General features: G+C 40.5%; 9 protein-coding genes and 2 pseudogenes across 14 annotated transcripts; 4 read left to right on the top strand and 7 right to left on the bottom strand.

The window, feature by feature from the left end:
- Nucleotides 1-2810: 2810 nt before the first annotated feature.
- On the bottom strand, nucleotides 2811-4561 carry LOC149378690 (uncharacterized). Its single transcript, XM_089602901.1, has 2 exons — nucleotides 4461-4561; nucleotides 2811-4332 (listed from the first exon to the last, which is right to left on the bottom strand). Exons 1-2 carry the CDS (start codon nucleotides 4559-4561, stop codon nucleotides 2811-2813), a joined length of 1623 nt encoding a protein of 540 aa, XP_089459027.1.
- A 20668-nt stretch (nucleotides 4562-25229) lies between these two features.
- Nucleotides 25230-26083, top strand: LOC149378689 (uncharacterized). Its single transcript, XM_089602898.1, has 3 exons — nucleotides 25230-25253; nucleotides 25559-25801; nucleotides 25844-26083. Exons 1-3 carry the CDS (start codon nucleotides 25230-25232, stop codon nucleotides 26081-26083), a joined length of 507 nt encoding a protein of 168 aa, XP_089459024.1.
- A 271-nt stretch (nucleotides 26084-26354) lies between these two features.
- LOC149378688 (pentatricopeptide repeat-containing protein At1g11290, chloroplastic pseudogene) lies at nucleotides 26355-29693 on the bottom strand (annotated as a pseudogene). Its single transcript, XR_016294153.1, has 3 exons — nucleotides 29630-29693; nucleotides 27475-29055; nucleotides 26355-27251 (listed from the first exon to the last, which is right to left on the bottom strand). The product of XR_016294153.1 is annotated as a pentatricopeptide repeat-containing protein At1g11290, chloroplastic pseudogene (transcript).
- A 9198-nt stretch (nucleotides 29694-38891) lies between these two features.
- Nucleotides 38892-42740, top strand: LOC149378687 (uncharacterized). Its single transcript, XM_089602508.1, has 8 exons — nucleotides 38892-39326; nucleotides 39408-39530; nucleotides 39598-40107; nucleotides 40176-40325; nucleotides 40423-40553; nucleotides 40998-41046; nucleotides 41165-41592; nucleotides 42004-42740. Exons 1-8 carry the CDS (start codon nucleotides 38939-38941, stop codon nucleotides 42640-42642), a joined length of 2418 nt encoding a protein of 805 aa, XP_089458634.1. The 5' UTR covers nucleotides 38892-38938; the 3' UTR covers nucleotides 42643-42740.
- A 1319-nt stretch (nucleotides 42741-44059) lies between these two features.
- On the top strand, nucleotides 44060-44587 carry LOC149378686 (uncharacterized). The gene is made up of 2 exons (XM_089602896.1): nucleotides 44060-44243; nucleotides 44325-44587. The coding sequence occupies exons 1-2, from the start codon at nucleotides 44060-44062 to the stop codon at nucleotides 44585-44587; spliced, it is 447 nt and encodes a 148-aa protein (XP_089459022.1).
- Nucleotides 44588-44889: 302 nt separating this feature from the next.
- On the bottom strand, nucleotides 44890-47961 carry LOC149378685 (pentatricopeptide repeat-containing protein At1g11290, chloroplastic-like). The gene is made up of 2 exons (XM_089602507.1): nucleotides 46228-47961; nucleotides 44890-46004 (listed from the first exon to the last, which is right to left on the bottom strand). Exons 1-2 carry the CDS (start codon nucleotides 47869-47871, stop codon nucleotides 45174-45176), a joined length of 2475 nt encoding a protein of 824 aa, XP_089458633.1. The 5' UTR covers nucleotides 47872-47961; the 3' UTR covers nucleotides 44890-45173.
- Nucleotides 47962-53011: 5050 nt separating this feature from the next.
- LOC149378684 (uncharacterized) lies at nucleotides 53012-55349 on the bottom strand (annotated as a pseudogene). The gene is made up of 5 exons (XR_016294149.1): nucleotides 55078-55349; nucleotides 54860-54898; nucleotides 54494-54594; nucleotides 53480-53630; nucleotides 53012-53375 (listed from the first exon to the last, which is right to left on the bottom strand). The product of XR_016294149.1 is annotated as an uncharacterized LOC149378684 (transcript).
- Nucleotides 55350-55483: 134 nt separating this feature from the next.
- On the bottom strand, nucleotides 55484-56865 carry LOC149378683 (protein ELC-like). The gene has a single exon (XM_089602835.1). The coding sequence runs from the start codon at nucleotides 56712-56714 to the stop codon at nucleotides 55623-55625; it is 1092 nt and encodes a 363-aa protein (XP_089458961.1). The 5' UTR covers nucleotides 56715-56865; the 3' UTR covers nucleotides 55484-55622.
- A 1036-nt stretch (nucleotides 56866-57901) lies between these two features.
- LOC149378682 (uncharacterized) lies at nucleotides 57902-61719 on the bottom strand. 4 transcript variants are annotated; one of them, XR_016294148.1, is made up of 10 exons: nucleotides 61295-61719; nucleotides 60913-60967; nucleotides 60517-60552; nucleotides 60383-60427; nucleotides 59935-60018; nucleotides 59804-59869; nucleotides 59586-59624; nucleotides 59226-59325; nucleotides 58318-58400; nucleotides 57902-58228 (listed from the first exon to the last, which is right to left on the bottom strand). XR_016294148.1 is itself a non-coding variant. In XM_089602837.1 (10 exons), exons 1-10 carry the CDS (start codon nucleotides 61474-61476, stop codon nucleotides 58210-58212), a joined length of 777 nt encoding a protein of 258 aa, XP_089458963.1. In that variant the 5' UTR covers nucleotides 61477-61648; the 3' UTR covers nucleotides 57902-58209. The 4 variants fall into 4 exon arrangements, 3 of the variants coding, with proteins under 3 accessions (XP_089458963.1, XP_089458965.1, XP_089458964.1); XM_089602837.1 differs by having other exon boundaries at nucleotides 58381-58531; nucleotides 61295-61648; XM_089602839.1 differs by having other exon boundaries at nucleotides 58318-58531; nucleotides 61295-61626.
- A 118-nt stretch (nucleotides 61720-61837) lies between these two features.
- Nucleotides 61838-63380, top strand: NDF5 (NDH-dependent cyclic electron flow 5). Its single transcript, XM_089603369.1, has 3 exons — nucleotides 61838-62343; nucleotides 62654-63097; nucleotides 63186-63380. Exons 1-3 carry the CDS (start codon nucleotides 61852-61854, stop codon nucleotides 63378-63380), a joined length of 1131 nt encoding a protein of 376 aa, XP_089459495.1. The 5' UTR covers nucleotides 61838-61851.
- Nucleotides 63381-63635: 255 nt separating this feature from the next.
- On the bottom strand, nucleotides 63636-66430 carry LOC149378680 (protein SINE1-like). The gene is made up of 3 exons (XM_089603368.1): nucleotides 66317-66430; nucleotides 64169-65504; nucleotides 63636-64079 (listed from the first exon to the last, which is right to left on the bottom strand). The coding sequence occupies exons 2-3, from the start codon at nucleotides 65495-65497 to the stop codon at nucleotides 63636-63638; spliced, it is 1773 nt and encodes a 590-aa protein (XP_089459494.1). The 5' UTR covers nucleotides 65498-65504; nucleotides 66317-66430.
- Between the last annotated feature and the right edge of the window lie 2665 nt (nucleotides 66431-69095).

The following is a 69095-nucleotide window of genomic DNA, read 5'->3' as shown; positions in this document are numbered from 1 at the left end:
GAAAGAAAGCACGGGTTACCTCCCGCGAAGCGCTTTAGTTAACGTCAATAGCTTGACGGGTTACCACTTTTTCCAGCTAGACGAGGTCGAGGTAGGCCACCACTTTCTCGCTCTCGAAAACCGCTCCGAAGTATGGTTTGACTCGCTACCCGTTCACCTTGAATCGTTCTCCGCTGGCGCTCTCAATCTCGAACGTTCCCGACGGGAAGGCTTGCGTAACTTTAAACGGCCCGGACCACCGCGACTTGAGCTTCCCGGGGAAGAGTCTCAACCGGGAGTTGTGGAGTAGAACTTGTTGTCCCGGTTGGATCTCCTTGGGGTTGATGTGCTTGTCGTGTCACGCCTTTGTCTTTTCTTTGTAGATCATCGTGTTCTCGTACGCTTCTCGTCGGAGTTCATCGAGCTCGCTGAGTTGAAAGAGCCTTTGCTTTCCCGCGGCTTTGTGGTCAAAATTCAGAATCTTCATCGCCCATAGTGCCTTGTGCTCGAGTTCCACCGGGAGATGACAAGCTTTGCCGTAGATGAGCCGATACGGAGACATTCCAAGCGGCGATTTGAAAGCCGTTCGGTACGCCCATAATGCATCATCGAGCTTTTGGGCCCAATCTTTAAGCGAGTTTCCCACCGTCTTTTCCAGGATTTTCTTGATTTCACGGTTTGAGACCTCGGCTTGTCCATTGGCTTGCGGGTGGTAGGCAAGGGCTTTCCGATGCGTGACACTATACTTTGCGAGGAGGGCGGTGAATTGGCGATTGCAGAAATGCGAGCCTCCGTCACTTATGATTGCTCGGGGAGTGCCATGGTGAGTGAAGATGTTGTGCTTGAGGAAGTTGAGCACCACTTTGCCATCGTTTGTTGGAGTTGCCTTTGCTTCGACCCATCGTGTCACGTAGTCGACCGCCAGAAGAATGTATTTGTTGCCGTACGAGGATGGGAAGGGGCCCATGAAGTCGATCCCCCATACGTCAAAAGGCTCTATCTCCACGACATTCTTCAATGGCATCTCATCTCGCTTTGAGATATTTCCCGTTCGTTGGCACCTGTCGCATGATTCGACAAATTTTCGGCTATCGCGGATTAGATTAGGCCAAAAGAAACCACATTGGAGTACCTTGGCTGCCGTGCGATCGGGCACATAGTGTCCTCCGCACGCCAAAGTGTGGCAGTGATAGAGCACAGGGAGCATTTCTTCGTCAGGCATGCATCAACGGATCACCGAATCCGCACAATGGCGATACAATATAGGATCTTCCCAATAGTAGTGGCGCACATCGGAGAGGAACCTCTTTCGGCGTTGATGATTGAAATCAGGCGGGATTTTGTTGCACACTAAGTAGTTGACAAAGTCGGCATACCATGGCGGTGAGATTCCCTCCGAGGCTAGCACTTTCTTGTCCCTGAAATCGTCGTTGATGCGCATACGATGGTCGGGGACATGAGAGAGATCTTCTAAGAGCGAGAGGTGGTCGGGGACAAGGTTCTCAGATCCCTTCTTGTCTCTGATTTCCACGTCAAACTCTTGGAGGAGAAGCACCCACCGGATAAGTCGAGGTTTCGCGTCTTTCTTGTCCATCAAATACCGGATTGGAGCGTGGTCAGTGTAGATGTTGGTTTTTATTGCCGATGACATAGGGCCAGAATTTGACGAAGGCGAAAACTACGGCAATGAGCTCCTTTTCGGTGGTGGTGTAGTTGACTTGGGCGTCGTTGAGAGTGGGGCTCGCGTAATATATCGTGTGGAATGACTTGTCTCGACGTTGTCCAAGGACCGCACCCACGGCGTAATCACTCGCGTCCGTCATGATCTCGAATGGTAGAGTCCAATCGGGAGCGGTGATTACGGGAGCCGTGCTTAGCTTCTCTTTGAGGATGTTGAACACCTTCATGCATTCGTCGGTGAAGATGAACTTTAAGTCCTTCTCGAGCAGGCCGCAGAGGGGCTTCGTGATCTTTGAGAAGTCCTTGATGAATCGCCGATAGAAGCTTGCGTGCCCGATGAAGCTTCTCACGCCCTTGACCGAGACCGGGGGTGGCAATTTCTCGATCGTTGCTATCTTTGCCCGATCCACCTCCAGCCCTTGCGGTGACACTCGGTGTCCCAGAACGATCCCTTCCTTGACCATGAAGTGGCACTTCTCCCAATTAAGCACCAGATTTGTCTCCACGCAGCGCCCTAATGCCTTAGACAAATTCTCGAGACAAACATCGTAAGTGGAACCAAAAACAGAGAAGTCGTCCATAAATACCTCGATGGTTTTCTCGATCATGTCGGAGAAGATTGCCATCATGCATCGTTGAAAAGTGGCCGGGGCATTGCACAAGCCGAAGGGCATTCGCCAGAAAGCGAAGGTGCCGTACGGACACGTAAACGTGGTCTTCTCTTGGTCTTCGGGGGCGATGGCTATTTGGTTGTACCCCGAGTATCCATCAAGGAAGCAGTAGTACTCGTGGCCGGCGAGCCGATCGAGAATTTGATCGATGAATGGGAGGGGAAAATGATCCTTTCGGGTCGCATTGTTGAGCTTACGGTAGTCCATGCAAATCCGATACCCTGTGACGGTACGCGTTGAGATAAGCTCGTTGTTGTCGTTCTTGATCACCGTGATGCCTCCTTTCTTCGGGACACATTACACCGGGCTCACCCATGCGCTATCGGAGATTGGGTAGATCACCCCCGCATCAAGCCACTTCAATATTTCTTTGCGCATCACCTCCTTCATGGCTGGATTCATTCGCCTTTGGTGCTCCACGGACGGCCGAGAGTTGTCTTCCATGAGGATGCGATGCTCCCAATAGGATGCATTTATTCCCTAGATGTCGGAAAGAGTCCATCCTATTGCAGGCATATGACTTCGCAACACTCGCAACAACTTTTCTTCTTCCTCGGCATTGAGTTGTGCGGATATGATGATAGGCAGTGTCTTCTTTTCACCTAGGAAAGCGTAGCGGAGATGTGCGGGCAATTCCTTGAGTCCGATCTCCGGTGGCTCCTCTATCGATGGTTTGGCTCGTCTCTTTCTTTCTCCAAGCTCCTCAAAATATCTTCTCGTGTTTGCCTCGAAGCCATTCATGTGATTTGCATATTCTAGGGTTGCACATGTGACAAACGCATTAGTGAAATCAGAGTTGTTCAAGAGACATACCTCGAGGGGCTCCTCCGAGCGAAAGGAGTGGTCGTGGATGGCTGCCTCGCACACGTCTACCCGGAATATGTCATCGCTTGCTTTTGGGTACTTCATTGCTTTGAAAACGTTGAAAGTGACCTCTTCGTCATTTACCCTCAGTTTCAGCTCGACTTTCCGCACGTCGATTAGGGCTCCTCCGGTGGCTAGGAACGGTCTTCCCAGGATGATGGGAATGTCGCGGTCTTCCTCCATGTCTAGTACCACGAAGTCGGCGGGGAAGATAAATTTGTCGACCTTCACGAGTATGTCCTCGATGATGCCTCGGGGATGCTTGATCGACATGTTCGCCATTTGAAGTGTCACTCGCGTGGGCTTCACTTCGCCGATTCCTAGCCGTCGGAAAATGGAGTAAGGCATGAGATTGATGCTTGCCCCCAAGTCGCAGAGTGCCTTGTCGAAGGAGAACTCGCCAATTGCACATGGAACGGTGAAGCTTCCCGGATCTTTGAGCTTTGGTGGGAGCTTTCGTTGAATTATAGCACTACACTCCTCCGAAAGTGTAATGGTGCTACAATCTTCGATCTTGCGCTTGTGCGTGACGATATCCTTTAGGAATTTCGCGTAGGCGGGCATCTGCTCAATGACATCGGCGAAGGCGATGTTGATGCAAAGTTGCTTGAAGAGCTCCATGAACTTGCTATATTGCTTGTGGAGCTTCACATTCTTCAATCTTTGTGGGAATGGCACCGGCACCGTTTTGATTGTGGCCGCGGGCGGGGGAGGCGTGATCGTTGGAGTTGCGACCGTTGAGGACGATGGCTTGTCCTCTTCTTTCTCTTTCCCCTTGTCGGCGCTTTTGAGTTCGAGCCCGCTTCTCAGTGTGATGGAGTTGCATTGATCTCTCGGGTTGACTTCGGTGTTGCTTGGTAGAGCGCACTGAGGTCGTGCATGGAAGTCCTGAGCTAGTTGCCCCACCGTCGTCTCGAGGTTCCGAATTTGTGCCTCTTGATTCGTCATTCTCGTTCGAGATTCGGTGATGAAGGAGGCCAAGAGCTCCTCTATGTTTGGCTTTGGTGCGGGCTGAACGTGTTGTGGGCGAGTCTGGCCTCCCACCTGTTGTTGATGTTGGTGTGGCACCCCTGGTGGTCGACTTTGTAGGAAGCCTTGTTGTTGTTGCGCCCTCCATGCGAAGTTGGGGTGGTTGTTCCTTGCTCCAGTGTTGTAGTTGTTGGAGTTTTGGAATGTGGGCCGGTTGTAATTCCCCACGCGTTCGCATTTTCCGCATGGCCATCATTCGCGTGCGGGCAATCGTCGGTGAAATGACTCCCTTAACACCAGAAGCACGGCTCCCAAGTCATTTGCATGGTGTTCACCGTGGCTTTCATCTCTTTCATCTCCCGCATCTCCTTTCGGAGGTTTGCCATCTCTATCGCCATCTACTGCATTGTCTCCGGATCAATCGTGGTCATCGCGGCTTGAGCAGTGGCGGGACCGGCCTTCATGATTCTCCTCTCTATCGGGCATTGATCGTTGGAGCGCACTAACTCCTCAAGGAGAGCTTCCTCAAGGAACTCCGATGGCGTCTTAGTTAGCACCGTGCCTCCCGCGGCGGTGTTAACTAAGGTCTTCGTCGAGTTGAGGAGTCCGTAGTAGAACGTTTGAAGTTGGACCGGCAACGTGACCCCGTAGTTAGGACATTTTCGAAGCATCTCCTTGAAGCGTGCCCATGCTTCGTGGAGGGATTCGCCGTCCATTTGCCCGAAGCTGTGAATGGCGTTTCTTAGGCGGGGCCGTCTTCTCGAACGGGAAGAACTTGGCGAGGAAGGTGTTGCACAACCCCTCCCATGTGGTGATGGAATCAGGAGGAAGCGAGTTGAGCCATGCTTTTTCCCGGTCACGGAGAGAGAATGGGAACAGTCGGAGTCGGATGGCGTCCACGTTGATGTTGTGGATCTGGAATGTCCCGCACAACTCGTTGAAGTTGGAGATGTGCTCGTTCGGATCTTCATTCGGGGCTCTGGAGAATTGATTTTGCTGGATCATGTTGATTGTCCCCGTCTTGATCTCGAAACTTTGGTTCCCTTCGATGGCCGGGTTGACAATGGCCGGGCGGTACCCTTGAGTGGTGGTTAACACATAGTCGAGGAGTGGTCTCTCTTCGTTGGCCATGATCTCTTCTTCAATGACTTCCTCGTCTATGTTTTGCTTCTTTTCTTTTCGATTTCTCTTGCACGTTTTCTCGATTTCGGAATCTATCGGAAGGAGACTCGAATCACCATCTTTTCGCATCAACCTTCAAAAGAGAAAGACAACGCAAAAACAGGTAAGACACAGAAAATAAAAGAATGTTCAAATTGAAATCTAGTTAATTGAATTGCAATTAAAAACTTGTTCCCCGGCAACGGCGCCAAAAAATTGTTGCGATTTTTACGCGCGCAAGTGCACGTGTCGCTCAAGTAATATAGTGAATTAAGTACGAGTGTCGATCCCACGAGGAACAAGCTTAATTAACAAACAAATCAACTAGCACGAATTGAACTAAAAGGAAAGATGGAAAGATGTCACAAATTATTGACAAGTTTTAAAACAATTAAATAACAAAATAATCAAATAAAAGTTGTAAGGAGAAAGAGATGCTAAGGACCAAGGCTTCACGGGTTTATTTAACGGTTTGGATACACGAATTTGACGCATAATCAATAAAAAAAACTCACTACTCTTTGCTAACCATACTCACAGAATAATATTGCTAAATCTCTCTCGAGCATCTAACAACCTATGTCAACATTAGGAAAATCTTCTCTTGATCTCAATCCCTAACAAAAACATGCATTCATATCAAGAGCATTCACACGATTCTATGGCAACCTAACTATCTCTAGCCTAGGCATGCAACATAGTAATTCAAACCAAAACACTAACAACCTAATCTTTCTCAAGCATCAAGTTGAAGTATAAAATCATGAACGAGGTAGCTAATCTCGATCAAGCATTAAGTGTTGTAAAATCTCACCATATTTAAGATCTCCCACAACGCTTAGACTATCCGTTGTATAAACCTCGCCGCGGCGACGTGTTTCTCTCGCCGCGGCGAGAACTTTCTACAACGGATAATCTAAGCGTTGTAGGATTAGTGAAATTTAATGAACCTCGCCGCGGCGAAAATCCTTCTTCGCCGCGGCGAGAACCTTCTACAACGGATATCTATCCGTTGTAGAAGGTTCTCGCCACGGCGAAGAAGGATTCTCGCCGCGGCGAGAAGAGTTCCAGAGACCCTTTTTTGGAGAAGATATTTGTGCCGCGGCGAAGGCTATCTCTCGCCCCGGCGAGACAATTCTGGGTTTACTTTTCAGCAGTCTCGCCGCGGTGAGAAATAGTCGTCGCCGCGATGAGAGTTCTACAACGCTTACTTTAAGCGTTGTAGAAGCGTTTTAAAACCTAAAAATTTAAATTTTTTCAAAAAACCCGCCCGAATTTCAGACTTAGTCAAATTTTCTTCTTCATTCTTCATTATTATTCTTCTTCTTCATTCTTCATTGTTCTTCATTCTTATTCTCCACCCTCTCTCTCTCTCTCCACCCTTACTCCTCTTCTCCGCCCTCACCCTCTCTCCGCCTCCACTTCTCCTTCTCTCTCCGCCATCACTTCTCTCTCTCCGCCATCGCTCTCTTCTTCTCTTCCATCACTCTCTCTTCGCCCTCACTATTCTTCTCCGTCCCCACAAACCCAAACTCAAACCAACCAAAAGCCACAACCACAAACCCACAAACTCCACCACCACGTCAAACTCACACAAGCCTAGGCATCTCCGGCGACAACTCCGAGTCTCTCTTTCTTCCACGCCTCCATGCTCCTCATCTACACTCCGGGTTAGTTTATGGAATTGAGAATTATGTATAATTTAGGTTGAAACACCATATTTGTATGATATTTCGTTGGAATTGAGTTTTCATTTGATATTTAGTTGGAATTGTGTTTCTTAGATTTCATGTCGTCAACTACTACTAGTTCTAGCGCTAGCGGTAAAAGAAAAACTAGAAGACAACCTCAAAATGTACATCGCCACGACGAGAATTTGGGTAGAAAGAACCCAGATATTTCTCGCCGCGGCGGTGTATATCCGTTGTAGAATACCTCACCGCGGCGAGAAATATACATCGCTGCGGCAAGAAATTTTGTAATTTTTGAAGATTGGACAATGAAACTCTATCATTGTAGAAGCTTCTACAACGGATGCGTAAGCGTTGTAGAAGCCAAGCTTCTACAACGGATATCTAAGCGTTGTAGAAGCTTCTACAACGCTGGATTCTGCAACGCTTAATAAGCGTTGTAGAATCATTCTACAACTGTTTGTAAGCGTTGTAGGATCCCAGTTTTGTAGTAGTGCAGGTCAACATTTCCACACCCTCGCGGAACGCGCCAGCTGCTCCGAGATGGCTCGGGATGCTTTCCAAACCTCGCGACGCGCGCTAGGAGGTTCGCGGCGCGAGGTCTGGATGTCTTCTTGACTCGTTTTAGATCCCGATTGTCTCGATTTGTACAGATTTGCCCAGAGTATCATAGAAATCCCATTTTTGACCTGAAAACCTTCAAAAACACACGAAAAACCTCAAAACTACTCAAGAACAAGCTCGAATTTAGTTGGGATAATAGGAGTTTTCTACGTACGACACGCACCTATCAAGTATCGAAGTAATCCAGTCCCTCCTATTGAGTGTAGCCTTTTGCCACTAATCTGGCTTTCCTCCTGGCTAAGACACCTTCAGCATTGAACTTGTTCTTATATAACCACCTGCATCCTATAGTTCTTTTCCCTTCTGGTAAGGGGACTATGGACCAAGTATCATTTGCCTTCATGGCATTTAACTCTTCCTTCATAGCACTTCTCCAATGCTCATGCTTGGCAGCTTGATGGTAGTACTCTGGCTCGCTTTCCATGGAAACAGCCAGTACAAAGGCCCTGTAAGTGTCTGACAGTCCTTCATAGCTAATCACAGCTGCCAACTGGTGAGGAGACTTGTGGTGTTGATCATCAGCACTAGGGTATCAACACAAGAGAATTAATGTATAATCCCTTTGCTTGCAAACAAATCCACAAAAAGTAATTCCTTTGCATTATCAGATCTAAAACGTTTTATTTGTTTTGAAAACTGGTTCTCAACCATGTTACAAAATGTTGGAATGATTTGAAGGACATCATGTTGGAATCGATCTAGGGTTTAAGAAAATAATTAACGCTTCGGTAAGCGGCGGAATTTTAAAAATTTTCTTTTACAAGTAAAAATAGTTTTTTACTAACCTAGACAAAGAGCAAGTACACGTAATTAAAAACTATTATGAGCTAAGAAGATTACAAACCTTTCTTGAAGCTTGATCTTTGAGAAGCTCTTAAAAAGTTGCAACGCTCGTCTCCCCTCGCAGCTTGTCCCTCTTTCTTTCCTCGGCACCTCGAGCAACCACGAAAGTTTCTATCACTAAATCACTCGAGAAAAAAGGAATTAGTGAGTGGGCACTTTTAAACACTACGACTTAAGAACGAGTCTTGAAGTCGCAGAGCTAAACACTAGGTCAAATGAGGACCTAGGTGCCAAAACAAAAAATCGAAAATAAACTAGAGAGAGAGAGAGGAGTTCGGCCACAATGTCTAGAGAGAGAGTCTCTCAATCTCTAACTTGTGTGGAATAAATAGAATGAGAGGAATGAGGGTCCTATTTATAGGAGAATGGTTGGCCTTGGAAAGAAGTAGTTTCCTCTTATTTTCCAAGCCTTAATGAGCAATCTTTTATTGCCCATTCCTATCCACGATAGGCGCCCACCTCAAGCAAATCCCCAAGGGATTAGTTTCCTCTTTTGTTCTCTCTTGGTTGCCTTGGCCGAAATTCCCTATACAAGTATAGGAAATTTGTTTCCTCTTTTTCTTTTGGCAAGTATCTTGATACATTTATGCACAAAATATTCTCTCTTCCTATGGGTATGTTGGGCGCCCAAATGGTCTCTACAAGGAGCTTCTAGAAGCTTCTTCATTTGTTCATGACAACATGAGAAAAGCCCATTAAGAATTTTCAATAAAATTCTTATGAAATGAAATTAATCCACAAGGCCCAATTAATCATATTATGGCCGAGTGACATTAAGTCATCAAATGACCTTGTCAAAAAATTTATTGACATTCATTTCATCATATGTCTCAAAAGACAAAAATACCTTTTTGACAATTTTCGTTCTTGTTTTGACTTAGCTTCCATTTTAACTATTCCAACTCGATGTGATTCGTGACAGTGACCTCATGGACCCAAATGAACAAAGCTTGAGCTAAACACTTGGACTCAAAAGTTCACAAACCTTTTCCAAGTTTAGTTTAATGCCAACTGACTCCACTAAAGAGTTGACACTGAAAATCTCTCGGTTCAAATGAATTTATTTTCTACTCAAGAATTCAACCTAATTATGATGAGCGGATCCACTGAATATTATCTATGTTTACCCTTCATGAATGTCATCAGCTAGTTGAGATTTACTAAATTACGATTTTACCCTTCTAGCTGTTATTTCCTCAACTCCTTTGTCGCTTGTGAATAAGTTAGAAACAATGTATTGACGAGGAGCTAACAAGTCACATTGTTTCATCCAAAAAGGGTCAAGACTCAATTTGGACACTGGCCAGTTCATTTATTCACACTCCAAGGAACAAAGCATGAGGTGACATACATTGCATTTCAGCAATCTTGTACATGAATTCCATATCTATGAGAACTTCACAAAGTTACTCATGACATTCTCACAACTTAGTACTTCACCAATAGGCCCTGTTCGGAATCACATAGTGAGTCCGAACTCTGACTTTCTCAAATGAGAATACTAAGGTGTGAAATGACATGTCTCATTTCAGGATTAAGGTAAGCACGATGCAATTCATACATAGTGACTTCGAGACATAAGAGGTTAAATGGTTTGTTCTTATCTTGTCTCTAGAAGTGCACTGGTCAATTCAGTACCTTCGGAAGATACCTAGAAGAACTATAGAGTCTCCAACTCTCAATGCCTCGTAACCAGACATCATAGATTCTTCTAACAATCATACTGAGGTCAATAGTCCTTTGACCCTTAGATTGCGAATATATCGTTTTAAGCAAACTACGAAGAGTTTGTTCATGCAAATCTACATTTGTCTCTTCGTAAGTTGTTTAGTTTGTTTATGGACTAAAGACTAATGTTTTATCATAAAGCTTCAGACAAGGAAGATTGAATGAACGTTTCAACTTTTTATTAATGAATAAGCAATTACAAGCAAGAGTCTTCATGAGACTTTATTACATCAAATGTAGAATATAAAGATTACAACTCTTCTTGTGGGCACCATTGACAACACATCAGACTTTTGTCTCATCAAATAAACCCAAGTAAAACGACTATGATCATCAACAATGGTTAAGAAATATCTATGACCAGACCTGGAAACAGTATGAAAAGCGCCCCATACATCACAGTGTATAAGGTCAAGAGTGGACTCACTTACAGTACTAGAATTAGGAAAAGCCAGTCTTTTTTGTTTAGCCAGAGGACAAATGAGACAATGGGTACTCTTATCAACACTATTGAGTTTCAGAACCGTCTTCAAGCTTTCCAGTCTCTCATGAGACAAGTGCCCTAAGCGCGCATGCCATGTGCTGGAAGAAATAGAGTTGATTGAGGCATCCACTTGAGTCTCTTCATCTTGTGTGCTCAGTACATATAGGTCGCCAATGCATTTACCCCTGCCAATCATCCTCTTCATGTACATGTCCTGAATCACAAAGCCAAAATAGGTCAAAGTAACTTCACACTTTAAGTCCTTAGTAACTGCACTCACAGATACTAAATTGAACTTAAAGTTAGGTACATAAAGAACATCACGCAGGATCAAGGTGGAGTTAATTCTAACATCCCCAAAGTAGTGAACAGGAATACTAGTATAGTTAGGTGTAAGGTGATACTTGACTTTGTCAGGGGTTTTAGGCAAATGAACATGGATCTTGTGTTGCAAATATGCCTTGAAGCTCCTGAATCTAGGATCCATTGCCTAGTGAAACAAGGAACAGCATTAAAGGTTTCAATTAAACAACAAAAACCTGTATTGAAAGATGTGAGATTGACACTGGATGAGCTGGCCTGAGTGGTAGAGGTAAGCTTTGCCGAGAGATGCTCAATCATTTGGTGAAGTTGTGCATTAGACAAAGATTCCACAGGATTGACCTCAGCAGCATTGGCTTGACTCTTGAAACGAGGAGTGTATCCAGGAGGATATCCGTGTATTTTGTAGCATTTCTCAATGGTGTGACCGGTCATTTTGCAGTGAGTGCAGAAAGGTTTATCTTTCTTAGAGGTCTTCTTGGCAGTTCCTTCATCGCTGACCGCCATTGCGAGATTGCTTGCAAGATCCACTGATCTTTCACCATCATTGATGGATCTTTGCTTCTCATCTTGAGTGATCATGGAAAATACCTTGTTGACAGGTGGAATAGGATCCATGATGATGATCTGGCTTCTGATGGTGCTAAAAGCGCCATTCAGGCCCATGAGAAAGGCCATGACGTACTCATTGTTGACAAATTTCGTCAATTCATGAGATCCACCACAAACGCACTTACAAGTGCAGATAGGCCTGAAATTATGGAGTTCTTCCCAAAGTGTCTTCAGTTTGGTGAAGTAGGCAGCCACAGATAGGCCTTCTTGGCGAAGATTCGCAATTTGCCGTCGGAGCTGAAAAATCCTGGCGCCATTGCCCTACTGGAACCTTTCCTTAAGATCGTTCCATATGGCTGTCACTGAGTCGCCGAATTGGATGCTTGAAGCAATCTCTTTAGAGACCGAATTGAAGATCCACGACGTAACAATGTTGTTGTTGCGCATCCAGGAGTTGAGAAGAACGGCATTTTCCGACGATGGCTTTGTGATGGAGCCGTCAATGAACGCGACTTTGTTTTTCACAGACAAAGCCATTACCATAGATAGATCTACTCCATGATGGATAGTTGTCTCCATCAAGAAGCTGGGTGACGATAATAGCACCTGGATTGTCGGAGTAGTGAAGATAATAAGGACTCGTCTGATCATCGATCGGCGATCTTGACATCGTGGCCTCCTTTGATGCAATTTCCGCAAGCAATTTGTTGTTCTCTTGTTCCGCCATGGCTCTGAAGATTGGCTAGGAGGCGTGACACAAGAGACGACAAGAAGAAGATTCTCAGAGGAACAATCGATCAAGAAGGAGCGGAACTGAGCTCTGATACCATATTACAATCGAAGCTCGGAAAAAGGCTTCAAGAATCGATTGAGATTCAAACTGAATATCAAACAACAAGAAAAGGAAACAGAGTTTTGGGAGAGAAAAAACGAGGAAGAAGAAAGAATGAATAAACCTCACATCAGTCATCAATGACTTGACGTTTTCATAAAAACTCAGTTAACCCAATCATTGGGCGTGATTACATATATATAACAAACTAGGAAATGATCCACGTCAGACTCAAGTCAAAACAAACCGACTTAAGTAAAAAACGACTAAAAAGAAAATAAACGACATAAAAGAAAATAAAAGAAACATCAGTCGTTTTCAATAGCCATCGCCCTTGACAACGATTTTATTCGCAAATCAGATATCGCGCTGAGTTTGCTCATCCGGGTCCCGGAGCTGGTGATTACGGTGGACGATCCAGGGAAATCACCGCTGTGGGCATTAGCCACTTCCAAACTGTTCAGTGACGATGAATCCACCTTGATATTCTGGCGGAGATGGATATATAAATGTATACACTTCCTCTTGCTCATTATTATTTGTTGAATCCATTTTTAATGTGTTTCATCATTTACAGAGGTGTTCTTAATACTTCTCTCATTACATAGGCATTCACATACCCACTGGGGCCATTAATTATGTATCGGTGGAAATTGAAAATCCAGAGGATTATCAAAGTGACAAAGAAGATAGCAATCTAGATAAAGCTATTGATTCGTTCTGCGTTGCTGGGAGGAGGGTAAAGTTACACTGTTTTCTCTTGAGCACTTTACTCTTTTTGTGTCATAGTTTATGCGAATTAGTTACAAAGTTAGCCTTGTAGAAACTAAGAATCTAAACCATTATACATCTAGAAAAAGAATGAAAAGAAATTGTAATGTAGAGGCAAAGAATCAGCCAATTCCAGTTACTTATTACGTTTGTAAAAGCTGAGCAAAACCCTGTAATGATCCTTTAGCTATTAAAACCTGTTCTGTATCATAACTCAGAAAAATTAATTTCATTTCAAATGGATTTGGTTTCTTTTTATTTCTATTATCATTCTGTAATAAAACTATTGGAACATAAACAGATTCCTTAAAAAGTAAAAACACATGTTCACCAAGAATAAAAATAACAAAAAATTGGCTACGTAAACCACTTAAACTATAGGAATTGTAAATTAGCCAACATTTGGTAAATACTTTGTAAATAGTCAACTTGCATACATGGCAGCCTATTAACTACCTAAAATATATATTTGGCTTTGTTAAATAAGTCTTTTATTAATCTGTTAATAAGTTTACTTGGCTATTTACAAGAAATTAACCAAATGTGGGCTATATCTCAATCCACTATATCCGTGTGGCTATATAACTTAATAACCCTAAAAATAAAGCTAATAAGAACACAGCCCTTTTCATGAATGATACAAACAGCTTATGACAAACTATATATTGATTGTAGTGCTCTGGTATCCTGCGAAGGGTGGTTTCGGTTCCTCTCCGACTTCTAGGTAAGCAAACATGAGTTCTTCACCAAATTTGTTTTTCATTTTATGATCCATATTTTTAAGTGGCAGTCAGTTAAAAATATATATATGCATACACATCTAAAGAGCCTATATCAAATGAAACTGGTGCGCGAACAAACTAAGGAAATCCTAAGGCGTACGTGCCAAGTAATAGAAGGCACTTCAGACAGGATGAGACTACAGAACGCGGGGCTGAGCAGCGCCATGATTCAGGCCGCGTATCACGGGAACGTGGACTTCATAACTGGAATCGCAAAGGCTAATCCGGAATCGGTTTGGGGTCCTTACATTTCGAGAAAAGTGATTGAGGTCGCGATCCAGCTCCGTCAGCCCAAGATTTTCAGCCTCGTGTACGGGCTCCGTGACAAGGTGGCGATGGCGAGCTACCGTGACGAGAACAGGAGCAACATGTTGCACAAAGCAGCTATAATTGCGCCTCCTAGGCTGCTCAATCGCATCCCTGGAGCGGCACTACAAATGCAAAGAGAACTGCAGTGGTTTAAGGTACAAAACTCCCGTTTTTTAAACAATAATGCCCGTTTTTTAAACAATAATGCCATTGCATTAATTAAACAAGAATTTGTTGCAACTAGCTATTCCACTAGCTCCTTTTAAGATTTTAGCAAAAGTTTTATTTTATTTACCTGATCATTTAACGGTCATTAATTTGATTTCAATACCAGATTTTGTTTTTACAGTCTATTAAATCTATATATCAACCTGCTTGACCATAAAAACATATTATGGCAAACTATGTATCGACTGTAGTGTTGGGGAATGCTCCCAAGTGTCGTTTTGTTTCCTCTCCGACTTCTTGGTAAGAAAACAAGACTTGATCATCAAATATGTGTTTCATTCTGTGATTTTTTTTAATTCAATCGGTCTATGTATATGCACCGCGACTGGTGGTTTGTATACTTCTCCAACCTCTATGTAAGAAAAACAAGACTTGTTCATCAAATATGTGTTTAATTCTGCGATCTCTTAATGCTGTCGGTCTAAACATATGAAGCACGATTGGTGGTCTTTATTCTTTTCCGACCTCTAGGTAAGAAAACAAGACTTGTTCATCATATATATGTTTCATTCTGTGATTTTTAATTCACTTAGTCTAAAGGTATGATAACTCATGGTAGGACCTGTTCTCCGTTTTTCTTGAAAACTTAGTAACCAATATAATAGAATAAATAAAATTTGTAAAAAAGAGGAGGAATGGAAAACTGATGCAATTAAGAGACAGGGAAGCCACGATAAGAATACATAAAAAGTTACGCCAAGAACATACCCCAAAAGAAACGGGTGTATGACAACACCAGGGATATCTTAAACTCTGTGTGCACATGTATCGAAGACATTTCGGACCATAGGATACTCCAAAAGGCGGGGTGGTCCCCGTCATGATAGAGGCTGTGCGTCAGGGGAACGCGAACTTCATAAAGAGATTGGCAAACGCTTATCCTCATTTGGTTTGGGATAATACTGATGTTTTGAGAAGTATGTTGGAGCACCGTCAGCCCGAGGTATTCAGCCTCGTGTATGGGCTCCGCAACATGGTCGAATTGGTGAGCTATCGTGACAGTAAGCATAAGAGTTCCATGCTTCACAAAGTGGCTATAATTGCACCTCCGAGGGTGCTCAATCTCATCCCCGGAGCAGCTCTGCAAATGCAGAGGGAGTTACAGTGGAATGATAAAACTTAGTTTTATTTTAGAGAAATTGCTCGAACTACCATTATATCAATAATTTTTTCCAAAAATCCACCAAAGTATAACTTTGGCCAAAAATACAAGTTCCTCAAAAGTGAAAAACCAAATATACCATCAACCTTATTTTTTCTTTCAATTCCACACCAACCTCATTTAATATCATTCCAAAATAAAATTTCTATTTTTTATTCAAAATTATTTATATATCTCTCTCTCTCCCTCTCTCTCTCTCTCCCTAACCGTGTAAACCCTTATACCATTTACTCTCTCTCTCTCTCTCAGTCGAACTCACCCAGAATCGCGACTCTCTCCCTGAATTGCCTCTCTTACCTCACCCAAACTCACCCTCAAGATACTCTCTTTCTTCTTCCCTGAATCGGGACCGGGACCCACCCCGAACCCGAATCCTTCACGACCAGTCTCACTCTCTCTCTCTCTCTCTCTCTCTCTCTCTCTCTCATTCAACTTTGAGCTTACCCTCCGACACGCTCAAGGAAACACGACCAAAGCTCATATATCCGGACTCAAGGTTAGTTTTGTTTTGTTTTTTGTTTTATCAAACTTTTCTTTGGTTTTTTGGTATGTTTATTCTGGGTATGTTTGAGATTGAAAAAAAAAGAGACTCTTTTTGTTCTGGGCAATTTTTATTGTTTTCTCTTGTTTTTAGGCGAAGTTCATGAGTTGTTGACATTAGATGTCAACAGTTGACGCAACTGTTGACATCTGATGTCAACAACTCATGAACTTCGCTGATAGTAATGTCATCGAAGTTCATCAGTTGTTGACATTAGATGTCAATAGTTGACGTCAACTGTTGACGTAAATTGTTGACATTAGCGTCAACAGTTGACGTCTACGGTTGAGATTTAGAGATCAACTGTTGACATCTGAAGTCAACAGTTACTAACTTACCTTTGTTTATTTGTATGCAGTGATGACGGAAATTTATTTATTATTCAAGCATAGTGGTACTTGGGTTGAACCTGGTCGGTATCATGAGAAAGGATCTTTCAGAATTATGGTGCCATCTGAAGTGAGCTTCGCTAGTTTGATGCAAATAATTTACGCGTATTTGCGCAAATCACCATCTACCCATACAATTGGCGTTTCATATGCGATGGCTGGTGCAATGATACCTGTTGAGATAACCAACGACGACACGCTGAAAGGTTATTTATACTTGAGAAGAAGGAGGGAAGATGACACGGAGAAATTACAATTGATATTGGAAATAAAAGAAAAACCATCGGGGCTCGATTCTCCAAGAGTTGGATCTACTCGCAACAGCCGTGATAGTGGTTGTGACGGAAATCCCCTTATGCCATCAATACCCGAGGAGGGGTGTGATTCGGTCCCAACTCATGAATCGGCAATTCGTTCTACATTAGGATTGGATGACATTAGGTTGTCAGACAATGAGACATAACAACAACGACGAGGCTTCCCACCACGAAACCCAACTCCTCCTCCACCACGACGAAACTCCCCTCCTCAACCACCACGAAACTCTATGTCTCCACCACGACGAAACTCCCCTCCTCAACCACCACAAAACTCCCCCCCTCCACCACCACGAAACTCTCCCCCTCCACCACCACAAAACTCCCCCTCCACCGTGAAGAACAAGTCCTCCACCGTCCCCTCCACATAGTGTGCCAAGTTCGTCTACTACGAGAGAGGACACCCTTATTTTGGATGGTGATTCCCCTGTATTTATTGAGCGTTATGCATTGTACTCGAATAAAAAGACTTTAAAGAAACACTTGATGTTGTTCGCCATAAGCAACAACTTCTCGTATATGACAAAGAGCTCGGACAAAAACACCTTGCACGTTGTTTGTCCGGGAGAGCATTGTAAATGGGCTGCTCGAGCTGTGAGAAAGGAAAACACACCCATATTTCAAATTAGAAGGTAAACTCTTTGTTGAATTATGAATTTGAATTAGAGTTATCAACTGTTGATATCAATTGTTGACGTCAATTGTTGACATCTGTGAGATATTTCCTCTCAGTCAACAAAAGGCAAATAAGTCACAGATGTCAACAATTGACGTCAACTGTTGACATCAATTGTTGATGTCGGTGAATTGTTTTCCTTCTTTTGACTGAGAGCGAATATCTCACAGACGTCAACAATTGACGTCAACAATTGACGTCAACAATTGGTCAATTGATGTCAACAATTAATGTCAACATGTGATAACTCTAAAATCAACAGTTGACATTTCGGTTTTTAAACTAATTGTGTAATTTTCATATTTTAGATTTGACAATGAGCACGCTTGTCCCCTAAACTTAAGGCAAGGACGTCACCCTCAAGCAACATCTTCGTTAATAGGAGAGATGGTTAAGCATAAGTGTATTGATCCAACCGTTGGAATGAGCAAACCAAAAGAGATAAGGAATTACATGCAAATGGATTACGGAGTGACTGTGTCTTACAAAAAGGCTTGGCGGTCCAGAGAAGAAACTCTAAAGTCCATCTACGGCAATTCAAAAGACTCGTACAAGTTCTTGCATAAGCTAAGGTACATGATCGAGACTAAGAATCCGGGTTCTTTTTTTGACCTTGTCACTGGTGATGGCGGTGTATATGTAAGTTTTTTCATGTCACTCGGGCCATGGAGAACGGGGTGGAAGTACGTAAAGCCTGTTATTATTGTCGATGGTACGCATTTTAAGAATTATTACAAAGGGACGTTATATACGGCATGTGGGATGGACGGAAACAAGCAGATTTTTCCACTAGCCTACAGTCTTGGTCCTTTAGAATCTAACGAGGCTTGGATTTACTTCTTTGAAAAATTAAAGGACGCAATTGGGGAACGGGAGCAACAAGTATTTGTATCCGATAGACATGCTGGTATAATCAATGGCCTCAAGACGGTATTTCCAAATTGTGATCATGGTTTTTGCATGTTCCATCTACTCGGTAATTTGAAGACTACTTTCAAGGGGATCACGAAGGAGGTGAAGTGGAAATTTTACGGTGCCGCAAAAGCATACACTCAGCGGGAATTTGAAAGTTTTATGGTCATGTTGGACGCTAAAAATCCTGAAATACGTTGCTACTTAGCCAATGATGTCGGGTACCAAAGATGGGCAAGGTGTATGTTCAGGGCAAAGAGGTATGGTATCATGACGAACAACAATGCGGAGTCATTAAAATGCATTAAATGTAAAGGTGAGACAATTTCCAGTTTCAAAATTGATGGATTGGCTGAGAGAGCGAAGTATGAGATGGTTTTATGAGCGTCGGGAAGCTGCGGCAAATACACAAACCATTTTGACAAAAGAATACCAAGCCAGAGCAGAAAAATACACTTCATATGCTGTTCGAATGTTGGTAAGTGTTTATTTAAATGAGAATTAACTAAAGATGTCAACAATTGACGTAAATTGTTGACATTGATGTCAACAGTTGACGTCAATTGTTGACATTGACGTCAACAGTTGACGTCAATTGTTGACGTTGACGTCAACAGTTGACGTCAACTGTTGACATCTGTGATTTATGAGCTCTCTGTTTGTTAACATTGATGTCAACAATTGACGTCAACTGTTGACATTGATGTCAACAGTTGACGTCAATTGTTGACACTGATGTCAACAGTTGACGTCAACTGTTCACATCTGTGATGTATGAGCTCTCTGTTTGTTGACATTAATGTCAACAATTGACGTCAATTGTTGATGTTGATGACAACAATTGACGTCAGTTGTTGACATCAATGTCAACAAATGTAAGAATTCTCAGTAATTAAATATAAATATGATTTTTTGTGCCAGGTGAGGCCATCTTCAGTCGAGGAGTTTGAGGTAGTTGACAGAGAAGGCATTGTATATGCCGTTAACTTAGAAGAACATACATGCTCATGCCGGCGATGGCAAGCTCATGAATTTATTTGTCCACATGGAATTGCGGCTTGTGGTGAACGTACTCTTCCGGTTGAGAACTTCATTTCCAAGTTCTATTCAACCGAGTATTTGAGGGCAACCTACGCAGATGTACACCATCCTCATGGCGACATTTCGAGTTGGGTTATCCCCCCCCCCCCGAGGTGGAGAATATCGTAGTTCTTCCGCCTGAACACGCAGCGCGTGCCGCCGGTAGGCCGAAAAAGAGAAGAATACCCTTTCAATGGGAGGAAGTTAGGATGCGCAAGTGTGCGCGATGTGGGGTACTCGGCCACAACCGTCAAACATGCAGTAGTACTACTCCATTGTCCACGGATTAGTTATAGCTTTATGTATTGTATTAATTATACTTTCTTCATACTACTTTTGTTAGAGAGAATGTCTTTGTTTAAGAATCTCTTTGTTTAATTATACTTTGTTTAGACTACTTTTGTATCTCTCTGTTTGTTGACATCAATTGTTGACATTGATGTCAACTGTTGACGTTAATTGTTGACATTGACGTCAACTGTTGACGTTAATTATTGACCTTGACGTCAATTGTTGACATTGATTTCAACTGTTGACGTTAATTGTTGACATTGACGTCAACTGTTGACGTCAATTGTTGACATTGATGTCAACTGTTGACGTTAATTGTTGACATTGACGTCAATTGTTGACATTGATGTCAGCTGTTGACGTTAATTGTTGACATTGATGTCAACTGTTGACGTTAATTGTTGACATTGACGTCGATTGTTGACATTGATGTCAAATGTTGACGTTACTTGTTGACATTGACGTCAACTGTTGACGTCAATTGTTGACATTGACGTCAACTGTTGACGTCAATTGTTGACATTGACGTCAACTGTTGACGTTAATTGTTGACATTGACGTCAATTGTTGACATTGATGTCAAATGTTGACGTAAATTGTTGACATCAATGTCAACAGTTGACGTCAACTGTTGACATCAATGTCAACAAACAGAAAGGTAATAAATCGCAGATGTCAACAGTTGACGTAAATTGTTGACACCAATGTCAACAATTGACGTAAAAACCATTAAAAAGACAAATACAGATTGATAATTGAAATATTGTTGATACTCATTAAACATGATATCATAAAATAAAGAGAAATGAAAAGTTTGAGAAGTTTCCTAATTATCATCTATTGTTAACATTGCTTCCTAATTTACCAAAAAGATTAAGATAATAGTACTACGTGAACAACATTTTTTCCTAATTTTCATCTATCTCCATGTCCGATCCAACATGGGTCGCCAACTTCACTGCCTCATGCCTGTATAAGTCGATCGTGAGCTGTTGTCTGTGCATGTTCATATCTTCTTGTTTGACCCCAAGTAGATCTATGCCGTGACTCATAAACTCCATAGCCTTGACGACAAACATGCCACAATCACCACTGTTTTGAAAAAATTTGCGATTAGACAACTTGTTCATCATATAAATACGGTATTATTAAATAATAGTTATATATGTACCCATTGCTCTGCTGTGGCATGGTGAGCGACGTGGATATTGTGAACGGGGCTGAGCTCGTGTCTTCAATACTCATACGATCAAACGCGTCAATAGAGCAGAGGACTAGTGGGAGGAATTCTGCAATTTGTTGGACGTGGCATGTCACCATTTTTTTATGAGGCTTGTTGCTTGACATAGAATCATAGATTGTAATGGACCGTTCTCGAATCGATACAACCAGAAACAACCAATGCGTCCTATCCTTGAAACAACAGGGCAAATAGACGTGATCGAAGTCTACCCAGGGCCAAGAGTGTGTCAAGGACTTGTTGGTCGCAGTTATGTAATCATAGATCCGAGACTGCCTTGACCAATTAAACTTGTCCTTGTCTTTGCATTTCTTCCAAGCGTCATACCCAAGGAGGCAATAGGTGACAAAGAAAGCCGGCATAATTGTGAACGACTTTTGCAATTTCCTAGTCATTCTCTTCTTCCGGAGGTAGTAAGAGATGATATCAACATGTTGCCACAAAATATTGAGGGATTAATATTAGAGAACAAAGAGATTTTAAGTCACAGATGTCAACAGTTGACTTCAATTGTTGACACAGATGTCAACAGTTGACGTCAATTGTTGACATCTGTGTCAACAAACAGAAAGGTAATAAATCACAGATGTCAATAGTTGACGTCAATTGTTGACACCAATGTCAACAGTTGACGTCAATCGTTGACACCAATGTCTAGACTTCAAAACCATTAAAAAACAACGGTATAGTTGAATGTCGTACCTGATCGCTAAGCCATTCTTCTTCGGTCCAGAGGTTACGGAAAAATGTCTTTGATCTAATTTCAACTTCTGTGAAATTACATCCCCATGGCAATTTATCTTCCAGTGGCTCGTACCAACGTTGTTCATCATCTTTCTTCTTCAACAATCCAAACTTCAGCCATGTCTCCATTACAGTGATGTCCTCAAGATTTGATGGAGTAAAAGGAGGAGTCAATGGATTTTTGAATGGACGCGAAATTCCTTTCGTAAACTTCGCGAACGGCCTCGGAATGGGTGTAGGAGTGTACCTATCCGGCGGTCGAGTGATTCTCACAGGTCTTTGCGGTGAATCGTCTATGTTAATCGGAATCATCTTCCATGAATCCCGATTTTCCTTATCCTTTGCGGCATTTAACTCGTCCTCTATTTTCTCGCGGGTTCGTCCATCCGGAACCGAGCCTACAAAGATGAGTTGACTATCATCATACATCTCATCTTCAAACTGCTCACAATCTAATTCTAGAATGCGGGCTCTCGATTGGGACTCAGTTAGTTCTTGACTTGATTCTAACTGGCTCTCTTTGATCAACCCTGAATTTAAAAAGATGAATGTCAACAATTGATGTTAACTGTGGACATCAATGTCAACAATTGACGTCAACTGCTGACATCAATGTCAACAATTGACGTCAACTGTTGACATCAATGTCAACAATTAACGTCAACTGTTGACATCAATGTCAACAATTGACGTCAACTCGTCCTCTATTTTCTCGCGGGTTCGTCCATCCGGAACCGAGCCTACAAAGATGAGTTGACTATCATCATACATCTCATCTTCAAACTGCTCACAATCTAATTCTAGAATGCGGGCTCTCGATTGGGACTCAGTTAGTTCTTGACTTGATTCTAACTGGCTCTCTTTGATCAACCCTGAATTTAAAATGATGAATGTCAACAATTGATGTTGACTATGGACATCAATGTCAACAATTGACGTCAACTGTTGACATCAATGTCAACAATTAACGTCAACTGTTGACATCAATGTCTACAATTGACGTCAACTCGTCCTCTATTCTCTCACGGGTTCGTCCATCCGGAACCGAGCCTACAAAGATGAGTTGACTATCATCATACATCTCATCTTCAAACTACTCACAATCTAATTCTAGAATGCGGGCTCTCGATTGGGACTCAGTTAGTTCTTGACTTGATTCTAACTGGCTCTCTTTGATCAACCCTGAATTTAAAAAGATGAATGTCAACAATTGATGTTGACTGTGGACATCAATGTCAACAATTGACGTCAACTGTTGACATCAATGTCAACAATTAACGTCAACTGTTGACATCAATGTCAACAATTGACGTCAACTGTTGATATCAATGTCAACAATTGATGTCAACAGTTGACATTGATGTCATTGATGTCAACTGTTCAAGTGAATTGTTGACATTGATGAACATAGATAGACATCCAAAAACTTTTCAAAAACCACAAACTAAAAGTTTTTCAAAAAACACAAATAACAAACTTTTCATAAAACAAAAACCAGAAACTTTTCATCAAACACAAACCAAAAACTTAAAAAAAACACAAACCAAAAACTTTTGATAAAACACAAACCAAACTCGACTCTTCAACCAATAATACCTTCTTGAGTCTCTTGTGTATCTCTTATGTCATCTCATATGCTGACAACCGGCTCAACATCTCCTTCATCTTTTTTTCTCTTTTCAGCATCTTCCTCATCTTTCTCATCTTCGTTTCTCTTTTCAGCCTCTTCTTTGTCTTCGTCTTTCTCGGTCGAATCTTCTGGATCCTGTAGCTCTTCAGGTTGTGCATCTTGGATAGCTCCCGTTATCATCTTGGCCAGCTCCATCAACTTTTCATTCACACGTCTAGTGAATTCTTTGAAGCTCTGTTCCATCTCCGTCTTGAACGCCGCGAACTCTGTCCTTATATGGGTGACAGAGGCTTCAACGGCCATCAACCGAGCCTATGTTAAAAGTAGACGTAAGCCAATGTTTTCTATTAATAAAGAGTAAATCATGTATGAAAGATTTACAAACCTCAGAGTTTTCTCCGATGCCGGACGGATGTGTTGTATACGGAGTGGATGTGCCTCCACTTGATTCCACCGGTGCCTGTCAAAATTAATGTCAACAAAGGTTAGGCAACTCTCATAAATCACAGATATCAACAGTTCACGTCAACTGTTGACGTCACTGTCAACAAACAGAAATGTCATAAATCACATATATCAACAGCTGACATCAATTGTTGACATTGATGTCAACAGTTGACGTCAACTGTTGACATCACTGTCAACAAACAGAAATGTCATAAATCATAGATATCAACAGTTGACATCAATTGTTGACATTGATGTCAACATTTGACGTCAACTGTTGACAGTGATGTCAACAAACAGAAATGTCATAAATCACAGATCTCAACAGTTGACGTTAAAACCATAAAAAAAAACACATAATCAAGATTAATCACCTTATTTTTGAACTTCGGTTGGCTCGACTTCTTCATTGTCTTCAAGCTAACCTCTTCTCCTCCCATTGGCTTGAACAAAGTTCTCAGATTGCCACAAAATGGTTGAGAACGTGTTGTCAACGACATGAGTCGTTGATTTCCACCGACGCATGAGAGGTACATCGGTATCAGACAATCTCTCGCAATACAAGAGTGTCGAGAACACGGGCATGGTTTTGTACGCCCAAATTTGAAGTGGGTACATGAAAGAAGGAAGGTTTATCTTCGCCTTGGAATCCTTCTTCTCCACATTCTTCACGTACTTACGGCAGTTTTCAACGAAGAACTTCCAAACCACATTGCCACACGGGTACGAGTTAAACTGGTCCAAGTCCTCTACCAATTTAACGTACGACAAATCTCGAATGGTCGTACCCAAAGGGGCACCGAGAAGTACGTTGAAGAGAAAATGAAGCAGCAAGAGCTTGACTCGTTTCTCATGCGGCCACCCTTGCGATTCCACCAATTTTGTTGTAAGCACGACGCGACTGTTGGTCGTCCCGTTGGAGAACAATTCACTGAACAGTCCACCTTCGGCCGGATCGGTATAATCCTTCGAGTTCAACTTGGGCGAAGCACTCGTTTTCCTTTTCCGGGCCGGAGAAGTGTTTGGTGTGGTCGCTCCGGACGCCTCCGGTTGTTTGAGCCCTATCATCCTAGGACTCTTTCGCGTTGTGGGTTCGAAAATAGGGTTGGGTGGGTCAGACATGGCGACTTGAGGGATTGGTCGAGTGAAGTCGAGTTCGGGCAAGGGTTTCGGTCGCGATTTTGGGTGAGTTTGAATAAGAGAGAGAGAGAGACTGGTCGCGAATCAGGGAGAGAGATAGGCGATTCAGGGAGAGAGAGTCGCGATTCAGGGAAGAGAGAGTCGCGAATCAGGGAGAGAGAGAGGCGATTCATGGAGAGAGAGTCGCGATTCTGGGTGAGTTCGACTGAGAGAGAGAGAGAGAGAGTAAATGGTATAAGGGTTTACACGGTTAGGGAGAGAGAGAGAGAGAGAGAGATATATATATATATAAATAATTTTGAATAAAAAAATAGAAATTTTATTTTGGAATGATATTAAATGAGGTTGGTGTGAAATTGAAAGAAAAAATAAGGTTGAGGGTATATTTGGTTTTTCACTTTTGAGGAACTTGTATTTTTTGCCAAAGTTATACTTTGGTGGATTTTTGGAAAAAATTATTGATATGGTGGTAGTTTGAGCAATTTCTCTTTATTTTATAGGAAGCGGAATCCATTATGTACCAAGGAGCAACTAATGGGACCACAACGTCACATCCAATCTCGACATCCGTGATAAAAGTAGAACTTACAGCACGTCAGATATTCACGGAAACCGACAAGGATTTGGTGATCGCGGGAGAGAAATGGATGAAGGAAGCAGCAAGCTCCTACACGGTTATGGGCGCTCTGATCATCACCATCACATTCGCTGCGGCTTTCACATTCCCCGGAGGAGACGAACAGGTTTCAAGGGTTTCCAATGTTTATTAAAGAGAAGCTCTTTAGGGTCTTCATGATATCGAATGGTGTGGCGTTTTCGGCTTCGAACACTTCAGTGCTCACATTTTTGGGGATCCTAATTTGCGTTACGCGGAGAACGATTTCCTCGTGGATTTTCCCTGGAAGTTCGTAATTGGCCTTTCCGCTCTTTTCTTCTCTGTAGCTGCCATGTTGATAGCTTTCTGTGTCGGCCTTCCTCTCATCTTTTATCATGCTCTGTGGATCGTATTCGCCTTCTATACCTGATTTTGAAATCCACTTGGTGCCCGAATATTTTTAATAGGGAGGTCAAAAGTTGGATGGAAAGTTTAGAATAGTGTTATGGACACTTCTGTGATGAACCCCTCTCAGCTTCTTTTATGGCCATTTTTTTATGAGATGAACGTGGCACTCTTTCCCCTCTTCAGATTTTACCTTTGTATCTGCTCTCGAGAGGGATTAACAAGGCCCCTTCGGTTTTATTCACCAATCGTGTATATGATTGAATAGCTACTGATTCATATTTACTATGTTTCAAAAAAAAAAAAAAAATAATAATAACTCCAAAATCAACAGGCAACATCAATACAGTGATCAAAACTCATCACCAATAATCTCCACAAGAGCAAGCACCGTCCTTGAAATGGTGAAACCTGTTCATATCTCTCACCACGATCTCCCGACCCGTGACGAGCGAAATGTACTTGGTCGCGCTGTGGCAATCCCCGCAAACCCTGAGATTCTTCCTGACGTGGATGGTCATCCCGGGATTCGAGTTCAACAGCCCAAACGCAATTGCCAGCTTCTCACTGTGAGCATTCACCATCGCTCTCTTCACCTCCTCTTCCTCGACATCGCCGATCGAGTCCGTGTCGGGGACGTAACCAACGGTCATGATCTCGTCCCTCAGCGTCTCAAGGTACTCGTAGATCTGATCGGACCGCGGGTGAGCCGTGCTCCCCGAATAAAACGTGTGGATCTCCGTGCCCAAATCCACCGAGCTGAACCCGGGAGTCTTCTTCAGCCCGACCTTTCTCATCTCATTTCGGACCTCTGAGACCCTGTCCCACATCGAAGCAGAAGCGTAGATGTTGGAGAGACACACGTGGTAGCCTCCGTCATTTGGATTGAGCTCGAAGATCTTCGCTGCGGCTTTCTCGCCGAGCTCGACGTTCTTGTGGATCCTACACGCGCCCAACATGGCTCCGAGGACCGTGATCCCTGGCTGGACCGGCATTTTCTCAATGAAAGCCCAAGCCCGGTGGAGAAACCCGGCCCGGCCCAAGAGATCGACCACCGCGCCGTAGTGGTCCATCGCGGGCTCTATCCCGTAATCCCACTTCATACTCTCGAAGAATTCGAGCCCTTCCTCGACCAAGCCCGAGTGGCTGCACGCCGAGATCAAGCAAAGAAACGTCACACCGTTCGGCTTGATCTGCAAGACAGAGCCGGAAAGCAAAGCAAGGGAGGGTCAACCGCCCAAAATAATAAATTTTAACTTGAGGACCGAAAACCTATTTTAAAATAAGTTTCTTGAAATATTTTTATAAAATTTGTAGCTATATAAAAATAAATACTAATTTTTTGGTTACGAAAATAAAACAAGTGCTATTTGAAGAGACCAAAAACACAAGTAAAAAGTTGGGGAGCTGCAATACCTGTACATCCCCGCTTGGCTTGTTCAACATGTGGTGGAAAAGATCGACGGCATGGAGGCCGAGGCCGTGGGTCCCATACCCGTCGATCATCGCATTCCACGTGGTGACGTGGCGCTCCTCCATCGCATCAAACACCTTCCTCGCCGGGGCCACGTCCCCGCACTTGCCGTACATGTCGACGAGTGCGGTCGCGACGAACACGTTCCGGTCAAATTGCGCCCGCACGATGAGGCCGTGGATCCACTTGGCGTGCCGGGAGAGCGACAGCTCAGCGAGGGCTGACACCACGCTGACCACCGTGAATGTGTCCCACTTCACGCCGCGCTTCTGCATCTCGCGGAAGAGGCTGAAACCCGTTCTGCACGTACCCCAACACCATCGCATTCCACGTCACCAGGCTTTTGTCTCTCAAGCCCTCGAACACCTCGGCTGCCATGTCAATGCTCCGACACTTCGAGTACATTGATATCAGAGAGTCCATCACCGCGACATCGGATCGGAAACCTTTTCTATCAATGATCTCGTGGAGGGATTTTCCACGGTCGAGATCGCCGAGATCAGCGCAGGCGTGTAGAGCCTCCATTATCGTCACCGTCGAGGGTTCGAAACCTTCGTCTATCATCATATCGAAGAGCTTCAGAGCTTCCATGGGAGCTTCTACCTGAACGTAGCCGTCAATCATGGAGTTCCACATCACGACCGTCCTCTCTCTCATCGCGTCGAAGATCGAACGAGCCGTCCCAACAGCTCCGCACTTTGCGTACATGTCGATTAAAGCAGTGACAGCATTGACCTGAGAATCGAACCCAGCTCGAACCAAGAACGCGTGGACCGACTTCCCAAGCCTCACGGACTGATAATCCGCCACTGCTGGTAAAATCGTAATTAACGTGACCGCGTCGGGTTTCATTCCTTCTTCCTGCATTCGAATAATCAGCTCCAAAGCAATCTTTGCCTGGCCATTCTGGGCGTACCCGGCGATAATCGTGTTCCACGACACCGAGTCTCTATCAGGCATTCTGTCGAACATCTTGTATGCTTCGTAAACCTGTTTACATTTCGCGTACAAATTCACAATCGAAGTCATGGCGAACAAATTCGAAGCGAGCCCGGAAATTATCAACTGCCCCTGAATCTCCTTGCCCCGTCTAAGGTCCGAACGATCTCCGACGACTTTGAGCAAGTAAGTAAAATTATAAACGACGGGTTCAACTCCGTCGTTCTTCATCCGACAGAAAAACGACAAAGCCTGGTCGAGGCGGGAGTTTTTGCAGTAGCCTTTGAGAAGCGTGTGGTAGAAAACGTCAAGTTTATCTTCGACGGAGTCAAAAACCCTGACGGCCTCTGAGAGGCTTCCATAGTTGCAGAACAAGCTAAGGAGCTTTGTCTGGAAAAGAAGCTCGGATTAGAGGCCGTTTTTTATAACGAGAGGGAGTATTCGGCGGAGTTCGTTGAGGGAAGCGCAGCGCTCGAGTAGGAGGGCCGAAGGGTGTTCGTAGACTCCCGATGGAATGCGGACTCGTCGGGAAAGAGTGTGGTACGCTGAAGAAGAGGGTAATTTAGGTTGTGTTTGGTAGTTAACTCAAAAAGTTTTTTGTTTTCTGTTTTCTAATTTTTGTAGTTGTATTGAAAAACTGTTTTGTAGTTGTTTTCAAAAAGTTGTTTGGTACAGTTTTCATTTTTGTTTTTGAGAAAGTGAAAAAACTGAAAAAAAGTGTTTGGTATAGTTTTCATTTTTGTTTTTGAAAGAATGAAAAGAGAAGATGAGGAGAAAGAGGAGAGAAGAGAAGAAAAAAAATTTCAAAAACACATTTTATTTGTTTTCAGTTTTCTTTACTTTTTTCCAAAACAACTTCAAAATTTTTTGAAATTTTTTTCCGAAAACACTTTACCAAACATGTTTTCAATTTTTGTTTTCAATTTTTTCAACTCAAAAACTAAAAAACAGTTTTTGACATGAGAAACAAACATGGCCTTAGCTTTACTCCGTACCCTTAAAAGTTTCATTTTTAAGTGAGTACGCTTTATACCTCTCTCAATATACCCTTTTCTTTTTTTTTTCTTTTTTTTTATTATTTTTTTTTAAACAAAAAAGCACAGCTCTTCAGAACGCATATTGAAAAGAAAAAAAAAACAGCTCGTACATGCTTGGTACACACGGGTTCTCGCTTGCACACCACACCAATCATCGAGTCAAGCTTCATTCGGGCGGTAGACATTCCGGTGGCGAAGTCGAGTTCCGACGACGGCGACGTAATTGACGGTGCAAAAACTCAACCCCTAAACAAATTAGGGCTTTGTGTTTAGGTAGTTTCATGAATGAAATTTTTATATTTCGAGTTTGATACTTCTTTTTGTTGTGTTAGATTGAAAACTTTGTTAGTTTTGAACCAGAAAAATATGTATCCAACTCAATGAAACTTTGATTGGAAAATATTTTCGAATGTTGAAGATGATCGTCGAACTCTACTGATACTGGTAATTTCCAGTAGATCAGTAGAGCAGTAGAGTTCCGGAGGTAGAGCAGTAGAGCAGTAGATCAGTAGAGTTCCAGAGGTAGAGCAGTAGATCAGTAGAGCAGTAGAGTTTGATTTAAGCAGTAGAGTTCCAGAGGTAGATCAGTAGAGCAGTAGAGTTTGAGTTAAGCATTAGAGTTCGAGAGTTAGATCAGTAGAGCAGTAGAGTGACATAGTTATATCTCATGAACAAAGTAGATTTATATAGTAAATTTATTATTAGTGTTCTACTTTTAAATTTTCATATTGTATATTAAATTTATCATTAGTATTCTAATTTTTAATTATCATTTTGTAGATAATGACGGAGACTACGATAACGGTTTATTACAACGGAAAGTGGAAAAAAGAAGATGGCTCGCATCATTGGGTTAGTGAAAAGAATGATAAGCCTGTTATCATCGTCATAAATATCGAGATCAAGTTAGCCGACTTAATTGAAAAATTGTATGTGAAACTCAAAGTGGATAAAAGTAAGCTAGACTTGAAGCTAAGTTTTATGTCAACTTCATGGGATGCATACGATCCTATCTACATAGAAGATGACGATGATGTATACGGTTTCTTGATGGATCGTGATGAAAAAAACCGTAGAAGTTCACTCCGTGTAGAATTCATAGAGAAACTTGAAGTTAATCATGAAACTCAAGTTGAGGAAGGTGATGCAAATGGTAATGATTTAGAAGGAAATCATAACAACACTTTGAAAACATGTAATAATTTGACCCTTCAACAATCTTAATGCTTATTATTTTTATTGTATACTAACACATAATAATAATGTGATTGCAGCTACAATGGAAGACATTGAAGATGAAACCACCAAAGTAGTAGGAGGATCAAGTCTCCCACAACATGAGTTAGACACGTCTACTTTACTACCGACGTCACCATCAGAAATGTTCCGAGAGTCGGAATTTCTTGTTGAATCCGACGTTGAATCAATCGATATAACATCTAATAAGCCATATAGCTTCACAGATGGTACAAACTTTGAAATAGGCCAACACTTCAAAAGTAAGGATGAATTGAAAAATATGTTGTTGGACGCGGCGATTAAAAATTGTTTTGAAATGAAGATAGTAAAGTCGTGTAAGAAAGTGTTTGTGGTTGATTGTGTTGATCGGGAACATTGTAGCTGGCATCTACGAGCAGTTAAGTTGGCAAACACTAACTTCTTCAGTATTCGAACACATCATAATGTTCATACTTGTAGTTTGGATAAACGGAAAAAGAAACACCGTCAAGCAAGTGCTGCTATGGTCGCAGAGGTGGTGAAAAAGAACTTCCAAGAAATTAAGCAAACACCAACACCGAAGGGCATAATGGGCATGATGAACTCGCAAGGGGTTGAGATTTCCTATTGGAAAGCATGGAGGGGAAAACAACTTGCCAATAATCTTAGGCGAGGTTCACCGGAAGAGAGCTACAAGTTGCTCCCATCTTACTTGTACATGTTGAAAAAGGTTAATCCCGGCACAATCACTCATTTAGAGTTGGACGAATATACCAGGTTATTTTTTCATTCATATCTTTTGCAACTCCTTATTTTAAAGTACATTATGTGTTTATTATTCATAATATTCACTAAATTTTATATATTTTAAAAAACAGGTTCAAATATCTTTTTCTAGCATTCGGAGCGTTGGCTAGAGGGTACAAATGCATGAGAAAAGTTATTGCGATAGATGGGACGCACTTGAAAACAAAATTTGGAGGTTGTTTGTTGGTCGCTACGGCACAAGATGGTGATCGTCATTGTTATCCTATTGCTTGGGCTGTTGTGGACTCGGAGAATGACAATGCATGGATATGGTTCTTAACAAAGCTTCAAGAGATCGTACGATATTGTTGTTTTTCCGCTTCTATAATGGATTGGCGAAAACTCAAACTCATTGGGTACCTAAATATAAAACCAATACACAACCACTTAAAACTCACCGGTGACTTCATTCAAAATTCTTTAGAGGATGATGAGATACGTAAAAAAAAAATACAACAGAAGTTTGACCATTTTTTTTTTACTAAAAGACATGAACCAACCACCCCATTCATCTTCAGCATATGATGATTCACACTTTGGTCATTTCAATTACAAACCCACATTATAATTCATAACTCAAAACATAAATATATGTTAACGACACCACGATCTCAACAAAAATGTTAAGGTACACAAAATTAACAGCCATAATGTTGCAGAACAAGTAAATGAAACAACAACAAAAAAGAAAAGAGTCAAATGGGAGTGTTAATGAATGTTTACAAGCCAAGTGAGTACAATAAAAGCTTACCAATTGCTAGCAAGAGTCAAAGTAAGAATCAAAAGATGTTGAGCACCAACTGTTCCGATAGCCACAAAATAACCTTATCTGCAAACAGACTTGGATATTTATAACAAAATCATTTCTCCTCTGCGATTTTTGTTACTTTTATGATAATTAATGATTGATAGGGTAACCGTATTAATATTGATGAATGCGAGTATACAGTGAAGAAGCTTACCAGAAAGAGGCAAGTAATCAGAGATGAAAACAAGATGAGGAGCAGCGTAGATCTGTTTGCGATGTCGTAGCGTAACAAAGACTTGATCTGCAATATAGAGAAGACTAGAATAACACTTCCATGAGCTGAAACTCATATCAGTTTGCTTTGACAAATCACAATAAATTCCTCTGTATTTCATGTACCATGATCAAATTTATGAAAAATTATACATTAGAGTCACTTCAAATAAAACAACCAACATGGTGACAGAGCATAAACAATTTCCGTTCAAGATAAGTTTACCTCGTCCTCAACGCGCCGCACTCGTCCTCCGCACACCGCCGGTGTCTCACCTCGTCCTCCGCGTGCCGCCTTCGTCCTCCGTGCGCGCCGGTGTCTCACCTCGTCCTCCGCGCGCCGCTGGTGTCTCTCGTCCCCCTTTAAATCTTCTCAGCGTCTTCTCTCTCTCCGCTCACTCACCCCACGCCTCTCTTTCTCTCTAACTTGGCCGGATTTTTTTTTCCTGTGGTCGGGTGTGGTTTCTCCTCTTTCTCAGGTGAGAACCCTTCTCAAGTTCGCTAGGTTCACAGGTCTGAGCGGGAGGAGAGTTGGAATTTTCAAGTTTTCTATTTTATTTTTAATAAAAAAAATATGGGCATATAAGTAATTTTGATGTTTTGGACTAAAAAAATAAATAGAAAAGAAAAGAAAAATGAGATGAGGGTATATAATTAAAACCAACTTTTTATAAATGCATTCAGTTAATTTTCTCGATGATTGGAGAGACTTGTGAGCTCATCATCATCATCATGCTCATTCACTGATTCCCCAGATGATTACGATGATTGGAACAAGGCCGTGGCCCGTGGGGTTCTTTCTGTGACGTAACATTTTTAAATAGTAAATATTTTACAATTTTTTTAAAAAGTGTTTTTTAAATTATGAAAATTAATTTGAGAATATGTTTAAATGTTAAATAGAAACTAAATCCTTTAAAAAAAATTAAATGTAAACATCAAGAAAGATATTTGTCCACAATATAAAAGATATTTTTGAAATAAAAGCTGGTTATTTCCACAATTAATTTCAAAAATACATTTTCACATATAGTTTCCGAAACAAGTATATGCGATATTTATTAATCGCAAAGATAGTACATCTAAGTTTATTTTTTTATTCCCGAAAAAATGAATTCTTCAAATTATGAACAATTTTTTTTAACAAAGTTTAGAGTTTTTTATTATCATTATTTTGTGCTTTATTTCTATTTATTTATTTTTATACTTTTTATTTATTAAAAAAAAATCCAAAAATAACTATTTATCGATTGAAAAAAAATTACTATTTTTAAAAAAGCAATTAAACCAATAGCCCAATAATCCACACTCCTTTCAAAAAATAACCCAGAGTTTCATTCTTGAGGAAAAAACTCACCCAAAACGAAATTAAATAAATTAACTGTTCAAATAATTTAATTAACTTCGACTTGATGAATTATTACCGTAATAAATTAAAACTTGAGCTAAATTTTTAAAATGAGACAGATGATTAGTTAGTTACAACAAATATTTGATTTTTTTAAAAGATTATTATTTTGAAAATATTCCAATTGAATTCATTCACAAAACTAAATCATAATATATATTTTCATGTTATTAGTTTTTTTTACCAAGTATTTTTAATATATACATCATTAACTACATCAGACATAAATGACAAAGGAAAAATGGTATGAAATAGCTAATTTAAACTATGACTTTTGCAAAATAGCCATAGTTTCATTAGGTATAGCAAAATAGCCAATTGAGAGTACTACGACTTTTAATCCTGCTTCGATTAATTTTAATCCAGCCTTCATAAAGCTTATATTCTGTCTTTATAGTTCGTGGGATTAAATTTAATCCGACCTATATTAATCTTACTTTGGTTTGTTTGCTTATAGTTGACAAACTATGGCTATTTTGCAAAAGCTTAAGTTCTATTTGGCTATATAGCCGCTTGACCCAATGACAAATTAAATTTCGTAGTAATCGTAAGAGATCACGTAGGCAAAATATATAAATAAAAAAATCGCCACCCACACTAAACAAACGCTAAAGTAATAAATGTAATGAGCGTCTTCAAACTCCCGTAAAACCTTGTGAAGGAGATTAAGAAGCTCATGATAGAATTTTAGTGGGGAAGCATCAAAGAGAAAAAGAAGATTCATTGAGGGTGTTGGGCAAAGCTTTAAAAGCCCAAATCTCCGTGATGTAAGGGCTTTCAGCCAACCGATCCTAAACTAATAAGGCTTGAAATTCATAGAGCAAAGTTAAAGCTAATCACATGTAGGTTTCATAGGGGTTACGAAAAAGCATCATAGTGATATGATGAAGATCAGGTGAAATTAGGGAGGCTCGGATAATACAGCGCAGGCCTAAACATCCGTATACTGTTATAACCTATGCCTTCATCACAAACCAAAACTAATATTGTTTCGTAGAACTCGCCGTTCGTGGTCTCCAATGTCAATAGAGCTTGATAATTGTGTTGGCCTCCGCGCCTGGTCGCTCTCACAACTCTCTTCAGCTTCAAATCATTTTTCATATCCTGACACATACGATCACATATAAATCAATAGCTGAAGAAGCTCGAAGTCGAAATCGTAAAAAGAGTTTAAAACTTTAGAGAGAAAAGTAAGTTTTTACGCGAAGAGAGAGAAAGAAAAGTTACCTTTTATGCCGAGTTCGCTCAAAATTATAAGTAAGAAAGAAGTCTTTTCGAATTTCCCTTACTTATAAGCCTTTTATATTAAACCGAATTCCGAGAAAAGAGTAATAATTACGAGGAAAATAATATAAAATCGGATTACATTCTAACCGATTCCCCGACCCTTCGACTGTGTCTTGCGTGGATACGTGACAGCGTGCCACGCGTCCGAAGTAGACGCTGAGAACGTGACACGAATCTATGCCGCGTCAGATTCTCATCTTTACTCGCAAATTCAAAAAAAATTAGATTCCCTCCCCCTCCTTTTTTTTGTTTCGGGAACCCTAAACGATTTCGCTCCAATATTTCAAAATATTCGAGGGCTAATTGTGGGGGTTAAAAATCAATTATTAAAAATATTTATCTCTATTGGGCTTTAGTCCGACCAAAACTCAATATCCTATTTGCAGATCGATTTACGGGATCAATTCTGGGCCTAGTTAGATCTCGACAGGTCGGCCCAAGCCCAACTACACTCCCCAGCTCATCTGAGGATTCCAGCTCGACCACGTCCACCTGGCCAGAAGGGTCGGTCATAGTCAAAGAGACGACCTCGCCGCGAAGACCGGATCTGAGACGACTTCAACCCCGACAAAGAGAAACGGATCCATCAACACGTGTCTTCAACAAAGGAGCTCCGTCTCGTCTATAAATAGAAGATTAAATGTCGATTTTCACACACAAGTTTAGAATTGATTTCTCGATTATTATTACAATATTTAAATTGTTTTCAGTGTCAAGTTCGCCTGCAAGACCTCGGCACTTCATCCTTCTGTAATTCAATTTCACGATCAATAAAGTTTATTCTCAATTTCTTCTTATTATAGCTTTTCCATTTCCATATTGTTTCTTATATGACGTCTTCTGAGACCTTCATCTAATAAAAATCAAATATATACGTATTATTATTTGTAATTGTTGATCGATCCAAAAATCGACATCAACAACTATACTATGTATCAATTATATCTAACAAACACTACACTTACCCACTTGAAAAGTCCAATTTACCCTTCATCTTTAATTTATTTACGAGGTAGCTGAATCAGACCTAAGTGTGTTTAATTTATTGAGTTTCAGGGTTTTCTCAGTTTTTTTTTCACACGTACAAAGAGAAGAGACGAGATAGAATGTCATTGTTGCAGGAGTGAAGAGTGAAATTCGACATCTGAAGTAATGGTTTGTTTCCTTTGTGTTTCAACACTTGATCGTTATTTTATAAGTTGTTTTTGTTTTGATTTTACAAAAAAAAAAAGGAAAAAAAATGTGTGTTCATCGTTGACCGTGCGTTTCTCTGTTGTCAACCAATATCTGTTGTTTTGGAAATTTTTGACAAATATTAAACGCTAATTTATTTTCGACGGATTTCAATATTTACGTCGTATTTTTTTTAAAAAAAAAACTTTTGATTAATTCTTCGAATTTTCAACCACAAAGTGGTTGGAAAAATGTAAAATTAGTCACAAATCATAGCAAAAATTGGACGAAAATCAGCCTTAGCTTGGCGAAAACTTAAAACATTGGTAAAAAAAAATCTAAATATTTACAACACAGTTGAAAATCCCTAGAAATTGGGCTAAAATCTAAAAGAAAAGATAAAGAACTATGAAACACACGTAATGTTAAAGAAGCGAACGATGGCGATGAAGGCGGGAGTGGTCCTTGGCAGTGGCGGATCTAGACTTTGAGGAGAGGGGGGGCCAAATATGAATTTAGGCTGAAAAAAAAAAAATTAAGCCCGAAAATTGGGGCTTAGGGGCCCAGGCCACCTGAAGCTTGCACCTGGGTCCGCCCCTGGTCCTTGGTCGGAGGCGGGAACGAGCAATGGCGATGGAGGCGAGAGTGGGCAATGGCGATGAATGAAGCAGTCATTGGTCGATGTCGAGCTTAGACGATGCAGCATGAGGATGATGGCAAAAACCATACTCAGTGATGATGATGAAAAGCGGCTGTCGACGGAGGATTTCTCAACCTTAATGTTTGTTGGACCGCAAAGAAAGAAGAAAAAGAAGTAGAGTGAGGTCAAAATGTTCAGAATTAAATCGGGTGAAAAACTTCACTTAAGAGAGATTTGGACTTTTCAAGTGAATATGTGAACATAGTTATTTAGATTTTATTTTTATTTTTTTTAGAGTTATTTAGATATTTGGTACATAATGTAGCCTTTTATCAAGTTTTTCAGTGACAAGGAAAATGGTTTGATCGGTAGATTTTATAACAAAGAGAAGCTTAATAAACCATACGCCTACACCCCAGATACAAAACACTAGAGGTCATGTTTGGTTCTTATCTCAAAAACAGTTTTTGAGTTGAAAATTTTGAAAACAAAAAGTGAAAATGTGTTTGTTTTAATTTTTTGGAAAAAATTTTCAAAAAATTTTGAAGTTGTTTTGTAAAAAAGTAAAGAAAACTGAAAACAAATAAAATGTGTTTTTGGAAAAAAATTTATTCTCTTCTCTCCTCCTTCTCCTCATCTTCTCTTTTCATTTCTTCAAAAACAAAAATGAAAACTGTACCAAACACTTTTTTCAGTTTTTTCACTTTCTCAAAAACAAAAATGAAAACTGTACCAAACAGCTTTTTGAAAACAACTCCAAAATAATTTTTCAGTACAACTACAAAAATTAGGAAATAGAAAACAAAAACTTTTTGAGTTAACTACCAAACACAACCTAGAGTATCTTAACATCGACAGGTTGACAGTACATGTACATAGAAATTTAATGCGGAAGGAAGCCTACCTTCACGTTTTACGATACATTAAATTAACAACGTACATTGCTGAAAATACATAGGGTGCCGTAGATTAGTAGTCAAAACTAAACTATAAAATTGAAATGTAGTCAACGTTTTCAAACATTTAGGAAAATAGTCAATGACAATTATATTTTACTTAAATGTCTTTATATTAAATATATTATAATTAAAAAAATGTAAATAATTTACAAAATTCGACAATTAATGTATCAATGGTGAAGTCCGGCAAAATTCTACAGTAGTAAACATGATTTTTCATCCAACACAATGGGTCTATTTTTGAAGCTCTCATCGCCACGAATCGGTAGGATTTGAAATTACTCAATTTCGAGTTCATATGAGGAATATATGTATTTTTGAAGTTTTGATAAAAAAAAATTGTATGAGAGAGAAAGAGTGACGAATCAATGTAACAAAAAAAATGACTAGAATGATAAAATAGAAAATTTAAATGACTTATTCAAGTATCAACTCGTCTGTTTGGCTATTTTTAATACTTTTCTAAACTGACTATCGGTACCATAACTAAAATCGAGATCATATTCTTCCTTCGCCATCGATAGCATTAAAGAATAGAACAATCATTATGATGCGAACAACCATCCTACGGCTCACTTGAATAAAGAGGGGCAAAGAGGTCTACTATATTTCAAAAGCTGATGTTTGAAATGGCTTAAGTTACAAATTTCAAATATATATCCGTTGATATTATTATACCCTGAAAAAACGGATCACGGTAGGTTTTACCATCAATTGCTTGTTTCATTGTCGTCTTCCTCGCATTAACTATGCCTTATCTGACTTCACTTACACAGATCCCTCCCTTTGAGACTGTACAAAGAATTGAATCGTAGTCCTACTAAAAACCCACACCACCCAAATAATCTGTTTTACAATATATTATCATTCTCAAGTACTACCACCAAGATTTTCCCAATCCGGACGTGCGAGTAACAATGGAAGCAAATGCGTTTATAGTAAACGAACTTTTGGACGGAAAAAGCAACTACGAGAAGTGGAGTATTCTGGTCAAGACTTACTTATGGGGCCGGGATCTTTGGGACACCGTTGACCCCGACGTTGACGGCCACGAAGACGAAGAAACTGATCGGAAAAACGCGGTGGCTCTTCACGCCATTCTGATCTCCTGCGAGACAGAACCTTTTCAGGTGATTAAGAGCATAACCTCAGCCAGAGAAGCTTGGGCTGCACTGCAAGCTGAGTACGGCCAGAAACCCGCCGGAGAGGCTGATGAGAGCGAGTCGGAGAGAGCTGATCTGCTGGATAGGTCCATATCCCATAAGAGTTTGCAACGAAATGAGTCCAAAATTAGTAAACCCACAGGTATAGTGATAAAACAGTTAAATACGATTTTTAGTTTAATTTTTTTGGTTTAGCATAGTCGTGTTTTCTCCTTTGTGGTAGAAGTGGTCGCGGGCAGTGAGCTGAAGCCGCCAGTTGAGAGCGAGAGTGAGAGTGGGAGCGAAAGTGAATCGGAAGAAGATATCAAAACGGAAGAGAATAAGTCGAAAATACCGCCGCCGCCAGGTAATTTACCGATTAGAAGAAGCATATGTGGCTCCTTAATTTGCATCGTTTTTTTCCCCTTGTATAGTAGGAGGAGCAGCAGGGAATGAGGAGTCGAGCAGCGCAGACATATGGCTGTACTGGGAGATGTTCCAGGCCGTGAAGTGCGGGGACTGGAAAACGACGCAGGCTTTCCTGGAGTCAGACAAGCAGGCCATCGAAGCGAGGATCCCGTATTCGGGGAAGAACGTGCTCCACGTGGCAGTGAGCGAGGGCCACCTGCACATCGTGGAGAAGCTGGTGGACCAGATGACGAATGAGCAGATCGAGATGAGGCGCGTGGACGGCTTCACCCCTCTGGCCGCCGCCATCGAGATCGGGAGCTTCCCCATCGCTCGCTGCCTCATCCGACGCCACAGGAAGCTCGCCTCCATCACCCACCCGGAGGGCCTCCCCGTCCGCCACGCCATTGTCAGCTGCCGCAAGAATATGGTCCCGTTTCTCTTCTCCGTCACGCCCATCGAGGACTTGAAGTCCCTTGACAACGGCATCTACTGCGCCGCCCTACTCTCCCAGTGCATTTACGCCAAACACTATGGTACAATCCACTTTCCACTCTGAAAAAACAAGCCATCGCCCTTGACGACGTTTTTATTCGCAAATCAGATATCGCGCTGAGTTTGCTCATCCGGGTCCCGGAGCTGGTGATTACGGCGGACGATCCAGGGAAATCACCGCTGTGGGCATTAGCCAATTCCAAACTGTTCAGTGACGATGAATCCACCTTGATATTCTGGCGGAGATGGATATATGAATGTATACACTTCCTCTTGCTCATGACTACTTGTTGAATCCATTTTTAATGTGTTTTATCATTTACAGAGGTGTTCTTAATACTACTCTCATTACATAGGTATTCACATACCCACTGGGGCCATTACTGATGTATCGGTGGAAATTGAAAATCCAGAGGACTATCAAAGTGACAAAGAAGATAGCAATCTTGATAAAGCTATTGATTCTTTCTCCGTTGCTGGGAGGATGGTAAAGTTACACTGTTTTCTCTTGAGCACTTTACTCTTTTTGTGTCATAGTTTATGCGAATTAGTTACAAAGTTAGCCTTGCGAAACTAAGAATCTAAACCATTATACATCTAGAAAAAGAATGAAAAGAAATTGTAATGTAGAGGCTAATCTGCCAATTCCAGTTACGTTTGTAAAAGCTGAGCAAAACCCTGTAATAATCCTTTAGCTATTAAAACCTGTTCTGTACCATAACTCAGAAAAATTAATTTCATTTCAAATGGATTTGGTTTTTTTTAATGTCTATTCTCATTCTGTAATAAAAGTATAAAACTATTGGAACATAACAGATTCCTTATTAAGTAAAAACACATGTTCACCAAGAATAAAAATAAAACTAATAAGAACAGAGCCCTTTTCATGAATGATACAAACAGCTTATGACAAACTATATATTGATTGTAGTGCTCTGGTATCCTGCGAAGGGTGGTTTCGGTTCCTCTCCGACTTCTAGGTAAGCAAACATGAGTTCTTCACCAAATTTGTTTTTCATTTTATGATCCATTTTTAAGTCGCAGTCAGTTAAAAATATATATATATATATATATATATATATATATATCCATACACAGGTATAAAGAGCCTATATCAAATGAAACTGGTGCGCGAACAAACTAAGGAAATCCTAAAGCGTACGTGCCAAGTAATAGAAGGCACTTCAGACAGGATGAGACTACATAACGTGGGGTTGAGCAGAGCCATGATTCAGGCCGCGATTCAGGGGAACGTGGACTTCATAACTGGAATCGCAAAGGCTAATCCGGAATTGGTTTGGGGTCCTAACATTTCGAGAAAAGTGATTCAGGTCGCGATCGAGGTCCGTCAGCCCAAGATTTTCAGCCTCGTGTACGGGCTCCAAGACAAGGTGGCGATGGCGAGCTACCGTGACGGGAACAGGAGCAACATGTTGCACAAAGCAGCTATAATTGCGCCTCCTAGGCTGCTCAATCGCATCCCTGGAGCGGCACTACAAATGCAAAGAGAACTGCAGTGGTTTAAGGTACATTCAATTAGTTTACATTGATCTAACTGAAGGGGTTGGTTTTAATGGATATCTATGTTGAAGTCTATCTAAAAACTTATTGGCAATGAGAAAAGTAACTCGTGACATTGTAAAACTTGTTTTATCTTTATGTCGTGGGATCCTTAACACGTACCACCAAGATGGTGACTCATTTTGATCAGATTCCATTATTTTTAGAACGCTGCTCTTTTTTTGGATATGGTACCAGTTTACATTCCATGAGGTCCCATTTTAAAATTAATTGGCAATGAGAGGAGTAATTCATGACTTTATAAGTATAATCAAGTCTTTTTTGAGATCTGAATAGTTGAAACTGTATTAATTTGATTAGTTTTTATATTTTCAAATGATTATATTTGAGATCTATTATTTGTGTATGTTTTATAGGAAGTGGAAACGATCGTATCCCCAGCAGCAACTATTGCAACCACGGCAGCCCATCCTGGCTCGACAAAGAAGAAGAAAGAGTACCTAACACCGCACGATATATTCACGGAAAGCCACAAAGATTTGGTGATAGCTGGAGAGAAATGGATGAAGGACACGTCGAGCTCTTGCACGGTTGTGGGTGCTCTCATCATCACTGTCACGTTTGCTGCGGCTTTCACATTCCCCGGAGGAAACGAACAAACAAAAGGATATCCCATGTTCATTGAGAGGTTGTTGTTCAGCGTCTTCATGATATCAAACGCCGTGGCATTGTCTGCTTCTACCACTTCGGTGCTCATGTTTTTGGGGATCCTAACTTCGCGTTATGCGGAGGAGGATTTTCTCACATCTTTGCCAAAGAAGCTCATAATTGGCCTTTCCACTCTTTTCTTCTCTATAGCCGCCATGTTGACGGCCTTTTGTGCCGGCCTTTCTCTCATGTATAAGCAGGCTTTGTGGATCGTCCTTCTATCTGCTTTACTCGCCGGTATTCCGGTTGCATTGTTCGCAGCCATTCAGTTCCCACTCCTAGTCGACATATTCATGTCTACTTACGGGCCTAGTATATTTTATAAGAACAACCAACGTTGGATATAGGGTTGATGAAGTAATTGTAGTTACTTGCCTTTAGATTCTTTATTTTAATTTGTTTTACTACTGCTAATTTTTTATGAACTGTTATCACGAAAGTTTTGTGTACTTTTTGTTTCACGTTTATGCGAAGAAAGATATACTGGAAATTTTGAAAAATATTTTACATGATTTAAAGCTAGGAATTGCACTGATTTTGAAGCTAGGAATTCCTAATCATACTACTCAAACTTAGGAAAATTGCACTGATTTTAAAGCTAGGAATCTCACATTCAAATTATTTTATCTTTGATGGTTTTTGACATAGAAAGCTACTAGACAAATCATAAGAACGTACTTCGACGAAGAAAACTTGAAATTCAAAAAAATACCTTTGATTACAATTTGGACAACTTTATCATTGATGGTTTTCAGACCTAGAAAATCACTGGACAAGTCCTAAGAACATACTCTTGGGAATGAAGCTTGAAACGGACTCTGAAGAAAGTTTAGATGAAATGAAAGGGTTGGAATCACACTATGGGTAAAAGAGTAAATGAAAAATATGGTTACTGCAAAACTCCCGTTTTTTAAACAATAATGCCATTGCATTAATTAAACAAGAATTTGTTGCAACTAGCTATTCCACTAGCTCCTTTTAAGATTTTAGCAAAAGTTTTATTTTATTTACCTGATCATTTAACGGTCATTAATTTGATTTCAAATACCAGATTTTGTTTTTACAGGCTATTAAATCTATATATCAACCTGCTTGACCATAAAAACATATTATGGCAAACTATGTATCGACTGTAGTGTTGGGGAATGCTCCCAAGTGTTGTTTTGTTTCCTCTCCGACTTCTTGGTAAGAAAACAAGACTTGATCATCAAATATGTGTTTCATTCTGTGATTTTTTTTAATTCAATCGGTCTATGTATATGCACCGCGACTGGTGGTTTGTATACTTCTCCAACCTCTATGTAAGAAAAACAATACTTTGTTCATCAAATATGTGTTTAATTCTGCGATCTCTTAATGCTGTCAGTCTAAACATATGAAGCACGATTGGTGGTCTTTATTCTTTTCCGACCTCTAGGTAAGAAAACAAGACTTGTTCATCATATATATGTTTCATTCTGTGATTTTTAATTCACTTAGTCTAAAGGTATGATAACTCATGGTAGGACCTGTTCTCCTTTTTCTTGAAAACTTAGTAACCAATATAATAGAATAAATAAAATTTGTAAAAAAGAGGAGGAATGGAAAACTGATGCAATTAAGAGACAGGGAAGCCACGATAAGAATACAGAAAAAGTTACGCCAAGAACATACCCCAAAAGAAACGGGTGTATGACAACACCAGGGATATCTTAAACTCCGTGTGCACATGTATCGAAGACATTTCGGACCATAGGATACTCCAAAAGGCGGGGTGGTCCCGTCATGATAGAGGCTGTGCGTCAGGGGAACGCGAACTTCATAAAGAGATTGGCAAACGCTAATCCTCATTTGGTTTGGGATAATACTGATGTTTTGAGAAGCATGTTGGAGCACCGTCAGCCCGAGGTATTCAGCCTCGTGTATGGGCTCCATGCTTCACAAAGTGGCTATAATTGCACCTCCGAGGGTGCTCAATCTCATCCCCGGAGTAGCTCTGCAAATGCAGAGGGAGTACAGTGGAATGATAAAACTTAGTTTTATTTTATAGGAAGTGGAATCCATTATGTACCAACTAATGGGACCACAACGTCACATCCAATCTCAACATCCATGATAAAAGTAGAACTAACCGCACCTCAAATATTCACAGAAACCCACAAGGATTTGGTGGTCGCAGGAGAGAAATGGATGAAGGAAGCAGCAAGCTCCTACACGGTTGTGGGCGCTCTGATCATAACCGTCATATTCGCTGCGGCTTTCACATTCCCCGGAGGAAACGAACAGGTTTCAGGGGTTTCCAATGTTTATTAAAGAGAAGCTCTTTAGGGTCTTCGTGATATCGAATGGTGTGGTGTTGTCGGCTTCGAACACTTCAGTGCTCACATTTTTGGGGATCCTAACTTCGCGTTACGCGGAGAACGATTTCCTCGTGGATTTTCCCTGGAAGTTCGTAATTGGACTTTCCGCTCTTTTCTTCTCTGTTGCTGCCATGTTGATAGCTTCTGTGTCGGCCTTCCTCTCATCTTTCATCATGCTCTGTGGATCGTATTCGCTTTCTATACCTGATTTTGAAATCCACTTGGTGCCTGAATATTTTTAATAGGGAGGTCAAAAGTTGGATGGAAAGTTTATAATAGTGTTATGGACACTTCTGTGATGAATCCCTCTCAGCTTCTTTTATGGCCATTATTTTATGAGATGAACGTGGCAGTCTTTCCCCTCTTCAGATTTTACCTTTGTATCTGCTCTTGAGAGGGTTTAACAAGGCCCCTTCGGTTTTATTGCCCAATCGTGTATGATTGAATAGCTACTGATTCATATTTACTATGTTTCAAAAAAAAATAATAATAATAACTCCAAAATCAACAGGCAACATCAATACAGTGATCAAAACTCATCACCAATAATCCCCACAAGAGCAAGCACCGTCCTTGAAATGGTGAAACCTGTTCATATCTCTCACCACGATCTCCCGACCCGTGACGAGCGAAATGTACTTGGTCGCGCTGTGGCAATCCCCGCAAACCCTGAGATTCTTCCTGACGTGGATGGTCATCCCGGGATTCGAGTTCAACAGCCCAAACGCAATTGCCAGCTTCTCGCTGTGAGCATTCACCATCGCCTTCTTCACCTCCTCTTCCTCGACGTCGCCGATCGAGTCCGTGTCGGGGACGTAACCAACGGCCATGATCTCGTCCCTCAGCGTCTCAAGGTACTCGTAGATCTGATCGGACCGCGGGTGAGCCGTGCTCCCCGAATAGAACGTGTGGATCTCCGTGCCCAAATCCACCGAGCTGAACCCGGGAGTCTTCTTCAGCCCGACCTTTCTCATCTCATTTCGGACCTCTGAGACCCTGTCCCACATCGAAGCAGAAGCGTAGATGTTGGAGAGACACACGTGGTAGCCTCCGTCATTTGGATTGAGCTCGAAGATCCTTGCTGCGGCTTTCTCGCCGAGCTCGACGTTCTTGTGGATCCTACACGCGCCCAACATGGCTCCGAGGACCGTGATCCCTGGCTGGACCGGCATTTTCTCAATGAAAGCCCAAGCCCGGTGGAGAAACCCGGCCCGGCCCAAGAGATCGACCACCGCGCCGTAGTGGTCCATCGCGGGCTCTATCCCGTAATCCCACTTCATACTCTCGAAGAATTCGAGCCCTTCCTCGACCAAGCCCGAGTGGCTGCACGCCGAGATCAAGCAAAGAAACGTCACACCGTTCGGCTTGATCTGCAAGACAGAGCCGGAAAGCAAAGCAAGGGAGGGTCAACCGCCCAAAATAATAAATTTTAACTTGAGGACCGAAAACCTATTTTAAAATAAGTTTCTTGAAATATTTTTATAAAATTTGTAGCTATATAAAAATAAATACTAATTTTTTGGTTACGAAAATAAAACAAGTGCTATTTGAAGAGACCAAAAACACAAGTAAAAAGTTGGGGAGCTGCAATACCTGTACATCCCCGCTTGGCTTGGTCAACATGTGGTGGAAAAGATCGACGGCATGGAGGCCGAGGCCGTGGGTCCCATACCCGTCGATCATCGCATTCCACGTGGTGACGTGGCGCTCCTCCATCGCATCAAACACCTTCCTCGCCGTGGCCACGTCCCCGCACTTGCCGTACATGTCGACGAGTGCGGTCGCGACGAACACGTTCCGGTCAAATTGCGCCCGCACGATGAGGCCGTGGATCCACTTGGCGTGCCGGGAGAGCGACAGCTCAGCGAGGGCTGACACCACGCTGACCACCGTGAATGTGTCCCACTTCACGCCGCGCCTCTGCATCTCACGGAAGAGGGTAAGTGCCTCATCAGCGCGCCCGTTCTGCGCGTACCCCAACACCATCGCATTCCACGTCACCAGGCTTTTGTCTCTCAAGCCCTCGAACACCTCGGCTGCCATGTCAATGCTCCGACACTTCGAGTACATTGATATCAGAGAGTTCATCACCGCGACATCGGATCTGAAACCTTTTCTATCAATGATCTCGTGGAGGGATTTTCCACGGTCGAGATCGCCGAGATCAGCGCAGGCGTGTAGAGCCTCCATTATCGTTACCGTCGAGGGTTCGAAACCTTCGTCTATCATCATATCGAAGAGCTTCAGAGCTTCCATGGGAGCTTCTACCTGAACGTAGCCGTCAATCATGGAGTTCCACGTCACGACCGTCCTCTCTCTCATCGCGTCGAAGATCGAACGAGCCGTCCCAACAGCTCCGCACTTTGCGTACATGTCGATTAAAGCAGTGACAGCATTGACATGAGAATCGAACCCAGCTCGAACCAAGAACGCGTGGACCGACTTCCCAAGCCTCACAGACTGATAATCCGCCACTGCTGGTAAAATCGTAATTAACGTGACCGCGTCGGGTTTCATTCCTTCTTCCTGCATTCGAATAATCAGCTCCAAAGCAATCTTTGCCTGGCCATTCTGGGCATACCCGGCGATAATCGTGTTCCACGACACCGAGTCTCTATCAGGCATTCTGTCGAACATCTTGTATGCTTCGTAAACCTGTTTACATTTCGCGTACAAATTCACAACCGAAGTCATGGCGAACAAATTCGAAGCGAGCCCGGAAGTTATCAACTGCCCCTGAATCTCCTTGCCCCGTCTAAGGTCCGAACGATCTCCGACGACTTTGAGCAAGTAAGTAAAATTATAAACGACGGGTTCAACTCCGTCGTTCTTCATCCGACAGAAAAACGACAAAGCCTGGTCGAGGCGGGAGTTTTTGCAGTAGCCTTTGAGAAGCGTGTGGTAGAAAACGTCAAGTTTATCTTCGACGGAGTCAAAAACCCTGACGGCCTCTGAGAGGCTTCCATAGTTGCAGAACAAGCTGAGGAGCTTGGTCTGGAAAAGAAGCTCGGAGTAGAGGCCGTTTTTTATAACGAGAGGGAGTATTCGGCGGAGTTCGTTGAGGGAAGCGCAGCGCTCGAGTAGGAGGGCCGAAGGGTGTTCGTAGACTTCCGAAGGAATGCGGACTCGTCGGGAAAGAGTGTGGTACGCTGAAGAAGATGAGTGCCGTTTGGAGAGAGATATTGGTGGTGGGATGATTGGAGAGACTTGTGAGCTCATCATCATCATCATGCTCATTCACTGATTACCAAGATGATTGGAATTTGGAACAAGGCCGTGGGGTTCTTTCTGTGACGTATCTCATCTTCTCATGATACTAACTTTGACCCTCCCAAGTTAAATTATCATTCAATATGACCCCTAGTTAATATAATATATATATATATATATATATATATATATATATATATATTTGTACGAAATAGTCAATTCAAACTAAGTGTTTAGTAAAAATAGTCAAAGTTTTATAAGTTAGTGCTAACTTATAGTATAAAAATACTAATATACCTTCAATGTTTGTGTGAACTTATTTTTCCAGAATTTTCAAATAATTAAGGGATTATTCCTATTTTATGAACTCTACAATGATTTTGGACCAAAATCAAATAAGTTCAATTTAATCCTAAACTATGACTATCTATTTTCTTTAAGTACAAAAATACCTTCAATAACTCACTGTGACTTTTTATTGACATTAATACAAATAAGTTCCAATGTTTATTGACATTAATATAAATAAATAAAAAAGAACAAGAATTAATTATTTTTCAATAACTCACTGTGACTTTTTATTGACATTAATACAAATAAGTTCCAATGTTTATTGACATTAATATAAATAAAAAAAGAACATGAATTAATTATTTTTCAATAACTTACTGTGACTTTTTATTGACATTAATACAAATAAGTTCCAATGTTTATTGACATTAATATAAATAAAAAAGAACATGAATTAATACAAAAAAGTTCCAATGTCAATAAAACAGATGGTTTATTGACATCAATGTCAATAAACTAGACAGTTTATTAACATCAATGTCAATAAACCAGCTATTGTCAACCCCGGCAACACCAAACACATGTTATCAAAATTGGGAATCAACAATATTGTATAAACACACATTTGGGCGCAGTTATCCACCCGACGTTCTCTCGGTTCTACCCTGCCTCGCCTCGCCGACGCTCGTGCGGCAGCTCCGTCATGTCTCGGGCCGTGTCCTCGTCGACCCGAACCGCCGCTGTGGGCTTTGCGTAGCCCGCCCTAATCGAGCCTAGACCCTCGAGAACAAAACTCAAACGAAGACCAAACAAAATCCATAACAACTCAGTTACACACGGCCAAAAAAAAAGCATACACGGTCAAGTCTCACAGCGAAGTCCAAAACACGTCCAAAAAATCAGCAAATCCATGGTAAATTCATCCAAAATTCGAAAACAGCCCAAATCAACAATCCCAAGCATAATTCCAAACACAAAATCGACTCACAATATCAACAATTCTCAAGATTATCAAAACCCCCAATTTCTAATGAACATACCCTGATTTTTCGGCCAAAATAATCAAGAGAAAATCCAAACAATAATCTTAATCCATGAATCCGAGTAACAACATCACAACCGAGCTCAAATCACGTCCAGAGTACATCAATTTCACGAAATCAAACCAGAAAATCAAAAATCCCAATCTCATGAACAAACCCTAATCTAAAAATCCATTTTCGGGTTTGATTTTTCTTACCCAATTCCTGTGAAATTCACTCTCCTCGGTGGGTTCTCTTCCTTTCCCGGCGTTCGCTTCCCGGTCAGTGTCCACGGCGACGCGCGGCGTTCTCGTCTCCTCGGCCAAGGCTCGCACGGTGGAGAACTGGTGGCTTGAACTGTCGGCCGAGCTTCCTCTTCCTCTGCGAGCTCAACTCCGTCTCACTCTCTCTCTCTCTCTCTCTCTCTCTCTCTCTCTCTCTCTCTCTCTCTCTCTCCCGAATTCTCGTTCTTCTTCTTCCTCGCTCAACTCGGCGACAAACCACGAGAACCCCAAACTAATTTTAGGGGTTTGAAACCCCCGTGATAAGCCTCGACGGAGTTCTTTTTTTTCCGTCTACGGCGACTCCCGCAAGAGAGAGAGAGAGAGAGAGAGAGAGAGAGAGAGATTTTGGACGAAGAAGAAGAAGAAAAGAAAAGATTTTGGACGGTTTCAAATGAAAAGAAAAAGGTTTTAATTGTTTATAAAGAGAAACTAAATTGAAAGGATATAAATGTAATAGCTCAATTCATGTAGTCATATTTTAGGATTAAATTGGACTTATTGGATTTTGGTCCAAAATTATTGTGGGAGTCATAGAATAGGAATAATCCCAATAATTAATTTAGGTGTCCAAAATTTTAATCCATTATTTTTTAATGCACCTTTATATATACCAAATAGTTTGAAAACTAATTCCATCTTCAAAACTAGTCAACGATTTTTCAAAAAAATCAATCAGGCCTTCAATTTTGTTAATCCAATTTCAAAACACACAAAAAAGTTACATAATTTCAGTCAAGGTACATGATTTCAAAAAAATTAATCGTGCATTCAAAAAATGTAATCCACTTAGCATAAAAAAAACTTAGCAAAAAATTAAGTTTGAATCTCTATCTAAACAGGCAACAAAATGTTTGAAGTCTAATTATTTGCAACTAGAAGATAGTGTCAAAATATCTAATCCTGCTTTCAAAAAATTTAATCCACTGTTCGATAACAAAAAGCCCTCGAATCAAACTGAAGAAGAAGAAGAAGAAGAAGAAGGTGGTGATGACGATTGACGATGAGATTTGCCACATAAATCGACGAAGATGAATATGGCATAAGTTTGACCAGTCATCAATCCAGCTTCGAGTTCGAGTCGAAGCTTAAATCCTGACCGCGATAGCCAAACGATTCGACGATCCGAACTCGCCGATGAACCGGAAGAAGTCTCTGACCATCTCGCTCCCGGAGAAGGCGACCCAGATCTAACTCGCCACCGCGAAGCCTCCGGTGCTCTGCCGGCTAATGGAGAAGAGGAAGAGAAGCGCCAATCATCAACCCAGCTTCGAGTTCGAGTCGAAGCCCCAAATCCCGATCACGGCAGCCAAATGGGCCAATATGAACTCGCCGACGAACCGAAAGAAGTCTCTAACCATCTGTCTCCCGGAGAAGGCGACACAGTGGATCGAATTTGCCGCCACGAAGCCTCCGATACCCCCTCAGCTGGTGATCGGAGAAGAGGAAGAGAAGCGCCACTACAGAGGAGTACGACAGAAATCGTGGGGGAAATTCCCGGTGGAGATCCGAGACCCGACCAGGAAAGGAACTAGAGTTTGGCTCGAAACGTTTGATACAGTAGGTGAGGATCGAGACAAAGGTGTGGGAGATGGCAGCGATGGAGTACAAGGAGCTTGTGTCAGACATGTGCAAGATGAGATATAGGGTATTTTGGAGGTTTTTTAAAATTTGGACTACTTTGCTTCAACTTTGAAAAATTAAGCTATTTTACAAACGCAAACTTAAAAGTGACTAGATAGCAGCATCGCCCGTATATATATATATATATATATATATATATATATATATATATATATATATATATATATACATATACAGACACGAAATCACATGGAGGTGAGAGGGGGCTATAGTCCTCCCTCAATTTTTTTTTTTTGCCCATTTTTATTTTATTTTTACATTTTTTTACCCTCAAAATTTACAAATCAACCCTCTAAATTTTTTCTTGTAAATTAGCCCCCCCTAACCTAGGTTTCTGCCTTCGTCCCTGTGTATATATATATATATATATATATATATATAGGTCTCGTTAAACTCTTTTCGACCTCTACAAAAGTGTTTTCGACCTCTACAAAAGTGCGACAAAGATGAAAAAGAGTACCCCAATTGTATTACAAAAGCCAAACTCCGAGAACAATAACTCTCATTGACTCAACTAATGAGCCACGCATTCCAAGTACGAGGCGTCTATCGAAATTCACACTGAAAATCGGCAACTTCTTTTAAGCAAGTGTCCAGCCCACATGGCCCAATAGCAACCTTGGGAAATAACGCCGAAATATTTTCAATAATTATTTATTTTGAAGATCAAAATGTCAATTGTTATTTAATGAGCCACGCATTCCAAGTACGAGGCGCCTATCGAAATTCACACTGAAAATCGGCAACTTCTTTTAAGCAAGTGTCCAGCCCACATGGCCCAATAGCAACCTTGGGAAATAACGCCGAAATATTTTCAATAATTATTTATTTTGAAGATCAAAATGTCAATTGTTATTTAATGACCACGCATTCCAAGTACGAGGCGCCTATCGAAATTCACACTGAAAATCGGCAACTTCTTTTAAGCAAGTGTCCAGCCCACATGGCCCAATAGCAACCTTGGGAAATAACGCCGAAATATTTTCAATAATTATTTATTTTGAAGATCAAAATGTCAATTGTTATTTAATGGGAAAATATCTAGAGTACCCCTCATGTTTAATCGAAATGCGAGATTTATCCCTTTTATTTCTAGAAATATCAGACATATCCCTTCAGTTTAATATAAATGATATATACCTCCCCTAAAAAAATGTTATATTACAAATATTACCATTTTCGTTTATTTTTTACAAAAAAATAATTTGAACTCCTCAAAATACCCATAATATAATAAATATTTATTTACTATTTTATTAAAAAAAAAATCAAAATCTCTCTTTATAAAAAAAAACCTTAGCTTTTTATTAAGAAATTTTTTAATTTAATTTTTTTTTTATATAGAATAGAAGATAAAAAATTATTTCATTAAGTAAGGGTATTTAGGGGATTTCAAATTATTTTTTTGTAAAAAATAAACAAAAAAGGGTGATATTTGTAATATAATATTTATTTAGGGGATGTATATGTCATTTATATTAAACTGGATGGATATGTCTGATATTTCTAGAAATAGATGAGAGAAATCTCGCATTTTGATTAAACACAAGGGATACTCTTGATATTCTCCCTTATTTAATTGAAGTAATTTGAGATTGTCAACCGGCCCAGGATATCATCCGGTAATAAATAACCAAAAAAAAAAAAAAATTCTCTTTTTATAGAATACCATTTTTTTTTTTTTGGGTGATAAATATTGAAAGATTTTTCATAACCTACTATATAACAATGTCTATAAAAGCAATCGTTACATAAAAACCAAATCTACCCACTAAACACGTTATAAAACGGTACAAATAAATCAGGCCCGCGTTATTTCCTACATCAGCAAGATTAAGTCAAACTGACTGTTCTAAGATTTTCATAAGGTGGCGATGTGTAATTGGACAAAACTGATCGTTTTGGGAGAGACAGCTAACACTGATCATATAATTAAAGTTTTTTGTTTTCTTTATCAAACATCACCAGAGAATTAAACATTAAATACTCACATCTGAGGAACAAAATATTCTTCAACCTATCTCCTACAACTACAAGCTTTGGTGATCATTTAAGCGATCAAATGGAAATAAATTGATATATCTACAAAAACTCTACTTGGACCACAGAATCTCCTGCTCAACAAGTAATTATTTACAAACCAAACTATAATTCTTTATTCCAAAAACAAAACAAAATTGATTCTTGCGGAGTTGAAAAGTGTACCCTTAACCGAGTCTCCCTGATCGCCGAGGCATAGTAACTCTGAAGTAACGAAAAACATGGACTTTAAAGAGAAACCATACTAGCTTAACTGCAAACAAAATGAAGTAAAAATAAATATAAAACATTAATCAATTGCTATATGAGTCTAAGCACATGCCTTTCTTCTCATGCTTTTGAGAACTAAAGCCTAACCTTTCTACGGCTTCACTGCCCTGCAAAGCAGCCAAATGAGCAAGTTTATGTATGGCTTTGAGATTATTTTGACGCACTGCTTCTTTATCAAATATGGCATCTGATAAAACAACTGCCGAAGCACCATTCGCAATGTAATCGCCAACGGAATCTATTTAATTAGAGCAGAAACTTTCAGTAACTTTTGTATCGGAGATAAGTAATTCTATTTTAAAACTAACCGTGAAACAAAATATGTAATCATGTAGCTCAGCTAGTCAAATGAAAGAAAGTACATATCTGTAACCAATCTCTTTTTTTTTTTTTTAAACAAAACAATGAACTTTATGAAATTCATTTATTTTCTTGAGATCAACTATACAAATTAAGTTTATCTTATGAAATGTCAAATTTCATGAATAGTTAGGTATTGAATTCTGCGCTAAACCAATCAAGAGATATGGTTATTTTCTTGAGATCAACTATACAAATTAAGTTTATCTTATGAAATGTAAAATTTCATGAATAGTTAGGTGTTGAATTATGCGCTAAACCAATCAAGAGATATGGTTCTATAAATATGTAATGTTGTTGTAGTAACATGAAGTGTGTGCTAGAAAGGTATTTTCATTTTCAATTATACGAGTACAAAATGGTTAAATTAGTATCAGCATTTACGAAGCCGAGACATCACATGGGAAAACACATGTACTAAATCAAACTTCTTGTGCTTCAACTCAAACTCTAATCTGAAACCTATTCTCCATCTTCTATATACGCATGTATTGAATTCAAAAAATACAGAGGACTTCAAGAGACTCCTGCCAAATTCACTACGCAACAGAAAGAGATGGCTGCACTATGCTACTAGATACTCAATTTATTTACCAATCTGGATTCCCATAGAAAAGGATAAAAGCTCTAAAGATTCATCTCAACTATTTCAAAAGAGTCGCATAGTTCCCATCGTTAAATTTTTAACTACAAACTAACGTGAGAAGCATTTTCAGCTCTCTAAGGGTGATAGAAGCAAACCTATCGCAATTCCCTGAGAAGCAACCATGGGTATGTGAGAAAACGGTTTCTTGATTTGCCGAAATATACCACACACCCCCCAATGCCGAAACAGGATAAACCTAAACCGCCAAATACGGCAAAATATATTTATAACTTCAAAATCATATCTCAAGAACACAGATTAAATAAAGTTTTAGACCAAACTATCAAAGATAAAAAGAAAATGACAAAACGGTTAATGGCACACAAACCTCTTTTTGGAATCTTGGCAAACATTTTTTTACATGAGACTTAGTAGGCCAAATAAGGTCCTGACTAGAGTTGTTGAGTATTTACATCTGAATTGCCCATATTTACTTTAACATGCTAAAGTTCATGACTAACCTTGACAATTTTTGCGCCAGCTTCATAAGCTGAAGATATCTGTACACCATACACGTCTGCTTAAGTTATCCTTTCAAGTGTTAAGAAATTAACATTTACTATATCAAACAGACTGCAAAAGCTCATTCAAAAATATAATTAAGAAAATATAAGAGAGCCATCTTTGAAGAACAAGTGAAGTCACAAATACATAATAGTCAAATAAGGTATGGTCTTACCTCAGTGGGAGTCATAGCACCAGGTATGTATAACACTTCACGATTCTTTAAATGGCACATAACACGGTCCACCAAGCAATGGATGAGAAAGAGAGAGCTGTTAAGCTATGCACAATGCAACGCAAAACTGAATTACAAGCAAGAGGACTGGGAACAATTCTACACCAATGTGTCAATGGGATGGAGATATTGATCCTCAATTCAGAGTCCTGAAGTAATACACTTTCACAATAACATATGCAAATGCATCTCTACCCTATAATAGACAGTGCTGACACTGTAAAGAGGGAAACAAAAACCATGAACAATTCTGACAGGACATAACCCAATTGAAATGTCAGACGATACCCACATTCACGCAAGTGCACGCAGATTTTGAGCGAGTCACGAAGAATCAATTCAAGACTAGGAATGAATCTAGTATTCTATATTATTAATATTGGTATGCATTACACTTATGACAGAAACAATATGTCTTACAGCAGCATGTAAAGAAAGAAAAACGAGATGACAAAAAATGGATAGGAGGTTGAGTGGGGGGAGAATCAGGAAACGAAATGGGCGATGCGGGAAGCCATGGAGGCCACCTGGGATTGCATGCTGAGGGCCCTGATCTTGGCGGCAGTGGCGCGGTGGAAGAACTGCTCCCTGGAGAGCAGCCTGACGCTGCGCAGGTAGTGGTCGAAGGGCAGGGCGCCGTCCTGCACGGCCTTGTCGAGGGCGTACACGGCGTCCTCGATGCCCACGTCCCCCGCCGTGCACTCCATCATCTGCCTCGACGCCACGTCGGCGCACTCCACCCCCTCGTCCCCTCCTTCCGAGGCCGTCCTCCGGCCTTGGTTGTCCCCGAGCCAGGCCTCGAGCACGTCCGAGTCCATGAGCACGGCCTGCAGCCGCTGCTCCAGGGCCTCCTTCTCGGCGGCCATCTCCCCCAAGCCCCGCCGCAGCTCCTCCCCTCTGCGCCGCAGCTCTCCCTGCGCGGACAGCATGCCCTCCATCTCCCCCTCCCTCGCGCGCCGCATCCCCGCCAAGTCCGCCAGCGCCGCCTCCGCTATCTTCGCGGCAGCGTTTCTGCGGAACGCCTCCGCCGCCTCCGACACGGGCGACGGGCGGCTGGGAGATGGGACGGGGCGCTGGCGGGAGTAGAGAGGGGGGTCTCGGCCGAAGATGAGGCTCAGCTCCTTGGCCAGGTCCAGGAGGCTGGAGCTAGGGTACACCCACGAGTGGAGGTACGGGACGGAGACCAGGCCCGAGGGGTTCACGTGGGGGTGGGGGCGCTTGATGATCATGTCGCGCGTCGGGTTCACGTACACGCACGGCGGGTGGCGGGGGTACGATTCGATCAGCCAGATCAGAAAAGGGATGTTGTACGTCACGCCCTGGAACGAGATCGGGACCGTTCCGTCGGCCTGGAGGAGGTTCACCGTTCGCCCGTCGTTGTGGGTGAAAGTGGCGGTCTTCGGCTCCAGGGAAGGGAAAGCCGCCGCCAGGGACACCAGGTGTTGCCGGATCAGCCATTTCGTGTCCTCCGTGTACGGAAGGGCTGACGGGCCTCGCTGGGACAGCACGGAGCTTAAGAACTGCTGGGTTAGTTGTGGGTTTGCCGGTGCCGAGGATGGGTTCGCCGGAGGGACCATCGTCGTCTGTGGAATCTTCTACACAGATTTCTGCTTCCTGTACGAGGCTAATTTCGATTACTCTTTTCTTTTCTTTTTTTCTTTTCTCTTTATAATTTGTCTACTTTCCTTAGCCGCGTCTACTTTGTAACTTAGGACAAATTATCTATTTACCCTCGAAGTTATAGAAATTACTAAATCTGATTATATATTAGAAAATTTTCGGCTTTGATTGAACATTGATAAAAAAAAAATAAAAAAATAAAAAATTATAAAGCTACGTAACTGTAGTGATTTTTAACTTTCAGGCAATAATTTGGAATTTATTTAAAGTTATGGGACAAAGCTATACGACCACACAATTACAGGGGCAAATTGACCATTTGTTCTATTTCGTACCTTTTTATATCGTATTATGATATTATCTATCATCGCCGCGTAATGTAAAATAAATATGGTCGGATATATATTAATCAACATAATTTTCAGTATTACTTGATCAATTTTAGTATTATGAACAACAAAATTTACGGCAAAATAATATACAGAAATTGTGAAATTCGTCATATTCTTGATCAAATTCATTTTAATTTTCTTTATTACAAAAATGATATTTAGTGTATATTCTTTTTAAGCTTTAACTTCGTCCTAACTCCCAAGGGCACAATATTCAATGGTCAAACCCGATGTTTTCTTATCGCAGATTTATGAACCGTAGCGTGTAAAAGTGTTCCACAAAAATTGTTAATGAAATAGTTTCAATAATTATTTGTTTTGAAGATCAAAATATCAATTGTTATTTAATTGAAGTAATTTGAGGTTGTTAACCGGCCCAGAATATCATCCGGTACTAAATAACCATTTTTTTTTTTTTAGAATACCATTTTGTTAGGTGATAAATATTGAAAGATTTTCGTAACCTATATAACAATGCCTAAAATCATTCGTTACATAAAAACCCAGTCTACCCATTAAACACGTTATAAAACGGTACCAATAAATCAGGCCCGCGTTATTTCCTACATCAGCAAGATTAAGTCAAATTGACTGTTCTAAGATTTTCATAAGGTGGCGATGTGTAATTGGACAAAAATGATGGTTTTTTTTTGGGAGAGACAGCTAATACAGGTCATATAATTCAAATAATTAAAGTTTTTTGTTTTCTTTATCAAACATCACCAGAGAATTAAACATTAAATACTCACATCTAAGGAACAAAATATTCTTCAACCTATCTCCTACAACTACAAGCTTTGGTGATCATTTAAGCTACCAAATGGCAAACGGAAATAAATTGATATATCTACAAAAACTCTACTTGGACCACAGAATCTCCTGCTCAACAAGTAATTATTTACAAACCAAAATATAATTATTTATTCCAAAAACAAAACAAAATTGATTCTGGCGGAGTTGAAAAGTGTACCCTTAACCGAGTCTCCAAGATCGCCGAGGCATAGTAACTCTGATATTTTTTGCTAACTAATTATCCGTCTACCTGAAACTTCCCAGCCTTCTAAACTAATGATTCAGATCTGCAAGCAACGAAAAATGGACTTTAAAGAGAGACCATACTGGCTTAAGTGCAAACAAAATGAAGTAAAAATAAATATAAAACACTAACCAATTGCTAAATGAGTCTGGGCACATGCCTTTCTTCTCATGCTTTTGAGAATTAAAGCCTAACCTTTCTACGGCTTCACTGCCCTGCAAAGACGCCAAACGAGCAAGCTTATGTATGGCTTTGAGATTATTTTGACGCATTGCTTCTTTATCAAATATGGCATCTGATAAAACAACTGCCGAAGCACCATTCGCAATGTAATCGCCAACAGAATCTGTTTAATTAGAGCAGAAACTTTCAGTAACTTTCGTATCGGAGAAAAGTAATTCGATTTTAAAACTAACCGTGAAACAAAATATGTAAACATGTAGCTCAGCTAGTCAAATGAAAGAAAGTACATATCTGTAATCAATCTCTTTTTTTTTTTTTTTAAACAATACGATGAACTTTATAAAATTCATTTATTTTCTTGACATCAACTATACAAATTAAGTTTATGTATTGAAATGTAAAAATTCATGAATAGTTAGGTGTTGAATTCTGTGCTGAACCAATCAAGAGATATGGTTCTATAAATATGTAATGTTGTTGTAGTAACATGAAGTGTGTGCTAGAAAGGTATTTTCATTTTTCAATTATACGAGTACATATGGTTAAATTAGTATCAGCATTTACTAAGCCGAGACATCACAAGGGAAAAAACATGTACTAAATCAAACTTCTTATGCTTTGCAACTCAAACTCTAATCTGAAACCTATTCTCCATCTTCTATATATGCATGTATTGAATTCGAAAAAATCCAGAGGACTTCAAGAGACTCCTGACATATTCACTACACAACAGAAAGAGATGGCTGCACTATGCTACTAGATACTCAATTTTTTTACCAATCTAGATTCCCATAGAAAAGGATAAAAGCTCTACAGATTCATCTCAACTATTTCAAAAGAGTCGCATAGAAGCAAACCTATCGCAATTCCCTGAGAAGCAACCATGGGTATGTGAGAAAACGGTTTCTGGATTGCCGAAATATACCGCACACCCCCCAATGCCGAAACAGGATAAACCTAAACCGCCAAATACGGTAAAATATATTTATAACTTCAAAATCATATCTCAAGAACACAGATTAAATAAAGTTTTAGACCAAACTATCAAAGATAAAAAGAAAATGACAAAACAGTTAATGGCACACAAACCTCATTTTAGAATCTTGGCAAACATTTTTTTACATGAGACTTGGTAGGCCAAATAAGGTCTTAACTAGAAGTATTGAGTATTTACATCTGAATTGCCCATATTTAACATGCTAAAGTTCATGACTAACCTTGACAATTTTTGCGCCAGCTTCATAAGCTGAAAATATCTGTACACCATACACGTCTGCTTAAGTTATCCTTTCAAGTGTTAAGAAATTAACATTTACTATGTCAAACAGACTGCAAAAGCTCATTCAAAAATATAATTAAGAAATTATAAGAGAGCCATCTTTGAAGACCAAGTGAAGTCACAAATACATAATAGTCAAATAAGGTATGGTCTTACCTCAGTGGGAGTCATAGCACCAGGTATGTATAATACTTCACGATTCTGTAATGCAACCATGGCATCCTGATATACACATGCAAATCTTAGTGGAACAGAGAGGGGTTACATGTTATCACGTGTACACTTACCCTCACCATAACCGGGCTCATCACGAACTTGGCACCAGCTCTTACTGCCTTTTCTGCATCCTCGATGCTAAGAATGGTCCCAACCTGATCACAAGATGAGTGCGTAAATCTTCAAGAATTACTCATAAAAACGTATCTAATTGTCACAATTTTAAACCGGCAAGAGATTTTTATTTTTTCCGTTGTAAAATTTGTTTGATATTCGAAAAAAATCTAGAAAAAGCACTTTCATATGCAACCCCCATGGTGAAATATGTATAAATTAAATATGGTATGTATTTACTCATCTTGAATATTTATCATCCAAAAAAGGCATTGTGCAGATGCCTATTACATACAGATAGATCTCTGTAACCGCCCCAATGCATCACAAATCAGCACTATTTTATTATAATAATAAATAAATAAAAAAGGCGTGAAATTCAAACAGAGCAGGATAGCAAATTACTCCTACGAGCGTGGCTGGATAGTCGTGCACGAGCTGTTGAACAACCTGAGAATGATAACTGGTTACACTTTGTTCCCAGGAAGATCAAACTCACGCACTTGAAATCAAGGAAATATGTCATTTAAACAAACAACCTTAAACACACCTGGCGTGGATGCGACGATCTCCAGCTACAAAAGAAAGTTGAAAAGAAGATCAATAACACATAGCGTTTTAGCTGGTTCATCACTTCCTCAACACAAGGAAAAGACTACGGGACCGGAATTTGTGAATTTCAACCAGTGAAAAATTGAATTAACAACCACTTATTCATCCTGGTTTGTCGAGATATTCTTGTAAGACAATATGCTAATAATGGCTTTATCATCAAGTATTTCCTTTTACAAACATACAATAGCTTCATACAATGCAATACTGTAGTGTTTTAAATATTTTTTGTAATTGATTTCCACACTCTGTTTTACCTAAAAGATAACTCTCAGTGCCAAAGAAAAAAAAATCCTTTATTAAGCTAGAAATGGAAAGCTCACAACGGAGATGCCTCCGGATATTGCAGAACGTGCAGCTTCCATTGCTGACTTTGAGCTACAAGAAAAGAAAAAACACAGACCAGCAACCAATACGATCGAATTAGCTAAAGGATGGTCACTACCATGGAATTCGAATAAGTGGCCATTGTCACAAATATACAACTTTCTAGGTTAACTTTTACAAACACTGGAAAATGAATTCATTTTTTTATCAAGATTGTTTAAAAAAAAAAAAAAAAAAAAAAAAAAAAACCCTTTATTTATGCACTTCTATGGCTGAACCCCAATCAGGACACCTGAATTATTCATTGGCATTTTGCTATGACTTAGTCTGACCAAAAACAATCACAATAAGAACTCTACAAAACGAGGCGTTACTTACCTATTGGCGCGAAGGCAAGCGATGACACCGGAGCTTCTGATTCGCGCTAATGTTTCGCCGACAACAGGAGAGAGAGAAACGCAACAAACGGAGTAACTCCTCCGTCGCTGCCGCGGCGGAGGAGGAGTTTCGCCGAGAAGGCTCGGAGATGCGCTAGACATCACCATATCCGTACACCGCATTTTCTTCTCTTGGAAAACGGAATGCTCACGTGTTGTTTCTAGCCCAAAATTAAAATGAATAGATATTAGAAAGTTAAGAACCGTTGGTAATTTAATTATTTTAAAAACTATGATATTATGGTTCAATACTTCAATTCCACGATATGCGAAAAAAAAAAAAAAAAAATGAAGGTTGAGTCTAAGTAATCATGTGCTATATATATGATGTTCTAATGAAAATGTTCAATAATAAAAATGCTATGATATTACAAGGAGGTAGAAATAAACAGAAAATCGACCCTTAAAAGATGTGTATGAAGATAAGTGGGACCCAAACCCAATGAGTGAAGCATTTCAAGTCCAAAATTACCCAGGAAAAGAAAGAAAAGGCCATCCATGGCATTAATGGCTACGACTCCACTTTTCACTCTTCTCTCAACAACAACTGCAACAAAAAATGGCATTTCAAGCTCAACCAATGAGCAGACGTTTCGGTGGAAGCCTCAGAACAGCAAGAGACTATCATCCGTCGTCACGAGAGTGGCCTCGTCGATTCCGCCGGTCAACGTTGAGTATCTGGAGTCGGAGTTCGGTGGGCGCGGCGTGAGCTTCGGGGCTCTGGGGGACGGATGCGTGGTCAACATGTCGCTGGTCAACGGGAGCGCGGCCATCGTGATGCTCCCGGAGGGCCTCATCACCTCCTACAAGGCCGCCATGTGGCACCGCGGCACCGATGAGCTCATTCACACTCTCGTCTCTGAAGACGACGCAGATGTTCGAGGCGGGGTCTCTCTGCAGCTCGACTTCAGGGTCGGGGATGCTGTTTCTTGGTCCCCAAGTAACTGGGTGGTCCACAAGATCACCGGGAGCTCCCGGACTTCAATCCAGGTGCAGTAATTGTAAGATGGTGCTCTTTAACCTCATTATTTTTAAGATCTTTGGACCGGTGCCCGTTCGTGAGTTCTATATAACATATCAAGTTTCATGGTAACCATCTATAAAACAATTGACAATGCGAAGAGGGAATCATGAGCTTGTTATGTTTCTTTTTCTTTCTGGCCTGAGATTCTATAAAAAAAAAAATTGAACCTTGTCATTTGGTTCGGTTCTAGACCTTCTGCTTCCATTCTTTATATGTCGGAAAGTACAAGTTTTTTTGTTTCTTTTTCCTTCTAATCGGCATCAGAAATCAATATAGGTGGAACTGCTCAACACTGATTCGAGGAACATGATCGAAGTGAGGAACATCGTGTCTCTCCGAGAAGACGAGCTAAGCTCAAAAATTGTGATCACAAACTCGGGCTCTTTGCCAGCCCAGCTTTACGGCTTTTTTCTGAGCCATCTGAGAGTGAGCTCGCCGGAAGCGACTTCCGCGATCGGCCTGGAAGGATCGGATTTCTTCGTTCAGCCTCCTTTCACGTCGGAATTCTCCATCATTCCCCCGGAATTTGGCACCAGAAAAGACACCCCGTTCGGCCAACTAATGAGCAAGTTATCATTTTGGAATCAGAGTAACGGGAACGAGAAAAAGGATGAAGAGGAAGAATTGGAGGGCGAGGAAGACGAGAACCAGAAGAACTTGAGAGAGGAGATGAGCTTGATATACACCAGTGCTCCACGGAGCATGGCAATCAACGATAGGGTATACATCTTGTGTTTAAATGTAATCTGTGTATAGATTTTGCTTTCTACGTTGCTTATTATTGTATTTTCTTTTTCTTGTTGTGCAGGGTAGAAGGAATTCAGTGGTGGTTGGACGAAAAGGATTTGAGGAGCTATACATATTTAGTCCTGGGTCTAGTCATGAAATATATGGCAAATACGCCTATCTGTGTGTTGGCTCATCAGCCATGCTTAAACCAATCACTGTGGCACCTGGACAAGTACTAGAGCTTGGACAAGCCCTACACAATCCAAATCTCTGATCAAATCTCACACTCAGATTCAAAGGACATGCAAAGCTTTATCTATAATTATAACTGGAGCTTTATCATGATATCAAGTCCTGTGTAAAATGGTGTTTCGGTACCAGGACAGAATCAAAAGAGACTTTCATTTTAGACTCAGTTCAGTACACTGATTAAACAAAGTAAAGTCACACAACAAACCAACAGACAAACAACAATACATTGTTTCAAACTCCCAAACCAAGATACCTTTTTTTACACTTCCAAAATACTTCAAGTCGGGACAAGATAACAGCCTTGTTCCTGACTGCTGAGCCAGATGGGAGCCACGACCGCCAGCAGAGCGAGTGAGAGCCCACACACCAGCTTCGCAGGGAATCTCATGGAAACGGCTTTCCTCTTGGGAAGGACCTTCTCAGGTTCTTGAAGTTCGCCGCTCACGACAGGAATGTCTTCCATGGACGACACAGACTCGCTGCGGCCATGGAACTTCTCATCATCGGCCTGTAAGCTTCGAGTGTCTCTCCACTCATAGCCATTGCAGTTTCGGTGCTCACATCTAGAAACCGGGCTGCGCTCGAAATCACTGAGTTGATTTCTGGACCACCTGGGTGGTCTCTCGGTACTCGCCAAGCTCAAGGCATCTTGAACAGTGTAAACATGGCTCCTTGGGGTTCTATATATATCGTTCTCAACTCTGCTTGGCGTGCGTGACCTCTGCCTCAGCAAGTTCCCAAAATGGTGAACAATCACAAATAGATGTTTCAGTGTCAAGCAGAATTCAGATAGTGAAATGGAAAACATACCAAGGGACTGCTTGTGGCACTTCTGGAGATTCCTCGCCTCGGCTTGGTCCGCGAGAAGCCTAGAAACTCTTCTTCGTGGTTCCCGTCGCTTCGAACAATCTTGGCGCTACCAGATCGCTCCAAGTACCCATTAGAGACCTCGTTTGATCTAGGAGATCCCGAGAACAGCCCGTCTTTGAGAGACACATCAACGAACCCTCCGTTCTCACGCCCCAAAAACTTCCGGTCCACGCTCCTCGAATCGTTGTCCAGATACTGAATGTCCTGTGTCGACAGAATCGGCGATCCAATCAGCGAATCGTATTCCACGAGCGAGTTGAAGGTGCGCGACAGCGGAGAAACAGCGGAAGCGGGAGATTGGTCCCCGGAGCCCGGTAGAAACCTTCTGCTGAAATTCGACTCAGTCACCAAACCCGGACCACCGTTCTCGAGCTTCGACCCTTTTCCTTCGACCATTGTCCTCGCTGTGCGAAGAGTCTCGAGAGCCGCGACTCTCACGAACGCCATCGGATCAGACTGGCACTTCTCCATCTCCCCAATCACCGACCCAATCTCCCCTCGAACGCACCAAATATCGAGATTCTTGATCAAAAATTTGATCATCTGAATCGACGAAAGCCGCTTCTGAGAGTTGGCTTTCTCTGACCCGCCATCCAGAATCTTGAACCCGGCTCGTATGAGCAATCGGGCATAAGGCTCAACAGCGACGGCATTCCGTTTCACCAGAGCCATGACGAGACCCATGTGGGCATTGCTCTGCGTAGAGCTCTCCTCCAAGGCTCCGGTGACGCTCTGGCAGACTTTGTTGACCATCTCGTACGAAGCGAACCTCCAATTGTCGTTCTCCACTAGAGCCTTCAAGCAAAGCGCGGCCCCGGAAGTGAGGCTCTCTTGAGAGCCCAAGAGAGAGTCCAAGAGAGGACCGCACAGAGAATGAATCACGTGCCTCTTCGTGTCTTCTGGGACATTCGGGTCGATGCTGTACCTGGCGATTGCGGTGACCACCTTCGAGCAACCCTGTTGGAGAGGGAAAGAAGAGCCGGGGACCGAACCCAAGGTCTTGACTATCGAGTCCATTATTGTGTCTATGAGAGGGATTATCTTGACACCATGGACACGCACGAGGGCTTCATAGAGAGAGACCGAGCTCTCTTCGGATAAAGAGCCAGCCTCTTTTTTCCGAGACACTTCGGCTATGAATAGCGGTATTGCTTTAAAGTCCATGTCTTTAACAAAGGAGTTGAGCGCTGTCATGGCTGCTCGGCGACTCGTGTCTTTGTCGAGATTTTCCAACTCTCGCTTTATTATTGGACTCAGGCTCCGACCCATTCTTGACCTTATAAAAACATAAACAAAAAACACAGCTTAGTTTATGAAAGTTCAATGTGTATTGTCACAGAAGAGTATTTATAGAAATTAAAGATCTCATAGGGAAATCCCACGCTTCCTCTAAACTAAGCAGAACAAAATCAACTACCCAACTCAGATAAGCTTACTACTTACATCAAGTATCGGTAATGCTATGATGAAATAAATGTTAAAAGGAAAGGAATAAAATCGTTAAACGGGATACAAGCGCTTGATGGAAAAGAAAGCAATAAAAATCTAGATAGAGAAATTGCAAATCTAACTCTAAATTGGAACGGAGATCTTCTAGATGGAAAAGCGAAATAGAACCCTAAACCAAAAACTGTGATCTGGTGTTTTAGCATAATCAAATTGCATTCCTACGATAATTCGATTCTCTCTAAAGCTTCCAAATACTAACCTAACGAAGATCTTAACATAAATGTCTAGCTCATTCAGCTTTCAAACTATTTCTAAAGCAATGAACTTTCTAATCATTTTACCGCAATTTAAACGCGTTTTTTAAGTTCTCAAAATAAATATCTCAGTCATTTAACATATCAGGAGTTCGAAATTTCCGCTTCAGCAAAGCTTTGAGCTTTATCCCCTCAAAATTCTCCACGAGTAATTGGAATCCTTTTTTTTTTGGTATCATAATAGTTGGGGTACTTCAAAACTCAATCATCTCATATCTTGGCGCTTTCACGTAAAGCAAACAAAGAGAAAACCAGCCAAAAAAAAAAAAGAAAAGAAAAAAAAAAAAGAAAAAGGCATTTCTAAAGAATCAAGAACCGTACTTACTTGCGAAGAAGACAAGGGCTCGTCAAACAGCAGGGTCTGCGTGGACTGCTTGTGGCACTTCTAGAGATTCCACGCCTAGACCAACCAGACCTAGACAAGACTACCAGAGTGTTCTGAGAGAGAGAGAGAGAGAGAGAGAGAGTAACGTTTTTGGGATTTTTGATATTTGGGAAATTTGGGTTGTGGTCTGTTCGCGGGTATATCGGGCTGACTGTCCATGTCTCTCCTCTCTTTGCAATTTAAAATCTTTCTTCCTAATTCCACCGCTATCCTTCTATGTGGGTCCCTGCATAAAATGACATATTTATTGCTTTTTCTTAAAATATGAAAGTGACATTTTTAAAGTTACTATTACAGTACTATATGAATTCGAATTTTATTTTTATCAAAAAAAACAATTCGAATTTTGTTGCTTAGAAAACTCGAACAAAAAAGGTAAAGAGCCTTTGGAGAGCTTGATTTTTTAATTATAAAGTATAGGTATATTTTAAATTATGGTTAACCATAGTTAATCATAATTAATTTTTTATAAACTATTATACAAAGAGAAAATAAGAGAGAAGTGTAAGTAAATAAGGGAAAGGGAAATGGAAATGGTCCAAGTAGTAGTAGTTTCAATTCTTTTGATCAAAATAAACAAAAGTATAATTTTGAACACTTTTAGTAGTGGGTCTCATGTCAAATGTCCATATTACCCTATCATTTTTTTTTTCTCATTTCATTCCTTTTTCATTTTTACACTTTTTTTCTTATTTCATTTTTTGTTTTTTTTTCATTTTTCTTCATATAGGGCGGTGAAGGTAGCAAAATTATTATTATTAGGTTTTTGTCTCTCAGAACCTTCCGTCTAAAAACCATGGTTATAAATATTATAGACATATATGTCTACAATTACAAAAATTTGTAGACATATATGTCTAGATTATCAAAATTGTAAACATACATGTCTACAACTATAAAAATTATAGATATACATGAGTTGTAGACATGTATGTCTACATTATCAAAACTGTAGACGTATATGTCTACAAATATAGAAATTGTAGATATAGATATCTATAATTATCGAAATTGTATGCATACATGTCTACAATGGAATAAAATTGTAGGCATACGATTGTTGTTAAAAAAACATTTCATGACCCGAGATTTTTTTAAACAAAATGTCAATTTCATTCAAACAACAAGGTAGAAAAGCCATCTTATGTTAGCGATCAAGCCAACGTTTGAGATTTTTTTAAAATAGCCAAAACGCTAATGTGTCCTTCTTTAAAGAGTTAGAAAATCTCATTTTTGCCATCTTACACGTTTTTGGCTCTGTTGCATGATTTTTTTTCTTTTCAAAATTCGTTATTAATATAGTGTAATAAGTAATAATAAGTTTCTTTCCATTTTTATAGGAAACAGTTACTCGAATTTAATTACTCTCTCTCTTCCCATCTCTCTCTCTCTCGTTCAAACTGAAATTCTCACGGTGGTATGACCTCTCTCTCCCTTTTTAACAATGTTTTTTTCTCTCTTCTCTCTCACACGCTGACTATATGCGCCTTTGAACTGCTACGTCGGCCACCACATCCGTTTATGCCACCACGCTCTCGATCGCATATTCCTGAAAATAAGTAAAAATTTATGTAAATTATGTGTAAATAGCGTGTTGTAGCGTGTTGGTTTGAAGCAGTTCTAAAAAGTCGGAATCAATAACACCTGACATTAATTGCCGAATTTTTCAAATTATTTTCGTTTTATTTTTACTCATTATATCGGCTTTAATAATAAGGGTATTGCAGTCAATTATAGTTGACAGTCAAGACCATTAGGCTATTTTGTCAAACGTTGGCTAATTCCAAAATTTTGAGTTTTATTTTGGCTATAAATCTACAATGCCCATCGATTAAAAACACAAATTACTCTAAGTATTTAATTTTACATATAAAAGTGTAATGTTTATGTAATCTTTATTTTATAAAGAGATTTGTAACTAACTAGACCACTTTAAACATGTGATTTTGGATCTAACCTACGTTTGATAATTTTTAGGGATATAACCAAATGACTTATGTGGCAATAATTAATGTCTGATTTGCTCTTATTTATTAACAAATTTGTCACTTTTTCTCTCTTATTTTTTTCAAATAATTTTTTTTGCATCGAAACTTCAAAAATTCGTATCTTTCTCATACGATATCAAAATTGAGTGATTTCAGATACTACAAATTCGTGGCGTCAAGATCTTCAAAAATAGTGTTTCATGAAAAATTATGTTTAATGCATCATATTTACGTTTCCATTTATTTTTTTAATAATTTCAAAAAAATTCAGTTATTTCCATATTTAATGTAGTAACATGATTTTTCTACATCTATGGTATTAAATATAATTTTTCATCAAACACAATGGATTTATTTTTAAAAATCTCGGCGTCACGAATCTATAGGATTTGGAATCACTCAATTTCGAGTTTATATGAGACAGATATGGTTTTTTGAAGTCTTTATGTAAAAAAAAATGTAGAAAAAAAGTAAGAGAGAGAAAATGACGAATTTATAATAAATAAGGGCAACTCAGACCTTAATTATTGCCACATAAACCTGTTGGCTATTTCCCTAAAAGTTGTGAAACGTAGGCTAAAAAAACAAATTTCATAGTTTCATTTTGGTTATTTTGCTACACTGTCCTTTTATAAATGTTATCCCAAAATATGTTTATTTTTTATGTTGATTTTTTTAATATTAATTTTGTAGTATTAACATAATATTTACTATTACTATTAATTAATTTG

The sequence above is a fragment of the Urtica dioica genome, chromosome 12 (genome assembly GCF_054948205.1).
Source record: "Urtica dioica subsp. dioica isolate 48M chromosome 12, U.dioica_male_clone48M_v1_H2, whole genome shotgun sequence".
In the NCBI taxonomy this organism is placed as follows: Eukaryota; Viridiplantae; Streptophyta; class Magnoliopsida; order Rosales; family Urticaceae; genus Urtica; species Urtica dioica.
This window is presented reverse-complemented; position numbering and strand designations above follow the sequence as displayed.

Excerpts from the sequence above, each read along its gene's own strand:
- LOC149378689 (XM_089602898.1), top strand. The coding sequence starts at position 25,230 with ATGGAGAGAGAGTCGCGATTCTGG. Across the intron at positions 25,254-25,558 it reads AGAGAGAGTCGCGATTCTGG|GAAGCGGAATCCATTATGTA; the intron begins GTGAGTTCGACT and ends TTTATTTTATAG. Across the intron at positions 25,802-25,843 it reads TCCCCGGAGGAGACGAACAG|GGTCTTCATGATATCGAATG; the intron begins GTTTCAAGGGTT and ends GAAGCTCTTTAG.
- LOC149378682 (XM_089602839.1), bottom strand. The coding sequence starts at position 61,476 with ATGCGGTGTACGGATATGGTGATGTCTAGCGCATCTCCGAGCCTTCTC. Across the intron at positions 59,870-59,934 it reads TGAGCCCGGTTATGGTGAGG|GATGCCATGGTTGCATTACA; the intron begins GTAAGTGTACAC and ends TGTGTATATCAG. Across the intron at positions 59,326-59,585 it reads CTGGCGCAAAAATTGTCAAG|GTTTATCCTGTTTCGGCATT; the intron begins GTTAGTCATGAA and ends TTGGCGGTTTAG.
- NDF5 (XM_089603369.1), top strand. The coding sequence starts at position 61,852 with ATGGCATTAATGGCTACGACTCCACTTTTCACTCTTCTCTCAACAACA. Across the intron at positions 62,344-62,653 it reads GCTCCCGGACTTCAATCCAG|GTGGAACTGCTCAACACTGA; the intron begins GTGCAGTAATTG and ends AAATCAATATAG. Across the intron at positions 63,098-63,185 it reads GCATGGCAATCAACGATAGG|GGTAGAAGGAATTCAGTGGT; the intron begins GTATACATCTTG and ends CTTGTTGTGCAG.
- LOC149378687 (XM_089602508.1), top strand. The coding sequence starts at position 38,939 with ATGGAAGCAAATGCGTTTATAGTAAACGAACTTTTGGACGGAAAAAGC. Across the intron at positions 39,531-39,597 it reads GAAAATACCGCCGCCGCCAG|TAGGAGGAGCAGCAGGGAAT; the intron begins GTAATTTACCGA and ends CCCCTTGTATAG. Across the intron at positions 40,108-40,175 it reads CATTTACGCCAAACACTATG|ATATCGCGCTGAGTTTGCTC; the intron begins GTACAATCCACT and ends TTCGCAAATCAG.
- LOC149378683 (XM_089602835.1), bottom strand. The coding sequence starts at position 56,714 with ATGGTCCCTCCGGCGAACCCATCCTCGGCACCGGCAAACCCACAACTA.
- LOC149378690 (XM_089602901.1), bottom strand. The coding sequence starts at position 4,561 with ATGGCGATAGAGATGGCAAACCTCCGAAAGGAGATGCGGGAGATGAAA. Across the intron at positions 4,333-4,460 it reads ACTTGGGAGCCGTGCTTCTG|GAACAACCACCCCAACTTCG; the intron begins GTGTTAAGGGAG and ends CACTGGAGCAAG.
- LOC149378686 (XM_089602896.1), top strand. The coding sequence starts at position 44,060 with ATGATAGAGGCTGTGCGTCAGGGGAACGCGAACTTCATAAAGAGATTG. Across the intron at positions 44,244-44,324 it reads CTATAATTGCACCTCCGAGG|GAAGTGGAATCCATTATGTA; the intron begins GTGCTCAATCTC and ends TTTATTTTATAG.
- LOC149378680 (XM_089603368.1), bottom strand. The coding sequence starts at position 65,497 with ATGGGTCGGAGCCTGAGTCCAATAATAAAGCGAGAGTTGGAAAATCTC. Across the intron at positions 64,080-64,168 it reads GTGCCACAAGCAGTCCCTTG|AGGTCACGCACGCCAAGCAG; the intron begins GTATGTTTTCCA and ends TTGCTGAGGCAG.
- LOC149378685 (XM_089602507.1), bottom strand. The coding sequence starts at position 47,871 with ATGAGCATGATGATGATGATGAGCTCACAAGTCTCTCCAATCATCCCA. Across the intron at positions 46,005-46,227 it reads AGCCAAGCGGGGATGTACAG|ATCAAGCCGAACGGTGTGAC; the intron begins GTATTGCAGCTC and ends TCTGTCTTGCAG.